Source organism: Podarcis raffonei, chromosome 7 (assembly GCF_027172205.1).
Source record: "Podarcis raffonei isolate rPodRaf1 chromosome 7, rPodRaf1.pri, whole genome shotgun sequence".
NCBI lineage: Eukaryota > Metazoa > Chordata > Lepidosauria > Squamata > Lacertidae > Podarcis > Podarcis raffonei.
Genome location: NC_070608.1, coordinates 90829215 through 90881084, shown reverse-complemented (window position 1 = coordinate 90881084; position 51870 = coordinate 90829215). Strand labels below are relative to the sequence as shown.

The 51870-nt window shown below is 44.3% G+C and overlaps 2 protein-coding genes across 2 annotated transcripts; both read left to right on the top strand.

The window, feature by feature from the left end:
- Nucleotides 1-9659: 9659 nt before the first annotated feature.
- On the top strand, nucleotides 9660-17634 carry LOC128418085 (cystatin-like). The gene is made up of 3 exons (XM_053397523.1): nucleotides 9660-9933; nucleotides 13790-13903; nucleotides 17239-17634. Exons 1-3 carry the CDS (start codon nucleotides 9712-9714, stop codon nucleotides 17314-17316), a joined length of 414 nt encoding a protein of 137 aa, XP_053253498.1. The 5' UTR covers nucleotides 9660-9711; the 3' UTR covers nucleotides 17317-17634.
- Nucleotides 17635-42980: 25346 nt separating this feature from the next.
- CD93 (CD93 molecule) lies at nucleotides 42981-45042 on the top strand. Its single transcript, XM_053397513.1, has one exon. It carries the CDS (start codon nucleotides 43180-43182, stop codon nucleotides 44923-44925), a length of 1746 nt encoding a protein of 581 aa, XP_053253488.1. The 5' UTR covers nucleotides 42981-43179; the 3' UTR covers nucleotides 44926-45042.
- Nucleotides 45043-51870: the final 6828 nt, after the last annotated feature.

Genomic DNA, 51870 nt, shown 5'->3' with positions numbered 1-51870 from the left:
GGAATTGTAACTGGGAGGAACTCGAAATAAAAAAAGATGTGGGTTTTGGAAGAGCAGCAAAACAGAGTGCTTATGGTTCTGGAAAAGAGTCTCATCAATACACTGATAACCAGATGCTTTCTTTTTTGCCAGATACTTGCAGTCTTTGTTTTTGCTTGGTGCTGGAAGAATTTTAGTGACACCATAACTTTATAGATAGGCTATTGGTGTACCAAGAGATTGTACATTACAAATGGTAGTGATTGGAGGCCACTGATTAGGCCAGTGGTTGTTAGGCTGCAGGGTTCAGTTTTTAACATCTCAACATAAAATTGCTGAGTAATGTTATCTGGGCAAATATAGTGTGCCGATTACACCTATCTGTTTCTCATTTTTTACAATTTAACATGGGGAAGGCTGTAAAAGAGCTGAAGCAATGTCATGCCAATAGCTGACTGCATGAAGGCTAATAAATTGAAATGCAGTCTTGACAAGGCATGCTCTTTTGGTAGGTGGTTTGGCTCACCAAGGAGGTTGTTTCCAACTTCTAGATGTGGTTACAGTTTGCCTGAAGTACCTTGCTTGTTTGGCAGTCAGTGATGTTTGGGTGGAAACTTTTCCAGTGTTTTTATTTTATGTTGCTGATGAGCTTACACAGCGAACGGATGCTATTTGCAATTATTAAGTAAGCTTGACAGTTTTCAAAACCATAAACCAACTGGGGGATTGAAGTTTGAAGCCTTCTGGAATAGGATTATTCACACACATGCACAAAGAGGCCTATGATAAGTCCATGGGTTATTTTGAAGTATTAATCACCCATTATTACCGTGTTTTTCGTTCTATAGGACGCACATTTTCCCCTCCAAAAATGTGCGTCCTATAGAGCGAATGCAGGCTGCGCCGCTAAGCCCAAAGCCAGAACAGGAAGACGGAGCACTGCGGAGCGCTCCGTCTCGCTGCTCTAGCTTGGGGATGGCTGCGCACACAGCCTCTCCAGGGCAGCGGGGGGCCTTCACCCCACTGTCCTGCAGAAGCTAGCAAGGCTGTTCCCAAGTCAGAACAGTGAGGCAGAGGGCTCTGTCTTGCTGCTCTAGCTTGGGGACGGCTGCGCGCACAGCCTCTGCAGGGCAGCGGGGCGCTGCGCTCCAAAGGCTTCAGGGATCTTTGAGGCTGGCGGTGGGGGAAACCAGCGCTTCCCCCCACTGCCAGCCCCACAAGCTCTGGTGAATGTACCTTGAAGGCACCTTGTTTTAGAGGGGGAGAACAAGAAAAAAAAAATTCCCTGTTCTCCCCCTCCTATGGTCCGGTGCATCCAATGGAGCGAAAAATACTGTATTTTTAGCCATCTGGGATGACCCAGGTTATCTTCTGGGATGAAAAGTCGTGAGTTACCATATTTTTCACCCCATAGGACGCACCTAGTTTTTTTTGGGGGGGGGGAATAAAGAAAAAAAAATTATTTCCCCCCCTGGCGCGGGGAAGGCCCGAGCTTCCCCCAACCTCAGCCCCCAAAACAGCCTGCTATCCGCAAGCCTAGGGAGCCACGCCGGTCTCCGCAGGCTTTGGAGTGCAGGCAGCTCTGTGCGCCCTTCAGAGCCCTGCGTGGCTTCGCGCCGGGCTCCCGAGGGTTGCGCAGGGCTTCGTGAAGCCTGGAGAGCAAGAGGGGTCGGTGCACACCGACCCCTCTCGCTTTCCAGGCTTCAGCGAAAGCCTGTATTCGCCCCATAGGACGCACACACATTTTGCCTTCATTTTTGAAGGGGGAAAAGTGCGTCCTATTGGGTGAAAAATACGGTGCTTGCCTGTGGTTGCATTGGCAATTGTTGGCAGGGAGGGAATTTTATGTGACAGTGTCCTACATGGAAATGAAGCTAGGGGTCAGACACAGTGCTCAGGCACCCCACAGTGTCAGCTTCCTACGTGGCAGATTTATACCGTAGATTCTGGCGTATAAGACGACTTTTTAACCCCAGAAAAAGTTAAAAAGTCGGGGGTCGTCTTATACGCCGGGTATGGGCGGCACGGAGCGGAGCCTCCCTCCCGCTGCTGCTGTAGTGGCTCTGAAGCAGCACCAGCCAGTGGCGGTCCCAGCGCAGAGCCCGTCCCCCGCTGCTTCAGAAGCAGGGGGTGGCGGGCTCCGCTCCACGCCAAGCGGCTTTCTCCCAGCGCAGAGCTGCCCAGCGTAGCCAATTTGGGGGGTCGTCTAATACGCCCAGTCGCCTAATACACCAGAATCTATAGTACATTTTGGGATGGGCGAAGTCATTGAAAAGCCTAAGTCCATAGGTGGTGGTGTACCGTAGAAAATTTCTGGTAGCAGACTCCACCACAAGGAGGCAGAGTATGGGTATCTGCTTTACACTACACTCTAGTCTTAGCCAAGCCCTGCTTTTCTAAAGCCAGAAGGTTAGAAAATTGCCACCCTGAGCTGAATAAGAATATGAAAGCCATATGCAAGAGTAGATTATACAGATGCCCCCCCCCCACTTATGCAGGGGTCATATTCTGGACCCCTGTGGGTATAGGTGAAGTCACATTAAGTGGGGAGCACCCACTAGAAACACTCTAAATGCCTATTTTCCCTGCTGTCTCCAGTCCAGACCAAAATATCTAGAGTTGAAACTCTGACACCTGCTGGAGGATGCACAGGAAAGCAGGAGCGAGTTGTAACTGACCACAAATAAATGGCTTAAAATTTGTGCATGCCCTGACTACAACTGTGATTCAAAAGTCAGCTGAGAGATTATTTCAGAAGTTGTTATCTCAGGGTTGCCCCCCTATGATTTTTCCCTGCTGTTGACCCAATTTGTATAAGAAGGAGTCTTGCTTTGCCATTCCTCACTTCTTGGCTTATTTCTATCTGGCTTAATCTTTTTATGAAATTGTGGACTCCAGATTTTGGACATAACAGCCCAGCTGCTGTCTATATCAGTAGTCTTCCAACAACTTCAGATACAGGATTAAACCCACCTGTAATGTTCAAAATGTTTTGCATGTTTGCATTTTGATTAGAAGAGGTGATGTTAGGTTGTATCTGGACAAGTTTCTTCCTAAGGCTGATGGATTTCAACTTCACGTGGCCAAATTTTGTGCCTTCCACTGTAACAATTTCCAGAGGGGTTTATCTTTAAAAAATTTAAAGACTAACAAGACTAACCTATGTCTGCCTAGTTGTGTGTCTTCCCTCCATGTGATCAGCATTACCAAAAGGGTGCAGAGCTTCAAGTGCAGATGGCAGCAGCCTTGGCAGAGGATTAAGAGGCAACGAGCAGCAAGCCTACATTATGGCAACATCTAGTGGTGATTTAAATTTAGTAATTGGGTCTCCTCTGCTGCCCCCGGTACTGTAATTTGTTTAATTTGCCTTTATTGGGGTTAGAAAAGATTAGAAACAAAATTAAATCTTTACTCTTCCTGGTTCCCCACATCCATTAAGTATATATTATTGATAAAACAATTGTAGATAAATTCAGGTAGTATAGATCTGGGAGGAGGGGTTCAAACCTGGCGTCCAAAGGCAGGCCTCTCTAAAACCACAGAATTGTAGAGCGGTGGAAGGGATCTTGAGGGTCATCTAGGCCAGCCCCCTGCCATGCAGGAATATCAGCTAAAGCATGCATGACATTCTGGCCCTCTTCTCAGAAGCAGTCTTACACAGCATTTCTTCGATTCAAATTGCCCCCAACCTTCGCTACTATTTAATTAGAAAATAATTGGCAATGGATGACTTTTGATGTGGTGCTGGGGCAGCTCATTGGGACCAGTCTTGTTAGGGCATAGATTTATTAATTTTGTGGCTGCATGAGACAGCTTTGATACATGCACAAATATTAACTTTAAGCTTATGTAGGTATAGGAAAACATGATCATAGGGACCACCTCTAGGCTTGGTTTTAGTATTACATCTCTGTATTATGTCAACATTTGATGATCTTCTACCGGTCAACAATAGAAAGTGTCCTTTCATACTGCATCACAGTGTGGTACGCTGGTTTGACATCAACTGATAGGACGTGCCTACAGAGGGTGGTGAATACAGCACAAGATATTATGGGCTGTCCCATGAATCCGCTGGATGAAATAGCAGAAGAAGGTTGCCTCAGGAGAGTGCGGAAAATTCTCAGGGATGATTCACACCCTGGCCGGCACTTTCTTGATTTCCTGCCCTCGGGCAGAAGATACAGAAGCATGATTAGTCACACCAACAGGGTAAAGAACAACTATCCGTGGACTGTTGGGCCACTGAATGAAAAGATAACAACAGGGCAACTGACTTTCGGATTTGGTGGGTGTGCGTCAGTAAACGAGGGGAATTAAGACTAAGAGAGCTGAGTGGGGGGTGCTTGTGTAATCTCACTGTACAGTGGTACCTCGTGTTACAGATGCTTCAGGTTACAGACGCTTCACGTTACAGACTCCACTAACCCAGAAATAGTACCTTGGGTTAAGAACTTTGCTTCAGGATGAGAACAGAAATTGTGCTCCAGCGGCGCAGCGGCAGCAGGAGGCCCCATTAGCTAAAGTGGTGCTTCAGGTTAAGAACAGTTTCAGGTTAAGAATGGACCTCCAGAATGAATTAAGTTCTTAACCCGAGGTACCACTGTATACAAGTTGTACAAGTGACAATAAAGTATTTCAATTTCAATTATGCTGGACATAAGTAATTTATTTAGAAGTATTAACCAGTGGAACCTCTACTTATAACCATAATCCATTCTGGAGATCTGGTCATAACTAGAAACATGCATAAGTAGAGGCGCACTTTTCCATCAAAAGTAATGGAAAAGTTAATTGATCCGCTTTAGACAATGAAAAACACCCCCTAAAACAGCAATTTAACATGGATTTTACTGTCTAACGAGACCATGGATCCATAAAATGAAGGCAATAATCAATGTACTGTACTATAAAATAAATAAGACAGTACTGTATTGTAGATGAAAAAAAGTAACTTTTTTTTTGGACTTCCGGGTTGGCGCCTCCAGCAATGGCGGAGCTCCTCCGATCAGGAGGAACTTGCTCCGTGAAAAGCAGGGTCTGACCGCCACGGCGAAGGCAGAGACCCATTGAAACCACAAGCGGGAGAAGCTTGTGAACCTGGGATTCGGCTGGCACCTTTTGCGCCTCCCCTACTCGCGGGGAAACCCGGTTTCGGGGATCCGGAGCGACGTGGGGTGAGTGGCGCGGTGCTTCAAATTGACTGCTTCTTTCACGGAGTGAAGCCGCATTGCTGTTGCCAGAGAGCGCTGACTTTTTCCTGTGGACAATTGGATTTTAAAAAACTACCCGTGAGTAGAACGGAAAATTGGATCTTTAAATACCTTAATTTGGCACCGAAACGGGGAAGGTCTTAAACAGGAAGTCCGCCTTCCCCTTTTGTAAATAGATTGAAGCAAAGACGTTATAAGCTAAAGTCTTTGAAAGCTTTTGGCAAAGGATTAAATTTTCATCGATTAAAGCTACAAAACCCCACTTGGAAGAAGGAGAAGAGGGGGGAAATTTTGGACTTAGTGAGCCTGCAGGAGAGAGTGAAAAACCAAATTACCACTGCTCCGAACCTGGTAAGAGCTGCCAGAAAGAGTGAAGTTTTGGGAGAGTTCATTGACTGTGAACAAAACATTTTTGACAGCTAGTTAAATAAAGATACTGTTTCCATTGTCCTCTTCTGCGTTTAAAAAGGAGGAAAAGTAACTGGAAATCGAAACTATTTTTATGGCTTGAATTGTGTCTGAAAGGATTGATACAAGTGGAGACTGTTTCCCTCTAGAGGGAGTCTTTGAAACTGTCACAGGAGTGCAACTGGGGAATCACCAGCTGCAAGATAAGTAATTGTGAGAACCAGAGATTGACCTTGGACCACTCAGAATGTTGACAGGAGAAGCCATTGTGATGGTATTATGCAAGATAAGCTACTCGCTGGAACAGCTTCATAAGAAGACAGATGACATCTCTTTTAAAATTGACAATTTGGATCAAAAAGTGACTAATTGGAGTCAAAAAGTGAGTACCAACACAGAAATAATTCAGGACTTGGTACAAGAATCTACTTTGGCAGAACAAGTTGTGGAGGAGAAAGAGAAAGAGAAAGCTGTGGTTGTTGAGCCTAAAGTAATACAAGCGGGATCCTCAGTCTTACAGAAGCAAATTGAGGATTACAAGTTGAGGCCTTCTATGATTGAATCTAGAAAAAGCCAGATTTTGAGGATTGGATCCCGGCTTGAACGGAAGAAGGAAAGTTGGAAAAATCCCTCTATGCAGGGATCAACTGACTTTTGGGACATGGACTTGGGTCTGGAGGAGATTGGAGTTCTGGGGGCCTTTGGATTTGGAGGAATTTTGAAACATGTCATGAAACATCTTATAGACCTCAGCTTTAACTATGGGAATTTGGTTGACCTGCCTGGAAGGAATAAAAGCATCGTTAGGTTGGAGTCTTCTCGAGATCTGCTCTTTGGCATTAAAGAATATGAAGAAGACCTGCAGAAGGGACCTGGAAAAGAGTTAAGAGCCTCGGACATAAGATCTCCAGGTTGATGGACTATATGGAATTGACGGAAAGGACTGGCAGAATCCGAAACCAGGGAGAGGAGATGGTGGAAGAAGATTAGAGAATTTAAAGTTTATATATAGAAATACTGTAAAATTAATGAATGATAGAAAAATGGTGGAAAGGAATTTTATGGCCTTAGCAGAAATGTTATAAGGAGTTAAGCATATATAAGTATTTTAGTTTTAATGATAAAAAATATGTTAAGATATTCATAATATGACAGAAAATAGAGAAAGATGGAAAGGATTTGCTGAAACAATTAATAGAAGTGGAATACAAAAAGGGAGGTGAGAGAAAGTCGAGGAAACAAGGGAATGAAAGATAGAGTATGGAAAAGGTGTGATGTATGTTTTTAAATGGTTAGTGTTTTGTTTTGGTTAGGGTTAAGGTGGGTTAGGGTTTTGTTTAGTTTAGTTTAATGTTTAGGTTGTGTTTTGTATTGTTTATATATTGTATTGTATTGGTTTTTTTCTTTCTTTGTTTCTCTTTTGTCTTTTTTTCTTTTTCTCTTCCTTTTCTGTAAATCTTTAAAAGTAATAAATATTATTTTTTTTTAAAAGAAAAAAGTAACTTTTTTTTCTTACATGCACTGAGGGTGAGTGGGCTTACTTGGCTACAAGCTGGGGGTGGGGCAAGGGTCAGTAAAGAGCTGATTCACTTCGTCCAGGTTCACTTTTTTTTCTTGCCAGGCCAGGTTCTTCTCTGGACTTCCTCAGGTTAGTTCCTCAGTGGGGTTTGGGGCTGCAGTGCGCCCTGCTGTGCCTCTTGCAGGCGGCACCTCTTCCACAGCTTCGGGGGTGGGATGGGGGCCCCCTCCCTGGCAGCAGAGGCCTCAGCGCTGCTCTGCAGCCGGCCGGGTGAGCTCCGGGCTGCTGGCAAGGCCTCTGTTTGTATCCAGGGGAAAGTTCATAAGTCGAAGCACCTACTGAAGGTCGTAATGTAAGAGTCGTACGTAAGTCGAGGTTCCACTGTCTTGGCCTCCACAGTCACCTACAGACTCGTCGTTAAAACCGTGTTTATGGAAGACAATCTTACTCAGCTATGAGTGATTGCCAAAGAAGAATTTTAACTAGAGCTGTCAGGTTTCTGGAACAGAAAATGGGTACAAAGAGTCAGAGAACATTATGTACTTAGACGTCAAGCAGTTTCATGAAAAGTAGATGGAAATTATTTTTTTCTGCTCCTCCCAGTCACATTCTCAGCATATTTTTTCTGCTTCTCCCTCCTTCCAACTCCCCCCACCAACTACCTGGATCTTTTCAGGACAACCTTCCGAAACCAGACCTATAATTAATTGAATTCAACACAGATTTCCTTTTCATATTGACAAAAGTACCAAAACTCTGCAACTAAAGTCCTGAAATATTTTGTGGTTTTCTGTCTTAGGAATTCCTATCAGCTTGTACTGAAAATGTCTCACCTAGTCCCTCTGCCTCATTGGATAAGTCCAAATGAAAGAAAGGATCAGACTTTGCTTCTGATTTTTGCGTCATGTATACTTTGGACAATCTTCACATACTCCATATTGCCCTAAGCTGTGGTGGAGAGTGCTGTATGCTGTTACCAGTGCTGAAGCGAGATTTAACTAAATGTGAAATAGGGATGGCATCTTGTTCTGAGCCTCAGGCAGGAAATTTTATTGGACTGGCCTTGGAGTCCAAGACTATAAGACAGTAGCGGGTTCAATGGTCAAGGAGGTGGTTTCGGCCGGTGCTGCAGAGGGAACTGAGGGGCTCAGCCCATGTAGGAGAAGGAAAACTGATCCTAAACCTCTGCTGCCTTGTGGGATATCTTTGGGAGAATAAAAGGCTGAGGAGTAAATCCCACACAATCTGGAGCGGAGTCCCTAAAACGATTGCATACCTCCTTCTGGCAACTCCTGCAGCCAGGCTGGTGTCAAAGGTCTCGCTCTGCTTTCCTTTGGACCCATCGGTGAGATCAGGAGGGGGCCTTGTCGTCTGGGCAGCCCCGCCCTCCAGACCCCCGGCCCAGGCTTCTTCCCCGGGGCTGCTAAGGCAGCAGTTGGACTTCACCTGGCAGGCGCACTCCATTGCCTCTCCAGACTGTAATAGGAATTTTATGGTCTTAGATATATGGCAATGTTCATAACCGCACATACATAGATCACCACAGGAAGGCCAACCTGGAACCATTTTGATTCCTAAACTGAGCAAATGTTTCTCTGCATGGTCAAAGTGGAAAAGCCTCCCCATTGTCTTTTCCTTCACAAATCGTGTCTTAAGGGTGTTTGAATAAGTATTTATCACTACAAAAGAATGGCCAGGCTCCTCAGGCAATCCAATCAAGTAACCTGCCAGACAGGAAATAAACAAGGATAAGAGAAAAACAATATTGAAATTTCTGTTTTAAGACCACCTTTTCTGTGATGTATCTGAGGGGTGGTCTTAGGTTACACGCCTTCTGTGATGTATGCATAATGTTTCTGGGGGTGGTCTTGATCTACAGGATGGGAATTTCAAAAGTCTTTATAAGCCCCTGCACAGCATTTTTCTGGGTCCTCCTCCCTTCCTGTTGCAACAGATTAATAAAGATCAAGCTTACTAGCTGCTTTGCTTCTCAATATTCTCTGGTTGGCCTCTGTTATTTTCTCCTACCAATAGGGAACCTATGTAAGGACTCTATATGGGCTCTTGGATAAGGGAAAAGGGCATTTTTTTTATTTACAACAAGACAGATGGGTGACAACCATTAGCTTGGTGGCCATCCCGGCCTCCTGGGGGAATGAGATCTTTAACTATCAAGAAGGCTGGATTCCTCTCCAGGCCTTGAAGAGGCTCCTGGACTCTTGGTTGCCGACAAATGGGGAGCCTTAGCAAAGGCAGGGAAGAAACGCTGCGAACAAAGGAAGCGCAAGGGCAGCTGTCTAACAGAAACCCCCCGTCGGGCAATCTGGGAGGGCTGCGGGAAGGCTTGCCCGGTCTGCGTAACTTTCCACCGGGGATCGAGGCCGCTCGAAGCAGGAGAGCGGCGCCTCCCAGTCCTGCGGGGGGGGGGGGGAGTCAGCTTGGCTTTCGGCTCGAGGGGCGGAGCGGGGCGGGGCGGCGGGACGAGAAAAAGCGCCGCGCGCGCCCGAGCCGCCAGTTTCCGCGCAGCAGCGTCGCCCAACGTCGGACGTGCGGAGGAGACCAGCGAGCGAGCGAGCGAGCGAGGAGCGAGCGATGGCTTCGTGGCGGTGGCTGGTGGCGTGCAGCGCCCTCCTGCTCTGCGCCGCGCCGGGCACGGGCCAGCAGCGGCCGCCCCTGCTGGGGGGCGTGCAGGACGCGTCGGTGGAGGAGGAGGGCGCGCGGCGGGCGCTGCAGTTCGCCATGAACGAGTACAACCGGGCCAGCAACGACAAGTACGCCAGCCGCGTGGCCGAGGTGGTCCGGGTCAGGAAGCAAGTGAGTGTGCTGGCGGGCGGGTCGGGCTGGATGACCCCGGAGCGGGGCCGGCTGGAGTCCAGCCCAAGTCCGGGGCGGGAGACTCTCCCCAGAAGCAGCCCATGAAGCCTCTTCATTCGGCCCCTTGCGCGGAGCTGCTTTCTCAGGCGCGGGACTTGGCAGCCTTGACGGCAGATTAAGGGGAACCCGAATGTCTTTTCTTACACGCCCAGTATCTTTTGGGCTTTCGGATCTTCCCTGGTCGGGCGGCGAAGAACGGGTCCCGCGGGGCTCTCAAGCAAGGCCTTGGTTTCTTGGCCAGGGAGGAGAGTTTTCTGTTTTCCTGGGACTAGGCAGCGAGAGGAGCCCCCAGGAAGAATCGCCGCCGCCGCCGCCTGGGAAGCTGCCTGCCCCTTCAGAGGTCGAGCTGAGACGGAAGCAGGCGGCGGCAGGGGTCTTCTCTCCTCTCTCCCGCCTCCCCTCCTTTCGCTCCTGTGTTTTTAGCTGCAGCTCGCTGCACATAAATATTCTGAATGTTTACAAGTGCACATGGGACTAAACTTGTGCGCTCCAGGCTGCCATTAAAGGCACAAGTGCAGGACCAAGGCGAGCAGTTGGCAGCCTGACCTGTGAGCAGAGCAGAGCAGCTGGCTTGTTCCAGGCGGTGGGGCTCAGCTCCAGCTTGACCCCCCCCCCACTGCAGGATTCCAGGGGGGAGGTCAGTCTCTCCTGCTTACATAGTCAGCAGCCAAGACTATGGCTGCTTGTTGGTGACTGGAACAGCCTTGACCTAACTAGGACACGTTGGTTTTTAATGTTTGTGTGTAATTGATTTAAAAGAATAAAGGTCAAATTTCCTAGTTGCCTAGATCCAGGTTTGGGGGCAACTATATTCTTGCTGAGCAAGCCCCAGCAGACTTTTAAAATCAAGAAACATGAAGCAAAATAAAGCACGGAAATATTGGCGGTTAGCCCTCCCCTTACTTCCCCTTTGGCATAGAAAAAGCCCACACATTTAGTAAGTTAAAAATGTTTTGTTTTCAAACTCTTCAAAGTTCAGTTTTATGTGCTTTTCCGTGCAGCAGAAAAAAGGCAGGCAGTTTAACTTAGTTTCAGCCCTGATGTCATTTTGGGTTGGATTCATATGCTGAAGGAGAATAAATAAAGGCTTTGGTAACCCTTCCTCCCAAGGTGAGGGAGGGGGCTTGACCTAGATACGCTTGGCAGGACTGCCTGCTCTAGGTCTGAATCCCTTCATGCAGTCGCTAGAACTAAGCATTTGGTTATGTGAGGCTGATATTTATCCCACAGGACAAAGAGCGCTTCCCTGATTCCTTTCCTCCAATATTGCTTAATTCAGATATGCTGCTTACAGTTTTTGGGTGTAATTCAGCAGGAATCTGGGCTGTCCAAGTGCCCTTGAAAATTTCAGCAAATTGGGGCTGCAAAAGGTCACATGAATTGGTCTTTCTTCCATCTTTACACTGGTAGCAGACGTGTAACGTGTGTCCAGATGCATTCTGTTAACCAGAGCTGTACTGAGTTAAGAACCTAAGAAGAGCCTGCTGCTGGATCAGGCCCATGGCCCATCTAGTCCAGCATCCTGTTCTCACAGTGGCCGACCAGATGCCCCAAAGAGAAGCCCCCAAGCAGGGCCAGGGGGAAAGAGCATCTCCTCACTGGCAATTCCCAGCAACTGGCATTCAGTGGAAGTTCTGCCACTTCTGCACAGCTGTGTCCTTTGATGCAGTTTGATTGACAGCTAGTTGGTTGCCATGACAAATGACAGCACTGTCAAAATAAAAGGAAGATGTTGGCCTGAGACATCAGTATCCTGCAGAGCCAAGCCTCTTTACATTTCCTATTGCTATTTGTGTCTGGCTGGTCAGTACTATAATCTTTAGGGCTCAGCCAGCAGTTTCTCTTCCCCCAAGATTGACTTCCTCTTCTCTTTTTAACTAAAAGATGCAAACATTTCCTGAAATTTAAGGAAGTAGATTTCTCTAATTTGTTTGCATCTTGAAACAAGTGGTGGTATCCTGATTTTCTAGGGTTCAAGTCAGCTATGCAAACATGCAGTATAGCTACCTAGGCTGGCATGATTCTGTGGGGGAATTAAAAATTTGAATCCCTGTGGACCCACATGTATGGGTGAACAACAAAATAATCAGTTGGGTGCCTAGATTCAAAATGCAGGGCTAGAATATAGGTTGTTAGACCCTTCTTATCCCTTTTACAATTCTCCCCTCTTTCTACTCCTGTTGCAAGGAACAGACCACATAAAGCTAAGCAAGTTTAAAATGCTTTACTTACAAGGTCAGACTTCAAAGGTCTGATACCTTCATTGTTCCATGCAGCTGCAAGAAGAACATAGGCAGAATACTCTTGGGTAGGAAAATCAGAATATACTTCCAGACACATGCTCCAATCTTGGGAGCAACCTTAGCCACATCCTCCCTGGTGGGTTACATGTCTTGGAGGGAGAGAGAGAAGGTAGAAGAAGAAGCGTCACTTACTCATGGAGGTAAGAGAGTATGACCTAGCTGAGTCTATGAATCTTAACCCTGCGGTCTTAACTCCTTCATGCACTAACTAGAACCCATGCATAGTTATGTTTGACTGCAATTTCCCTCAGATTCAAGGGGTGCTATTCCTTGCAGACAGCACACCAGAACCTGGCTTTTCTTGCTACTTTCAGCATAAAATGTGCAGGATCATGTGAACTCCAGAATCAACAAGAAACCTAATAATTGAACTATTGAGTTGGCTCAGTTCTCCCATCCTTGTGTAGGGCATTAAAAAGACATTAAATCAATCCCCAAATGCACTCCAAATCTCTAAGAAGCTTGACTTTTTATGTAGTTTATAGAGTAGAATTTTCTCCCGGGTAGACTTAATGCATGGGGACGCGGGTGGCGCTGTGGGTAAAACCTCAGTGCCTAGGACTTGCCGATCGCATGGTCGGCGGTTCGAATCCCCGCGGCGGGGTGCGCTCCCGTCGTTCGGTCCCAGCGCCTGCCAACCTAGCAGTTTGAAAGCACCTCCGGGTGCAAGTAGATAAATAGGGACCGCTTACCAGCGGGAAGGTAAACGGCGTTCCGTGTGCTGCGCTGGCTCGTCAGATGCAGCTTGTCACGCTGGCCACGTGACCCGGAAGTGTCTGCGGACAGCGCTGGCTCCCGGCCTATAGAGTGAGATGAGCGCACAACCCTAGAGTCTGGCAAGACTGGCCCGTACGGGCAGGGGTACCTTTACCTTTACCTTAGTCTTAATGCAGACCAACCCCTCCAAAATTTGTCCTGTTTTTCTTAAAGCCATCTATGCCAATAGCTGTCACCACATCTTATGACAGTGACTTGCGTTAACCAAAGCCTATTAACGTTAAGGGATGCATTCAGCATGCTTTGCCCTCCCATCATGGAGATGTGTCGCCTTAAGGTTAAGGGTCTGCTATTGGTGCCTCTGTTGGATATGGTCTGTGTGCAGGGGTGGGGGTCACTATAACCTCCTATCTTTTCCCTTTGCAAAGCAGGGGTGAGCCTGAAGCCATGCAGCTCCATAAAGGCCTGGATTTGGACCTTCTGATGTCAACTCTCTTCTTGTTCCTTGATGTTATAGTAATGCCAGTTGTCAGCTCTTTGACATAAATAAATAACCCAAATGTCTATGACGCAGGCAGATTTATAGCTCCTCTCTAAAAGAAAAGGCTAAGCATAGGCGACTCCTGTGTCCCTCTCACTGTTTTCCAGGGGGGCAGCCTTGGACACTGTTCACAGATGAATCCCAGTCTGTCTTTTGTGATTAGAAAAGGCATCGGGTCTCGTGCAATATATTGAATATTCTCTCTAGTAAAGGAGCCATTTCCCACATCTTACAGATTGTCTCTGGAGTCCTTTATTTTTTCGATGTTAAAGTTGGGCGAACAACTTGTCCGAAGTCAGTAGCTGATGTTGAGAACTGTGCATTCCATGAAGCACCAGAGCTGGCAAAGGTATGTAGCAGAAACAAGGACATTGCTTAACAGTGCTAAATATAATAATTGGCAGTAAAAATGTCCCTCATTATGAAGGTACTTGTGCAGCATTATTTTGAACTTGGAAGGGAATGGTTGCTTAAAAAGAAGAAGGAAAGAAAGGCAGTGCTTGGGGATATCCTTGTGGTGGGAACTAAATCTGAGGAACCTAGTTTTTGGGGGATAATACATTTTCTCTCTAAACAGTCTGCTTGACTGTTTTTACAGGGTCTACCTTTACCCTGTAAAACTCAGTAAACATGTAAAACGTTGCCTTCTTTCTCCTAGTTCCACTCTGGATTATGTTGTTTTGGGGATCAGTTCTGATAATGTTTTCCTTAGATGTTTAGTTCTAAGTTATGGGCATGAATAATGTACCAGGAAATTCTCTTGCTGAAGCCACCCTATAATGAACTGGAGCTGTGCAAGAGCTCCAAAAAATATCTGTGGGGCTGATAAAGGGATTAGCCTGTTTTATCCCCAGTAGCCCTGTGAGGGCCAGTTGAGACATGATCTTAAATGTGTCTTTGCATTTTGTGTGCTGCTTTTTTAAAAACAGTGTAAGTGGGGTGGGGTTGATAATGCCATCAGAGCAGACAGATACTAAGAATATTCTTCTGAAGCAGCAATGGAGGTATTTTTCTACAAAGCAAATATTGGCTTTGGAAAGCATTTTATCAGGATGGCAGCTGGATGAGGGAGAAAGGCTCTAATCCCATTAATGATTAGCCTCACTCCAGTTTGAAACATCTGCACAATGGATGCAAAGACACACTTAGTTTGGCCTTGAGAGTTAAGGAGTTGCCTAAGGCTTCCCATAAACCTTCTTGGCTAAGTAAAGATTTGAATGTGGGTTTCTCTTCTCCACCACTTCAGAGCCTGGTCCTTGTATCCCAGTCCTGTGCATATTCACTCTGCACATGTGAACCTCGGTGCAACCCATTTACTTACTTCCTCAATCAATGTGCAGAGGATTCCCCTAAATATGAGGACTGAAGTGCAGCCTGCTTTCTCTGGTTTGGTGCGGGGGGGGGGGGAGTAGAGGAATGGTTTTCTTGTGTCCTCACACCACAAGAAACATCTTGCATCCATTCATTATAGCAACTAGAGCACAAAGAATTGCCAAAATTGGCTGATTACAAAGAAAAGCAAAAAACAAACAAACAAACAAAAAGAAAATCTTTAGCAACCACCAACAAATGACTCAGGAGCCAAAAAGAGTAAAACGCCTGGGTTTTCCAGCAGCCTCTGTTCAACACACAAAGAAGCCCTTGTGTTTTCTGTTTGGGGGTGCTGTTGCCTAGTCAAAGAACTCAAAACAGTTGCTTGGTGACTTGGAAGACTTCTAGCTGAGCACAGCACAAAAAGCCTTCTGTCCTTAACTAGTTCAAGTTCCCTTTTCAGTAGTTTTGCAGCATCAGCAGTGCCTGTCTGTGCAACTATCTAAACTTCGTTATACAAGTTCTCCCCCCCCAAAAAAAAAGTGAAAAGAAGCACTTGTCTCATTCCAGTTAGCTATTCTTATCTCCTCCATGATTTCAGGGGGGATTTCCTTCCAAGTAAATACACTTACGGTATGTTTCTTGTAATAACAGTCAGCAGCTTTGGGCTGTCACATAATTGCGTAGTATTGCACATTTTAACATTTTTCATGTAGTAAAGCTTAAAATGGTACCAAACCTAGTACAAGTATATGTAGCCTGATTCAGCTGACGTTCAGCGCTTTGGCCCCATTAATGTCAGGACTGGATCTGAGACTGTATTCTCCCATTGGGGTAGAGCAACGGGATCTCCATGAGCTGAATGGAAGTCTCCCTGAAAGGCAGTTTTCAGTCTTCTGTCACACTCTGGCATGGCAAGCAAGGGAGCTTAGGATGGGGTGGTGCAGCTGCAGGCTTCATTCCCAGGGCGGCCGCAGGAGCCTTTCTACTTTTCCTCAGATGGAGGAATGATTGGCATTTCTTCTGACTGGGAAAATGTACTTGGGATCAAGGTTGTGGGAAAGAAAAATCTTCAGTCAGGTGCCCTTCTCTGGTGGGAAACCTCAGGGGGTCATCTGGCTATAATTTATCTCCATTCCAGAATGCCCAAGAAACCGGGGATGCCAATAAGGGGCTGAGCCTATACAGACAAGGACCCATTAAGTGACGTGGGGCGAGTCATTGGGCTACATGGTCTGGGGACAGCTGAAGAGAGACAAATTGTATCTGACCCCTACCCCCCCCCCCGGCGCCATTCTGTGCTTCCCATTGACTCTTCCCTCTAGGAGAAAATGATAGCCATTCAAACTTATGGCAACATGGCATGAGGTCCCTTTTGATGAGGAGACCATGAGAGTGGCTCTGTCCATTTGGGTCCTCCAGAAGGGCAGGCCTTCTCTTCACTTACCTTGCTTGTTGTAACGCTGAACATTTTTATTGTTTGTATTGTCCACCTGTGCTTCCCCCACAGCCAAAAGGGTCAGTTTATGCTCACATGTTTGCATTTACTGTGATTTACTATGCACATTTACTGTACATTTACTATGCTTGTGTACTGCATAACAAGTTGAGAGTGAAGCAGACTCGCGTTACAACACATATTGTCTCAAAACTCGTTGTAGAACTGTGGCTAAATGAGTGTGCAAGCGGCATTGCTGTCAGTAGCAGATCTATCCTGTTGTGGACCTGCATGTATGGAAAGAGCTCAGTGAATGTTGTTGGTGTTTGGGGTGGGGAGGGGGTCTCTCTTGGTGCACAACAAGGGATTTGTTGTATCCCTAATGATTGAAAACACAGAAACATGCATGTCCCTCTGCTAAACAGAGAGACATGAATTCATGTTTCACAGAGGGACTAAAGATGGCACATGTATAACTTCTGTGCTGACACAGGATGCAATGTACTGGAAAGGTCCCCTATGAAATCTCCCTTTATTACAGTAAAGATTGTGCAGCAATATTTTCCAGTGTTTTGTGCCCATGCAATCTACACCATGTCTTCTTAGGCTGCTGCAAAACAAGGAGCACAACACAGACCAAGTTAACATTTAATTCCCTTTAAGGGACTACAGGTGCAATCCTGCACACCCTTACTTGGAAGTTAGTCTTATTAAACCCAGTAAAAATTTACTGCTCAGCACACAAACAGAAGCGCTTCACTTTAGCTGGGCCATGTCCAACATAAGGATGTTTATTGGGGGTTGGGGAGGGAACTATCACTAGGATGCTTATAACATTAACATTAACTTTTAATTAGTAATGTTCTGATTTACTATGCATGCAGTTCATATTAGTCATATTAATGGGTTTTCTCTCTCTCATTCCCTGCTTGTAGCATGTGACTTGCAACTTTCAGGTGTATTCTGTTCCTTGGACAAACCACATCAGCCTGAAGAGAAACAATTGCACTTAAACGCCTGATTGCTTCATCATAGCTGTTCTGGTAGTCTTCTCCAGATTCAAGAAGAGCAATAATCCAGATGTATTCTCAAGCAAATGTTACTAACTCTGAAATTCTGACATATACTTACAGGATGCAAGCAAATCATGTAGTTTTCCTTTAAAATGTATTTTCTAAACCTTTTCTTTGTGATTTATCATTAGGTTTGTAATCAATGTTTTCATGCTGGATTAGTATGAAAAATAGAAACATACCTTGTCAGAGACTGAGGTTTTTAAAAGATTTGTGTCCCATATATATTCATTGCTAAGAATAAAGTACCATTATTCAGTACTGGCTCATGTGATTACTAACAGTGAAAAAAACCCACAAATCATAGCTTTTGTCATATTTTCTGAGCATCTGTTCAGGCTCTACTCTTGCCACCAGTTGATCAGTCCTATTCAAGACCACCTGACTGAATTGTGATGCTTTGGAGATTAGAGTTTTCAGCCTTAGGAATTGCAGACCCACTAGTTTTGCCAGGTTGGTTCTTGGAATGCCAGAATGAAATAATACGCAGGGCCATGCTAAGCATGTTTCCATTAAAGTAAAGCCCACTGAGTTCTAGAGTCTTAGGGACTATACACACACCTCAGCTTCAAGTGGATCGCAAACCTCTTGCACCTTCATTAATTCCCCCTCATCCATTTGAGGTTTTCCTTCAGCTACTACTGCCCGACACTTTATCTCCCCCACCACCACCCAAAATAAATAAATAAATCTGGAGTTTTTCTGTCCTCTGTAAATCTGAAAAGGAGACCAGCACCATGGTGGGCATAGCAGGAAATAGCATTTCATGGGTGTGGACAGAAAATCTGGATCTGAAAACATATTTCATCTGTGCAAACATTGCAGCTTTCCAAACAGAAATATTCCCTTCCCCTGTGCACTGTTAAGAGAGGTTGTCTTGACCCCCAAAGAGCCAGTTGGGGGGTGCAGGGGGACAGTGGGGGGAGCCCCTTTGCACAAGCCAAAGTCATTGTGGAGCTGGCAGGGCAGGTGAATGCCTTGTGGTATTTGAATACAATCCCATTTGGATATGAGCTGCCACGGGAGAAAACAATTGGGGGAAATGCGGATTTTGTGGGTCCTTTCCAATAAGGTTGCAGAGTAAAAGCACACCTGGAAGTAAGTGTCGCTGAACACAATGCATATTTAATTTATTCAAGGCAGTTATACTCCACCCTTTAGCCAAACTTCAAACCTGAGAAGACACACATATTGCTTTGTACATCTTCGAGCCTACCTAGTGGCAGTGAAGGATGCAAAGAAAAACTACTTTCCTGCCTCCATTGCAGCCTCATTGCGTTGGCCAGCAGAGCTTTCTGGGTGGTGCAGGACCTGTTATCGCCTGGTCTAAAGGAAGTGGCAGAACCGACCGCAGCTCCATGTGATTGTTTGCAAAACATTCTGAGGATAAAACCACTTGCCTCCATCGAGAACTTGCTTCCACTGTTACAGCAGATGAATCTCAAGGGGTGTGCAGAGCACAGTCTGGTCCTGTGGTGTTGGACTGCTTTGGTTCCCTGTATGATGACCTTGGCCAAGACAGATACAGGGGAAATATATCCTTGTTAATTCTCAACTTCTCTTTTTTTTAAAAAAAAAATATTTATTGGAATTTTCAAAAAATAAAGAAAAAACATAAAAAAAAATTAAAAACACATAAAATTTACATTTCTTACTGTCAATGACCAATTTCCTTGACTTCCCCACAGCTCCCCTTCTTGTATTCCAGTTCCAATTTTTAGCTCAGCAAGTTCTTGTCCCCAAACTTTACCTTATTTTCTCTAATTCATTTTAGTTAACCAATTTTAATTTATAAACCTCAATCTTTATACATCAATACTTATTCTTAAAAATCTTTTTCTAAGGTCGGCCCCATCATTTTAGTTAACCAATTTTAACTTATAAACCTCAATCTTTATACGTCAATACTTATTCTTAAAAGTCTTTTTCTAAGGTCGGCCCCAATTCCCTTCCCCGAAATCCCCATTTTTATGTTAGTGGCAAAACCAAATTAAATGAAACAGAATATAATTATACACCCTTTGGATTCCCAAAGCCCCACCACCCCCTTTCCCGGTTTCGAACCCCAACAAAAGTCCATCAGTCCATCTGCAGTCAGCCTGGCGACCTCACGTCCGAGGCTCTCAATTCTCTCTCAATTCCTCTCTGCCGGTTTTTTTGGTAGTCCTTTATATTAAACTCCAAATCTCGAAGGAGCTCTGTCCCAATAAGGTCCATGTTTCTTCCAGCCAGGCCTCCAAATTTAAAAATGGAGCCAAAATCTTGTTTCTTACTTCTCTTAAGTCCAAATGTCCCAAAAGCTCCAGTTTCCACTTTAGCCAGGTTTGTATTCCACAGGTCTTCAGATCTCCACATAGGGAGATCTCTCCATTCTCCATTCTTCAATTCAAACCAAATTTTCATCATCCTGATCTTATTTTCCTTTATATCCATCTTAACCGGCCTCTGGCTCTCCTCAATCATCTGTGGCATTATAGCTCCTCCTTCTTTTTCCTTCAAATCATCATGTTCCTCTTTCATCACATTCTCAGATTTCTCAAATTTCTTTTCTTGTTCAGCTGCAAAAATTTTTGAGTCAACTGCAAAACTTTCCTGTTCAGCTGCAAAAACTTGAGTCAAGTCCCTCCCAGGCTCAGCAACTTTATTTACTGTTCCATTCAGTATTGTAACATTTGTAGCCAAAACATCACTCTGTTCCTGCAACTTTCCCAAGAGAAAAAAAGTCCTCTCCAGTTCAGCCAGTGTTTTTCCACTTACAGCCATTTTTGTAATGTCCTAAACCCCCTCTAGAGGGATTCTAGTTTCTTAGTATCTTCCAGTTCCAACCCAAAAGTCAGGTTAGCCTTTTCTTCTTTATTTTTAACAATTTGTTACCAAATTGTAACGAATATAACCAGCAAAGACAACAGAAACAAAGTTCTCCTTTTTTCCCAACTTTGACAGCTAGTTTGACAGCTGTCAAAGTCTTTATGTCTCTTCCACAGGCTCTCTCACCGATCGCTCCCGGGTCTTGGGGGAGGGGTGAATTCCATTCTCAATGTTAGCTCTTATCCTCCAGCACAATCACTTAAATTGCCAAAACGTGGAGTTAATTGCTTTTATCCACAAAAAAGAAAGGTATTCTCACAACCTTAGTTATAAAATCCTTGCTTTACAATGTTTACAAGGCGGGTAGGCGGACTTCCTCTTTACACCTTACCCGGTCGTGCCCAATTCCCCAAAAAAAATTCCCTTTTAAGTCCAATTTCCGTATTACTCACGGGTTGTTACTTTTAATTCAAATGTTCAGAGAAAGAAGTCAGCGCTCTCCATCCATGGCATGCGGCTTCACTCAGCAGGGGAAGTAGTCGACTCACAGCACCGCACCGCTCTCCGTCCCCCGTTCCGGAGCCTTTAAAAAGGCTCCTTCGCGGGTCGGGGGGGCGCAAATGGTGCCCGCCGAGTCACCAGGTCCACAGGCTTCAGCGCCTGTGGTTTCTGAGGGTCCCCGCGTCGCTGCCGCGGCAGGACCCGACCCCTGCTGAGCCGATTCCCTCCGGAGCTCGGAGGGAATCCGCCATTAGGCGATGGCGCTAACTCGGAAGTCCGTTAATTCTCAACTTCTCAGTGGCTTTTGATACCATCAAAAATTGTATCTTTCTGGAATAGCTGACTGAGTTGGGGATACATGGCACTGCTTTGTGGTGGTTCTGGTCCTACTGGATGTTGTGTTGGATGAGTTTCAGCTGGTAAGGCTGGAGGATGTGAACAAGGTCCTTGGATCAGTCAGGACAACCACTTGCGCTCTGGACCCTTGCCCCTCATGAGAAAAGCTAGCAGGGAGGGGGCAGCTTGCTGGGTGATCAATGCCTCCCTACGAGGCTGGATGGTTTCTGCCTGCTTGAAGGAGGCGGTGGTAAAACCACTCCTTAAGAAACGCTCCCTGGACTCAGAAAATTTAAATAACTACTGGCCAGTTGCTAATCTCCCCTACTTGGGCAAGGTTCTTGAGGTTATGGAACAGATCCAGGTGCTCTTGGAGGAAACTGATTTTCTAGATCCATTTCAATTGGGGTTTAGGTCTGGTTTTGGCCCAGAAGGATCTAGAACATGTGCAGAGGAGGGCAACCAAACCTTACGAGGAACGGTTGAGGGAACCAGGTTTGTTTAACTTGGAACAGAGGAGACTGAGAGGAGATAATGAGAGCCAACTTCAAATATCTAAAGGGCTGTTACATGGAAGATGGTGTAAGCTTGTTTTCTCCTGTTCTGGAGGCTAGGACCCAAACCAATAGCTCCAGGATACAAGAAAGAAGATTATGGCCAAAACAGCAGAGATAACTTTCAAAAGTGAAACAGCCTCTCTCAGGAGGGTGTGGACTCTCCTTTATTTGAGGTTGGGTGGGCACCTGTCATGTATGATCTGGCTGAGATTGGGGTGCCATTTCCTGGACATTCCCGGGATGTCAATGCTGAAATTGATGTCTAGGAGGAATTTCCAAAAAGTAGTGCTTTGTCCTGGATCTTATGCAAGTCAATTGAAAAATCAGGTGACTTTTTGGTGTTTGTTTTTTTTAAAAAAACCTCAACAACATTTGGGGTGTCCTCGTCTTTACTTTTTGAAATATGGCAACCCTAACCCTTGGGATCCCTGTCAACTGTATGCCATTTTCTTCAAAATTTGCATAGAGATGGGGAGGTGGCCTTCAATGGCCACATGATGGCACCAGAGAAGAGCAGTTAGTCCCAACCAGGCCAGCCGAGGGGCCTTACTGCCTCCCCTCTCCCGCTCTTGATGGTTTTATGTTTGGCATAGCTGGCATTCCTTTCAGGGCCCTGGTCTCACTTTGGAATTGTGAGATGGAAAGAACCATAGACATATCCTCTCCTGCACAATAGAGCTTGATTGGTTTCTTAGTTTACTCAGGAGATAGTGGTAATTAATCAGGCAGGGAGATTTCTAAGTGCAGATGGCAGAAGTCTCACAGTGAATATGACCAAATAGAAGTACAAAAGCATTATCATATTTACTTTGTGACAGTGATTGCTGCAAAGCTTTCTCCTTCCCCAGCCCATCATCCCAACAGTTGTCTGGCAGAGGGTTTTCTAGGTGGTTATTACTTCCAGAACCTGTGGGATCAGAACAGCTCAACCAATGGAAGCCAGATAACATTTCACCTCTGTCACATTGGGGTTTCTAGAAAAGGTTTCAGGATAATTAGTACAAAATCCTTTACACAGTATTAGATTGCAAATGAGCCGTACTTTAAAAGTACTTGTTGAGATTATTATTATTTTAATATGTCATGACAGCTAAAGAGGGTTGTTGACACTGGATATGCAAACTTGCCATTTTTAAAGCAACAGGATTTGTGCCTTTCACATGTTCCTAAAAATAGGTTCATTGAATGATTGATAATGATATTTGCTCAGTATGTAAGAGGAAAAGAGATCTGGAAAGAGATATAGGTGCTCTTGACAGGTGAGCTTTGCATTTGTACCAAGAAAGGTCCCAGAACAGATAAACAGTTGGTCTGTGGGCACCCAAAGGGTGCTCATTAATGGTTCCTCATCATAGAATCATAGAGTTGGAAGAGACCACAAGGGCCATCAAGTCCAACCCCCTGCCAAGCAGGAAACACCATCAGAGCACTCCTGACATATGGTTGTCAAGCCTCTGCTTAAAGACCTCCAAAGGAGGAGACTCCACCACACTCCTTGGCAGCAAATTCCACTGTCGAACAGCTCTTACTGTCAGGAAGTTCTTCCTAATGTTTAGGTGGAATCTTCTTTCTTGTAGTTTGGATCCATTGCTCCGTGTCCGCTTCTCTGGAGCAGCAGAAAACAACCTTTCTCCCTCCTCTATGTGACATCCTTTTATATATTTGAACATGGCTATCATATCATATCATCCTGGAAGAAAGTGTCAAGTGAGGTGCCACAGGGTTCTGTCCTGGGCCCATTGTTCTTCACCATCTTTATAAATGGATGAAGGAATTGAGGGGAGGCTGATCAAATTTGCAGATGGCACCAAACTGAGAAGGGTAGCTAATGCCACAGAAGACAGAATCAGGATTCAAGATGACCTTAGCAGACTGGAGAACTGGGCCCAAACTAACAAAATGAATTTCAAGAGGGGGAAATGTTAGGTTATACACTTAGGCAGGAAGAACCAGCTGCACAAATATAAGATGGGGGACACCTGTTGTCAAGTACGGGAGTTCCCCTCTCCCTTCTGGTAGCTCTCTGATAATAATTAAGGAGCATTTGGTAGATTTATAATTTTTCTATTACAGTATCATGTTGCTGACGCAGACACAACTTTCTGCAAGCACAGCAGTTGCTCATTCTGACTCCTCCCCTCTACTTCCGCAGCAAGAAGTGCGCCAGTGGGATGTCCCTCCCCCTCTGCATTTCCTTTGTTCTCTGACACGCTCATACTTCTGAGTTCGGGGGGAGGGAGTTCCCCCCCACTCTTGATTGATGTATCACCCAGCTGCTCCCTCCCTTCTGATTGCTTAGTTACTATCTCAAAGCTGGGGAGCTCCTCTCTCAATTGTGCAACCTCTGTGTCTGCCTGCCTCCTTGCTTCTGGAGACGCTGGACTCAGGGAAGGTGAATATTCCCCCTCCTCTTCTGTTAGGATCTGATCTTCCTGCGATTGCATTCCCTACTCTTTTGATCCAGTCCAGCCCCTAACATCTGGCTTCCCTGTAGCACACAAGAAAAGGATCTAGGGGTCTTAGCAGACCAGAAGCTTAACATGAGTCAACAGTGTGATGCAGCAGCAAAAATGTTAATGCAATTCTAGGCTCATCAACAAAAGTTTAGTGTCCAGATCATGGGAAGTGATAGTACCACTCTGTACTGCCTTGGTCAAACCACACCTGGAGTCCTGTGTCCAGTTCTGGGCATCACAATTTAAGAAGGATATGGACAAGCTGGAATGTGTGTGGAGGAGGGCAACCAAGATGATCAGGGGTCTGGAAACCAAGCCTTATGGGGAATGGTTGAGGGAATTAGATATATTTAGCCTGGTAAAGAGGAGATATGATAGCCATCTTCAAATACCTAAAGGGCAGTCACATAGAATATGGGGCAAGCTTGTTTTCTCCTGCTCCAGAGCCAGAGGGTAGGACTCAAACCAATGGATTCAAGTTACAAGGAAGGAGATTCTGACTAAACATCAGGAAGAACTGTCTGACAGGAAGGTCTCCCTTGGGAGGTGGCGGACTCTCCTTCCTTGGAGCATTTTAAGCAGAGGTTGGGTGGCCATCTGTCAAGTCTGATCTAGTTGGGATTCCTGCATTGCGGGGGTTGGACTAGATGACCACTGAGGTACTTTCCAACTCTACAATTCTATGATTCCATGATTTGGCTTGAAATATGAGTGGGGACACTGAACCCCTTTTCCTGAATGGTGTCCCTGAGTAAAGCCCCACCCCACAGCTCACATTTAAAGCCACAGCTCACCAAACCCCTGTCACAGGAAATTAGCCTTGGAACAATGGGATTTATAGCTGCTTCTGCATTTGCCCTTTTCCCTTAGCTGAATGTACTTGGGAAACACTTCAAGGGATTCCTTGGAGAACCCTTCTAGAAGCATAATAATGGACAAGCCCAGACATTAGGCCCCAAACTTACTTTAAACAATATAGTTGAAGGAGACCCGAGTGATTTCAGAGGCTCTGTTTCTCAGCCTTCCTGCAATTGAAATGCCCCAAAGCCCCATTTCCTTGAATAAACATTAGAGATGGTTTACAATATACAAAGCTCATCTGATGTCTGTAAGAATGAAAAGCCTATTGCCAAGATAAATGCTTGAATGCAGAACATTGTTCTTGGCTTCAAACCTGACTGCACTCCCATCTCCCCACCCAACCCCAGCTTGCTCTATAAATTCAAAATTGATTTTGATGCTATATAATGTTGTCACTGGCCACTTCCAGACAACCTGTTTATTGAGCATTCATCCTGATCTGCTTGCACAAAGTTTGTGAAGAGGTACTATGATGTCTGCTGTTTATTGAGAATTAATTCTGATTTGTTTGCTGGGCCCAACATTTCACCAAGCAACACACTTTTTAGTGCATTTTCTTGTCTCCTTATTTCAACAAGTCAGCCTTTTGTGTGTGTTTCTGCAGTGGGCTTTCTGTTGCAGATGCGAAGGAAAGGTTTGCCCCTTCCATGACCCCATCCCCAACATCCTACCCCACAGCTAAGAAACTTAGTAAAAAAAGTTCCCATTGGTGCTGCAGTAGCAGTCAGGGACCTCCATGGCTGTAATTAAGAAAAAACAAGAGTTTGGCCCTGTCTGTATATGACTCTACAGGTTGGTTGTTTGCTTTCCTATTTGTGGTTAACAGAAAAGGAAGAGACGTAGCTCTGGGGGCACATTAAATGACTGAAGTCTCGTCTTCATGCCTATGGGATGTCTGTTTCTCCTGCAGTTCAAAAAGCAGTTGGGTGTGTAATTCTAAACCCAGAAGGCAGCGGTCTGGGCGGCAAGGGCTGGGCGCCACAACAGGCTCCTTCACCCTGCACTCTCTGCGTACACACACGCTCGCTCGCCCGCCCCGGGCATGGGAACTCACACTCTGCTGCTGAGAGATTTGCACCAAAGTGCTGAAGAAGTTTCAAAAGGATTTTTTTAAAAAATAAATGACTACAAAATGTAGAGAATTCAATTTAGGACTGAAAAAAATGAGAAATGGGGAAAAGTGAAATGGCCAGATCGTTCCATCTGACTTGAGAGCATTCTCTCAAACCCAGATTCAAATGCAGCTTCTCCCAGCCTGACCTCAAATAGCACTATCAAGTTGTTCTTCAGCACTGGGTGGCTTCCTACAGCTCATCCCACTCCACCCTCTTTCCTGGATTCTCTCCCAGAAGATAACCATAGAGATGGTGAGATGTCAGGAATCAGGCTGGTTTTCCTTTGAGTAAATCTTAGAGGAATGACTGCTGAGTTGCACTACCCTGTGATTTCTCTAAGATAGATATGCAGTGCCATTATGTATGCCCCCCCCCAGAGAGAGAGAGAGAGAGAGAGAGAGAGTTATTGAAGTTGCCAAGCCAAATGTTTACAAGCTGAGGTTAGCAGATAGATGAATGGTTGTTTCTTTGCCTTCCCTTCTGCATATTCATCAGAATGCCTCCTCTAAAGGCAATTCAACATTTGTCCTATCAGGATTCTGCAGTTTTGCACAGAAGAGACCAGAGTTCATTGCTTTAAAAAAGGGCAGGAAATTACAGTTCAAAATAACATTCCAAAATGATGAGAGTTTTCCATGTTTAAAGCCAATCCAAGTAAGCCTTCAATAACTCTGCCCCATTTGAGACAGAATATTATTCTGAAGCACACAATTGTGGCAGCTTCACTCTTTCTTTCTGAGTCATTCTTCATCCCATAGTTCATGAATTGGTTACTTCAGGACTGGATTACTGCAATACACTGTGTGGGGCTTCCCTCAAGCTTCATCCAGAGGCTGCTGTTGGTGCAGGACGGGAGTGAGGCCCTTTCAGGATACAGCGCCTGTGCTCAGAGACCGGCACTGGTTGCTGATCTGCTACCAGGCTGAGTTCAAGGTGTTACTATTAGTATATAAAGCCCTTAACAACTTGGGCCAGTTTACCTACAAGATTCCCTGCCACCCCCCCAATCATCCGACTTCTGCTTCAACTAGCAGAATTGGCTCTACTAAACATGCCCCATAATCCCTGTTCCACATTTGTAAGAACTTGATCATTTAGTGTGGCAGCTGCCACACTTTGGAACTCCCTGCCTATTGAGATCAAGCAAGTGCTTTCACTGTACTCTTTGGGGTGCCTGCTAAAAACATTCTTGTTTTGGCAAGGCTGCCCAGGTGTCTCTACAGCCACAGCTGGAGCTGTAACTCCCCAGCGGTTTGACTTCACCCCCAAAGGTACACCCTTCTATTGTCTCCCGAGACAGACAGTTGCCAGCCAACCCAGATGCTTAGAAAGCTGAGGTACCGTAATTATAATTTGTTTTAGGTTTTTAACTTTTGTATGTTTTAAAGCAGGGTTGTGAATTTGTTCCTGATTTTCTTGTTTTATCTTTTTTGTAAACCGCTTTGAGGGTTTGGGTTTGTTTTTTACAGCCAAGCCGTATATACATTTTATGAAACAAACAAACAAAACTACCTCTTCCTGTGGGTAGCTCAGCTGGCAGAGCATGAGACTCCTCAACTCAGGGTCCTGGGCTTGAGCCCCCATTGGGTGAAAAGATCCCTGCTTTGCAAGGGGCTTGACTAGATGACCCTCGTGATGCCTTCCAACTCTGCAATTCTATGATTCTAGGAAACAAACATAGCAGCCTGCCTTAGACTGTGAGGCAGACCGTTGGTCCTGGTAACCTGTCCAGGATTTCAGAGGTGGAGATGCTGAGGACTGAGACTAAGCAGAGGTTCTGCCACTGAGCAATGACCCCCAACTCAGCTGTAACCACAAATGTCTTTTAAGCTCCCTCTGGGGTTATAAAGTTTCACCCACCTTTTCCACTTCCCTGCCTCCATACAATCAGCGCAATTTATTTCCTTCTTTCTGGGTCCTCCATAGACTTCTTTGGTTCAGAATGAATTATCTCCTCCCTATTCTCATATATCCTTTTCTCCTTTCTCCTCCCTCCTCAAAGCTCTTCTTGCTTTAACCATTTTTGGCAGCTCACTTTGAGAAGTTCTTCTCCTGGCTTTTATCCTGACACCCCTCCATTTACTCCATACCATTTGCTTAATGGACTCTGCCTTAAGCCTATTGGTGCAGCAGTTAGTCGAGATCTGCAGCTGTGCTGTCTTGTTCTGGTTTAAGACAATTAGGACAATGCTGTTGTGCAGGTGCTGCACCAAGTCACAAAGGGAAGTGGGGAAAGCCAAACTGGTAAAAGTTAAAAACCCACAAAAAGTGCAAAAATATTTATTCTCATAACAATGCAGTAAGATTATTTCAGCACATTTTGAGCTTCTGCCACACTTTATCATCAAGGCAATCACTGTAGTGAGTGATCACTGCCCAATGGTAGCTTGCCAAGGCTGCTTTTGGACAAAATCAAACAAGCAAACACAGAGCAAAGCAGTAAGAACTCATATGGTTTTGCTTCAAGACTCTTTCCAGTTCTGTGGACTGAATCATGGCTGCCCTGTGACACCATGGTAACTTCCCCTAATAGCTCCAAAAATAGTAGCCTGTGAATGCTTGGTGTCTTCTTGGAGACCTTCCCAGTCACAAGAGTGGGAAGAGATGCTTGAACAGGTGCATGTGAGTGAAAATGGCTTGCCCTGAGAGTATTTAGATTAATCCTCTCTATTTCTAAAAGGTGATTGGAGCTAGTAATATGTTCAGCTGTATATGCAGGATCCTGAAGCACTGGTTCTTGGTTCTAAACGCGGGTTTACCAGCTGCACTCACCCACCCCACACACCACAGAATGACACCTTTTTTGCATGTGCATGGCCTAATGTAAAAACACAGTTCACACAGTTGCTTTTTAAAGCAGGGATTGCCTAGCATGTACTGAGATGGAACTGATGAGCATGAAATCTCTGTGCTATACATGTATCTGCAATGAAGAAGATAGAAAGCCTCCCAAGTGCATACAGGGCTTTAGCCGGTCAGACAGCCAACTTGAACTCAGGACTCCTTGCGCATGCACCAACAGACTGCCTGTATGGGTAAGTGCTTCCCCATGTCTGCAAACAGCACAGTACATATTCCTCTGTGTCTGCAGAAGTGCTTTCAGCATCAAGATGGATGAAAAGGCTTGTCCATGAGATTGCTCCCTGTAAGGGCCAAAACATGTGGGATTTTGGGCTGGAGTCATTAGCCTTGGCCTCACAGCAGCCCAAGCTGGGACTGTAGTAGGGTTGCCACATGTCCCTAGAAGAATATGATCACATGATCCCTTTTGGGGGGGAGAAAAGTGTCCCCTGTTCTGTTTGGACTTCAAACATATTCATGCTCATTTTCCTCTTCCTCTTCCTCCTCCACGTGGGCAGAGGGTGGGTCCAGTGGGAGGAGGAGAGTGAGAGCCTGAGTGGGAGTTTGTGTAGGCAGAGAGAGGGTCCATGAGGAGGGGAGCCAAGAGTTGTTGTGAAACGTGTCATCATTCATTGCCTTGCGGGGAGGTCATAGTTCTGTTATAAAGCAACTGCGTTGCATGCAGAAGGTTCCAGGTTCAGTTGCCTGCACCTGCAGGTTGGTCTGGAGGCACCCATGGTCTGAAACCCAGGAGAACCGCAGCCAATTAGTGTAGGCAGGACTGCCCTAGATGGGTGAACAGGCTGAGCTAGGGTGCAGTTGCTAACTATGCTCCTTTCCTCCCTTACCAGCTTTGGATCTGCTTGTAGAAGCCTTGTAAGCTCCCAACTGGATCAAAGCAATAATGCTGAGAACCAGGCCAGCGCTTTGCTGTGTAGTCTAGCTTGTAATTTACCACAATTTACACACCCACACCAACTCACAACTTTTTGTAACACTTCCATTATAGCAGACTGCACCTTAGACATATGAGAAATAACTTACATTGTATTTCCTGTGATTAAGAAGAGCCATCATGATTCAACAGATGCCTAAGATGAAAGAACAGGATATCGCAGCAGGATGTTCAACACAGTGCACAATACCACACAGCATATATTTTCATTAGATAGAATTTTCTGGCTCCCTAAGATAAACCAAGGGCACAGTCCACCAGGAAGTTCTTCCTTGTAAGTCTCGCTGAAATGTACAGGAGCAGTGAAACAGCAACACAGCTACAGCTATGCTTGTCACTGAATTTTTGCCTTCTGAAAACTTACACAAACCTGTCATTGAACTCAATTCACCATACACAGAGCAAGAGTTGTGGCGGCAAATGTGTCCCCAAACATTTTTCTAGACAAAAAACAAAGACCACACAAAAGCAGTAACATGAGATTCATGATACCCCAAACTTGGAAACTTGTGTTTGCTTTGTATCTCACTTTCTGGAGAGGGGGGAAACGGCAAAAGTGCTCCAGAAGGGGAGGGTTTTCACTAGGTTTGCAAGACGGCAGGAAAGGGCTGAAATCTGCATCCTGTGTGACGTGGTCCCAATTCTGATCAGCAGCCACCCCTCCTAACACCAGAACTAAAAGGCTGGAAGACTCAGGACAGATAAAAGAAAGTCCTTCTTTATGCAGTGCAGAGTTAAACTATGGAACTCCCTCCCAGGGGAGGCAGGGATGACCATCCACCTGGATGGCTTCAAAAGAGGATCATTTATTATTTACCTGCAGCCCATCTGACTGAGTTGCCCCAGCCACTCTAGGTGGCTTCCAGCAAAATGTAAAAAGACAATAAAAATCAAGCATCAAAAAACTCCCCATATGGGGCTGCCTTCCGATGTCTTCTAAAAGTCATAGAGTTGTTTTTCTGTTTTAGTGGCTTTCCAAGAGGACTGGACGAACCCATGACGGAGAGGGCTATCGGTGGCTGTCAGCCACGAGGACCATGCTCTGCCTGCACAGCCATGCTGCTGGGAGAGAGTTCTTGTGCTTGAATCCTGCCACTGTGCCGGTGGTCTCATCCAGCAGTCTCCTCTTCTGTTCTTATTTAAATAACAAAACCGTAAAAGCACTGGCACATACTGTCTACCTCGATGTTTGAGAAGCTCAGACTGTCACAAGCAGAGGCTTCCTCATGACCATTAGCACAAAATCCCTTTGTGTCTTGCAACAGAGATTGTTCAGAATATGCTCTCTTAAGCCAGCAGCAGTCCTACATATGATTGTGAGCTGAAAGATGAGATGGGAGCCAGAGATATCAGCCCACTGCACAACAGATTCTCCTCAAAATATTTTTCATGCTGTGAAAAGCAGAGATAGTTTCCTCTTTTTAAAAAAATAATTTTTATTTGATTTTACAATACAAAATTATTTTAAAAATCAAATACATAACCATATACAGAGATTCCTCCAAATCTCAGGACTTCCCCCCCTCCCCCCCTCCCTGGAGTCCCGTTTTAAACATTTAAAATGGCATCTTCTTCCACATTCTAACTATTCTATCAATCCATATCTTCCATGGTAATTGTTACACTACAAGTGAGATCAAAATCCTGCCAATGTTTCCATCTGCTTACAGTGGTCTTTTAAATAACTTACAATTCCCCCCCCATTCTTTCGTAAACTTTTTGTCCTCTTGGTTCCTGCGTTTTCCAGTCAGCTTTGCCATTTTGGCAGAGTCCATCAGCTTAGTTTGCCATTCTTCTCTGGGAGGGACTTTGTCTTCTTTCCATCTCTGGGCTAGTAGCGTCTAAGAGGCTGTTGCTCCAGACATAAAAAGTATTTTCTGGTCTTTAGGAATATCGGTGCCTGTAATAAAAAAGCTTCTGTTTTTTTAACAAAAGTTATTTTAAACATTTTTTCCCCATTTCATTGTATATCATCTCCCAGAAAGCTTTTACTACCTTACAAGTCCACCACATACATTTCCAGCAGGTATTTTTACTTGTCCTATACATTTTTGTCTTTGTCAATGGAGTTTTCTTGGCAGGGATACTGGAGTGGCTTGCCGGTTCCTGCTCCAGGTGGACCAGGTTCTTTATGGACCAAAAAGAAGGCTGATCGCCAAAGAATTGATGCTTTTGAATTATGGTGCTGGAGAAGACTCTTGAGAGTCCCATGGACTGCAAGAAGATCAAACCTATCCATTCTGAAGGAAATCAGCCCTGAGTGCTCACTGGAAGGACAGATTGTGAAGCTGAGGCTCCAATACTTTGGCCACCTCATAAGAAGACAAGACTCCCTGGAAATGATCCTGATGCTGGGAAAGATGGAGGGCACAAGGAGAAGGGGACGACAGAGGACGAGATGGTTGGATAGTGTTCTCAAAGCTACCAGCATGAGTTTGATCAAACTGCCGGAGGCAGTGGAAGACAGGAGTGCCTGGCGTGCTCTGGTCCAGGGCGTCACGAAGAGTCGGACACGACTAAACGACTAAACAACATACATTTTTGCCAACTTAGTAGGAGTCAAATACCACTGGTACATCATTTTCATATACAGGTTATTCTCTTTATTACAGGCCATGAATTTCTGTTCTGTTTTCCATAACCATTCCCAATCTGTCATCTGAATATTATGTCCCAAATCTCTTGCCCAGTGTATCATTACCACTTGACCTTTTCCTCTTTTGTATGCCATTGTAATAGCAAACTGTACATTTCCAACAGTAATTTAACATTATTTTCTAACAAATCGTTTTGAAATCTTGATGGCTCATGACTAAAACATTTCTTTTTATCTATTTTGAAAATATTGTTTAGTTGGTGAAACTGTAACTAGTTAACTAGTCCATTAATATATCCCTTATTTCTTCATAATCTTTTAGTTTCACCTGCTGTTCTATTTCAGTTAACAGTTCTCTATATGTTGGCCAAGTAATTCTCATATTTGATTTTTTCAGGATATTGCTTCTACGGGGCAGGGGGGGAGTCATCAAGGTGTTTTTTGTTCTAATAAATGTTTATATTTTTCCCAAACAATAAATGATTTTCTTATTAGATGATTCTGAAAACCTTTATGTATCTTTCCTTTTTCATACCATAAATATGCATGCCATCCAAATCTATTATCATTTCCTTCTAAATCTAAAATATATGCATTTTTCAATATTATCCATTCCAGGATCCAACAAATGCAGGACACCTCATAATACAGTGGTACCTCGCAAGACGAAATTAATTCGTTCCGCGAGTTTTTTCTTCTTGCGAGTTTTTTGTCTTGCGAAGCACGGTTTCCCATAGGAATGCATTGAAAATCAATCAATGCGTTCCTATGGAAACCGCCTTCAGACCAGGTCCGGGGACAGTCTGTCCCCCGACCTCTTCTGAAGGCTGGGGAGGGGGGACAAGGGCTTTTCTTCCCACCGCCAGCCTTCAGAAGGCTGTTCTGAAGGCTGGCGGTGGGAAGAAAAGCCCTTCTCCCCACCTCCCGCCCCGCAAGCTCCGGGGACAGGAGGGCTTTGCTGCCAACCGCCAGCATTTTAAAAGCCCCCGGGACAGCGGAGACTTCTCCGCTGTCCCGGGGCGTTTTTAAAATGCTGGCGGGCAGCAGCGAAGCCTCCGCTGTCCCGGGCGATCTTAAAATGCTGGCGGGCGGCAGCGAAGTGTATGTTACGTTTATTTACAAAAAACACACCCAGAGCACGGCTTCTCGCCTGCTCGCATTGACAGAGCCAGTCAGTCTGAATCTCCTCCCCTTTCACAGCAGGAAGGGACGCCAAATTCCTGCCCATCCCCTCTTCTCCTTCCGTTGTCCACTGACCTTATCCAGTCTCCTAGAAAGGGGGCTGAGAGGCTGGCCTCCCCCCTCCCCCCTTCCACTTGACACACTCTCAGTCCTCTGCTTATATGCTGGTTGCCTAGCAACACTGGCTGCCTCCTAACTCTCCTGCTTCTTGAGAGATAACAGTGTCTTCTTCGGGATGGCTGGGGTCAAACAACCCTTCTCAGCTCTGTCAGCCAACTCTCATCTGCAGAGTCGGTCTCTATCACTTAGTTCAGTTTCTGAGTCTGACTCTTCCCTTGCTCTTGGGTGAGCCACATTCATTTTCTTCATAAAATTCCATGGAATATTATCAAAGGCCTTTTCTACATCTATAAACATTAAAGCAGCTTTTTTCTCATTCCTGACTTCCAGATATTCTATGATGTCAATTATATTTCTTATATAATTCTTATATTCCTTATCTGGCGATCTGGCAAGAAACCTGCCTGATCTTGATGAATTATATCCATTAATACCCTCTTCATTCAATTGGCAAGTAGGTTGGCATATAGTTTATAGTCATTATTTAGTTCTGCACTTTCCAAAGCAGAAACAAAACCCTTGATGGCAGTTTAGGAAGCATTTTAGATCAGCAGCATCTCTTTTCAGACTGAAACCTTAGGAGGACAACCTAGGCTGCTTTGGGAGTCAGTAATGTTAACAGAGCCTTGTGTTTTACAGTCATCACTAACACAGTGGTACCTTGGTTCTCAAACTTAATTCATTCCAAGAGTCCATTCAACTCCTGGAACAGTTCGAAAACCAAGGTGCGGCTTCTGATTGGCTGCAGGAGCTTCCTGCACTCAATTGGAAGCTGTGTTGGATGTTTGGCTTCCGAAAAACATTTGCAAACCGGAACACTCACTTCCGGGTTTGCAGCTTTCGGGAGCCAATTTGTTCGGGAGCCAAGCCGTTCGGGAACCAAGGTGCCACTGTAGATACCATACGGAACGTGCCACATTCATATGGAAACCATTCACAAACACTCTTCTTTCACAGGCACACCCCTTCACACTTCTCTGGCCACTGAAGACTGCTGCAGCATTGCCAAAGACCATGAGTCTCAGGCTGCATCCTCAGCTGGGCTCTCTAGACGTCAGGCTGGAAGATTCATGCCCAACACTTTTTGATTTTGCCACTTGTATAAAACATCATTTAGATACCTTTGGTTATATGCTCTGAAGAAGTGTTGAAACTTGATGAAGCATCATCTTGAAGATCATAATCCTGATTTCATTGGATCTGCTGCTTTGGAAGACTTGATGTGGTCGCAGTTTCATCATGTAGAACTGATTAATTGATTGGGAAGAGCTTAACGGATTTCATACCAGCCCAAGATAGTTTGATGTGCAAAGCCAAGCCCAAATAGAGCCACCCCCAGCCCTAACCCCACTAGGGCAGATTGTTGAAAAAGTCTTGCTACACCCATCAGGCACCAGTTCTTGCCTTCACGTATTTCACCCTGCTGCCTACTAGGGTGTCTTACTCCATGGGATTGTCAGGAACTAGGCAGATGAGGAAGACTGGCAGAGACCTCCATCCCAAGAGGCTTCTGGGCAGGAGGAAGATGACAATAGTATGGACTCGGGTTCGTGGTGGTGGCGAACAGGGCACACCCCAGAAGAAGAAGCAAAGAGATGAGAAATAATGGAGGATAAGGAACAGGAGAAAGCGAGTAGTTGCCCTAATCCTGAACAGAGACAGGACTCAGATGTGGGAGAAACATTAAAGCAGACACCACGTCAATTGAAAGCCTGGTAGAACCTCCTCCTTCTCTGAGGAACAGGCAATCCCTTCGTATCTTAGAGCAGAGAGCCAAACAGAAACAGAAAGATTCCGTTGCCGGCCACCATAGGAGTAAGGAGGGGATTGGAAGCTAGGAAGTAACACAAGGGGGTGGAGCAGGCACTCTGAGCAACTTCTTGAGACCAAGGGGAGCATAATCCACCACCTCTCTGTGTATTCTGTTGAATTAAATAAAAGAGCTGGAAGAAGCTCTCTATGTCTCTGATTTCACTAGGCAGCCAGCCTGTAGTCATGACAGGGACTGACTTCTGGGTAAGTATGTGTAGAATTGTGCCATGAGATGTCTGTTACTTTTTGTCTAGTTAAATAAATAAATAAATAATGCATAAGCCTGTTATGAAGATCACTTGCTATAGGAAGAGGAAAAATTTAGGCTACAATCATAAGCAAACTCTGGGCTTATCCAGAGGTCCTGTTGTGCTGCACTTTCTGGGCTCAGATCCGTGCTTTAAAGCCGTATGTGTGTGTGTGTGTGTGTGTGTGTGTTTAATCCTGGTGCTTTCCCTGGGAAAACTCTTGTCTTATTGCGGTAAATGACAATCTACAGAAAACCCAGTTGCCATTTGCTCCAGTTCAGTTGGTGAAATACATGTTTCCCCCAAGAAATTGGCAAGACAATCCAAAAACCCTGCTCAGATATGGAGTTTTAAAGCCCAGACCTGTGCCTAGAAATGCAGTCCAAAAGGAAGTTAGATGAGCCCTTACTTGGGAATAAACACAATTAAATTACACTTACCTCTGAATAAACATGCATATGATTGCCCTATATGTATATAACTCAAACATTAGTTTACTCATTCAAAATTAGATTTACAAAATTCCTTTGGGCTGATAGGCTGATACACTAAACCAGTTGCGCTCAACAGAAATTTAGGCCTATCAACTTTATCTGAATCAGGACTTTATGCATGTAGTAGTTGGTTTAGAAGTTGGCTGTCTTTATTTTTTTTTATAATATTTTTTATTACGTTTCTTTCCAACTTTTATACATTGCAAGCAAATAAGGAATTTACAAAAAACCATTTTTTTTTTTTTTAACAAAAATCCCAATTTGGACTTCCCCACCCCTTCCGATTCTGCGTTCTTTATATTAACAATGTCAGCAATTTGTTACCTTATGTCATACCTTATTGTAACTTTTACATGTTATGTATCTAAATTCAATATATTGTGTCACAGTTTTTATACCTTTAAAATAAACGTAACATGTTCAGTTCATATTATCTCCTTTTCTCTTTTATCACTTAGTTTACTATTTACTTAATCATAATTGCTAAAGCGTATCATTTCGAAATCATGCACAATCTTAAGATTCATACAGTTTATAATACTTTTGCAAGTAGTCTTTAAACTTTTTCCAGTCCGCCTCAGTTGTTTCTACATCCAAATCTCGGATTCTGCCGGTCAGTTCAGCTATCTCCATGTAGTCCATCAACTGCGTCTGCCATTCCTCCAGCGTGGGTAAATCTTGTGTCTTCCAATTCTTTGCGATAAGTATTCTTGCTGCTGTACTAGCATACATAAACAAAGTTCTGTCCTTCTTTGACACTTTCTGGTCTACCATGCCCAACAGGAAGGCCTCTGGTTTCTTGGGAAAGGTATACCTAAATATCTTTTTCAACTCATTATAAATCATTTCCCAGAAAGCCTTAACCCTTGGGCATGTCCACCAGAGGTGAAAGAAAGTCCCCTCTGCTTCCTTACACTTCCAGCATTTATTGTCAGACAGGTGGTGTATCTTAGCTAACTTGACTGGGGTCATGTACCACCGGTATATCATTTTCATAATGTTTTCCTTCAAGGCCGTACTTGCCGTGAATTTCATTCCGGTGTTCCATAACCTTTCCCAGTCTTCAAACATAATGTTGTGTCCAACATCCTGTGCCCATTTAATCATAGCAGATTTGACTGTCTCATCCTGTAAGTTCCACATAAGCAGCAAGTTATAGATTTTAGATAACAGCTTTGTCTTTGGTTCTAACAATTCTGTCTCTAGTTTCGACTTTTCCACCTGGAAACCAACTTTTTTATCCATTTTGAAAACCTCTTGAATTTGAGCATAATGTAACCAATCTCGCACCTTATTTTTTAGTTTGTCCTGGCTCTGCAACTTCCAATTGTCTCCAATTTTTTCAGTCAGTTCCCAATATTTCGGCCAATAGGCCTCCATATTGGGTCTTTTTCGGGCCTTGGCCTCCACTGGTGATAGCCACCTCGGAGTTTTACTCTCTAGTAAGTCTTTATATTTCATCCAGACTGCAAAAATTGCTTTTCTGACAATGTGACTTTTAAACAATTTATGTACTTTAACCTTGTCGTACCATAGGTATGCGTGCCATCCAAAAGCATTATTAAAACCTTCCAGATCTAGGACATCAGTGTTTTCCAACAAGAACCAATCTTTCAGCCAGCAGAAGGCTGCCGCTTCATAATACAACCTCAGGTCCGGCAGGGCAAACCCCCCTCTTTCTTTTGAATCTGTTAATATTTTAAACTTTATTCGGGGCTTTTTGCCCTGCCAGATAAATCTAGATATATCCTTCTGCCATTTTCCAAAGCAGTCCACTCTGTCCACGATCTGTAAGGTTTGAAACAAAAATAACATTTTCGGCAACACATTCATTTTTATCGCTGCGATTCTTCCCAACAAGGAAAGTTTCAATCTTGACCAAATTTCTAAATCCTTTTTAACTTCCAACCAACATTTCTCATAATTATCCTTAAATAAATTCAAATTCTTGGAGGACAAATAAATCCCAAGGTATTTCACTTTTTTAACCACATTCAGTTCTGTTTCTCTCTGAAACCCCTCTGTTTCTGTGTTTGTTAAATTTTTGGTCAGAACCTTAGTTTTTTGTTTATTCAACCTAAATCCCGCCACCCGACCAAATTCCGATATAAGTTCGAGAACTCTTTTTGTACTGGATTCTGGCTCCTGCAGTGTCAAAACTAGGTCATCTGCAAAAGCTTTCAGTTTATATTGTTTCACTCCGACCTCTATCCCTTGTACCAACCGGTCCTCTCTGATCATATTCAATAGCACCTCCAGGACTGAAATAAATAACAGAGGGGATAGAGGGCACCCTTGTCGTGTCCCTTTTTCAATTTTAAATTCCTCCGTCACCACATTGTTCACTATTAGTTTAGCTTTTTGTTCTGAATAGATTGCATGTAATCCATTCTCAAACCCCCGTCCCACTCCCATCCCTTCCAAGTTCTTCTTCATAAACATCCAAGATATGTTGTCAAATGCTTTCTCCGCATCAATAAAAATTAACACCGCCCTTGTGTTCCTATTAGTCTGCAAAAGTTCTAAAATGTCAATGATGTTTCTAGTGTTCTCATATAAATGTCTACCAGGGAGAAAGCCTGCTTGGTCTTTATGAATTACTTCATTTAAAACTTTTTTAAGTCTATTTGCCAAAATGTCTGCAAATATTTTGTAATCCACATTTAGGAGTGAGATGGGACGGTAGTTTTTAAGCTGAGTCTTTTCAGATTCTGACTTAGGTATCAATGTGATGAAGGCTTCTTTCCACGTTTCTGGTGCCCTCTTCCCATCCATGATCTGGTTACATACCTCCAACAAAGGTTGTATCAAATAGTCCTTCAGAACCTTATAATATTTGGAGGTAAGTCCATCCGGGCCTGGAGATTTGCCTAGTTGCATATTCTGAATGGCACCTTCAATTTCCTGTGAGGTTATTGTAGAGTTCAAGATTGATCTTTTATCTTGAGTTATTTTTGATAGTCCATTTGTCTTTAAAAATTGATCTATCTCTGATTCTTTCTGGGGCCCCTGTGCATACAGTTCTTTGAAGTATCTGTGGAAGCACTTCCTAATTTCTTCTGGTTTCTGTACCATCCTTCCATCAATCTCTAGGTTTGTTATCGTATTTAGCTTTTGTCTTTTTTTCAGCTGCCAAGCTAATAGCTTTCCACATTTATTTGCTGATTCAAAGGATCTTTGCTTCATCTGTTTTATTTTCCATTCAATCTCCTGATTGATCAATTTTGAATATTCTGCTTGATGGAATTTAATTTCTCTCAGCACCTCCTTGGACTTTGGTTTGGTTCTCAGTTTTTTCTCTCCTTGGTATATTTTCTCCAATATTTTGTCCTTCTTTCCATTCCAGAGTTTTTTCTTGATTGTATTCTGTTGTATCAGAAACCCTCTCATAACAGCTTTGCTTGCGTCCCAGATCGTTCTTTTTTCAACTGTAGTATTCAGATTTATCTCAAAATAGTCCTTTAATGTTTTTTGGGCCTTTTTCACAATCTCTTGATCTCTTAGTAGTGTGTCATTCATTCTCCATCTGAAGGAACCAGGTTGAGTTAATCTAAGTTCTATTTTCAAGGCATTATGGTCGGAGCATGTTTTTGGGCAGATTTCCACCCTTTTAATCTTGGGTGCCAGCCCCCTGGAGGTCCAGATTTGGTCGATCCTTGACCAAGACAGGTGGGCCTCAGAGAAAAAAGTTCCTTCTTTACCTAAGGGATTCTTTGTCCTCCATATGTCGATCAAATCCAGATTGTCAGTCAATTCGAAAAAAGTTTTGGGCAGTCTGCCGTCTAATGTTAAGTTTTGGTTGTAAGACTTATCCATGTGTGTAGACACCACTCCATTCATATCTCCCATCATTATGATGTTAGCATAATCCAGATAATCCAGCAACGTCTCATGCAGCTTCTTGAAAAATTCCGATTTCCCGTCATTTGGAGCATAAATTCCTAAAATCAATATTTTTACTCCTTGGGTTTGAATTTCAATTGCCAAAATTCTTCCTTGTTCATCCTTAAATAGAAATTTAGGTGTCAGGCTCTCCTTGGCATAAATCACCACTCCTCTTTTCTTTACTTTGTCAGACGAAATAAATTCTTGGCCTAATCTTTTGTTAACCAAAACCTTCCTGTGGAGCCTAGTCACATGGGTTTCTTGTAGGCAAATAATGTCCAATTGTTCTTTCTTCAATATGTGAAATAACCTCCTTCTTTTCTCCGGGGAATTTCCGCCATTTATATTCCAACTGAGTAGCCGCAGAGACATCCTGAACTATTCTGCTACACCTAGAGCGGTGTGTCTTCTTTCTCCTCTGGTTCCGAAGGTGCAGGTATTGCTCCACCTGGGTTGGGTATAGGCCAATTAGCTGCTGCTTCTTTTTGGAGATCTTCTCCGTGATCGTGCTGGAACTTTTGTAGGTCCTCTGGTGATCTTATTTTAACCTTCTTCTGTTTGTAAGTAAATGATAGCCCTTGTGGGAACTCCCACCTGTAAGGAATTGTGTTGAGTCTCAACAACTTAGCCAATTCTGAATAGGTGGCTCTCAAGTCCAATAACTGTTTAGGAATGTCTCGGTAAATTTCCACCCTTTTCTCTTGTATCACAATTGAGTTTTTGAAGTGTAGGCCTAATATTTTATCTCTCTCCTCCCTTGATCTCAAAGCTATTAGGCAGTCTCTGGATCTATCTTTTCTTACTAATCTTCCCAACCGAAAAGCCGATACAATTTTGAAGTCACTTTCTTCTTTTAAGTCCCAGAACTTTGTAAACTCTGTTGTCAAAAGTCCTATTAGGTCTTCTTGTTCAATTTCTGGGACTCCCCTTAGTCTGAGGTTGGTCTCGCGATTTTTCAATTCCACCAACGAAAGATAGGTTTGTTGGTCCCCTATCTGTTTATGGAGAGGCTTGACTTCTGCTTTAACTTCCTCGACTTCTTTTTTAGCTGATGTTGCAATTTGAACGGCTTCCCCTGCCAGTTTACGATTCTCTTCTGTTGCTCCTTGCAATTTTTCAATTGCTTGGGTATGTTGGGAAACCTGATCTGTCAATTTCTGGATCGAGGATGTTGCTTGGTCAATTTTTGTTGATTGATTATCAATTTTTTGATTTATTGCTGACAATTGTTCCAAAACTTGTTTCAGTACTGCCTCAGCTCCTCCTGCTGCCATATCTTCCTCTTCAGATTTTTCAGGCTTTTCGGTTTCTACTTTTTGTGTCGCAAGCACAGCTGGAACTGATAGTCTACGTCCCTGAGTTAAAGTTGTTTGCAAAAGCTGTGCTTGCTTTTTTACTTTCTCTTTCTCCTTAGCTTCCTTAGCTTTGGCTGCTCTTGTCTTTCCCGTGCCACTCATCAGTCAATGTTCAAGGTCAAATGTTGTAATCCCATGGGAAAGGCAAGCCCAAAATTGAAAACAGTCTATTGAGAGAAGGTAAACAGATTCCCAATGTCCTCTAGGGGGAGTGCCACCAAAATTTTAGTAAGAAGAAGGTAACTTTTCCACGATTAAAGTCTCTTTGTTCCAACTTTAAAAACAATTTTAAAAGCAAATTAGTTCCAGCACGCTAAGAAAAAAGTCCTGCAGAGCACTTTTAAACATGTAACAAAGTTCCAGCAAGGTGCCTACAGTTATATCCACTTCAGCTAGCAGAGCTCAAAATTACACTCTCCAGTTACAAAAGTATCAGGAAGCTTGCAACAGTTCCGCAGTTTAAACAACTTTACCCGGCCACCCGGGAATTTGGGGTTAGAGTCTTCCCTTGCCCCTTGGGGGACCGCTCCAGGTCAAATTTATGCTGTATTTATTCTTTAAAAGAAACATTCAGATGTGCACGAAAGTCCCAATTTAAAGCTTTAAAGCTTCCCTGTTCACAGCGCTTTCCACTCTTTAGTCCGTCTGCTTTGATCTTGAAAAGCAGTGCCGGAAGACGGACTTCCTCTTTCTCGTCTCCCGTTTTTAGCCGAATTTTCCGAATTAATTTGTAGGATCTTAGGTCCTTACTCACGGGTTTGATGTTTCAGCCCGATGCTTCTTGGAAGAAAGGTCAGCGCTCATCCGTGACAGCCGCGCGGCTTCGCCTCCGCAGAAAGAGCGATGAACCCACAGCACCGCTCCCCCTCCTTCACTCCGGGGCCCCTTACGGGGTTCCTTTTGTGATTTCGGGGTCGCTCCAGGTGCCCGCCGGGTCCCACGGCCACGGACTCACTCTGCCCGTGGTTTGTCTTGATGGGTTGCCGCTGCGCCGTCGCGAACAACCCTTTTCTGCGGTGCCCCTCTTCAGAGCTCGAAGAGGTCCGCCATCACGGTTTCGCGCCGCCTCCGGAAGTCCAGAAGTTGGCTGTCTTTAAAGCTTGGACATTCCCATGACCCATTTTCTATTTCAGGGCTTCTGTGCCTATTTATAGATAACAAAAAATGTGAGATTAATATTGTGAGGGAGCTATGCAGAACAGTGTGGCAACTTATCTCCAGATCACATGATTAAAAATAAAATTACAGTGGTGGCTTGACAAACCCAAGGCCCTATTTGGATCGTTTGGAATCTCGATGATGTTTCACTGCTATAAAACTAGGAAGAGAAGGAGTATTCCAGCAAGATTCTCACACGAAGCGAAAAGGCTGGGTTAAAAATAAAAACGCAGAAAGAGAGTATAAAAAGAAGGATGCATCCAATAATGAAAGGTGAAACCAAATGGTCTAACAAGGTCTGCCATTAACAATAACCCTTTTCTCAGGAAACTCAAGTCTCCGGTGATAAATAAGAATCACAACAAGACAGGATGCATATGGACCCAGCTGCTGAGCTGAAGGGATATGGGAGGCAAACAATCTGTGCTCCATTGTCTTAGCATGTCCTTTGCAAGACTTATTTGTGCAATTTGAGCTTGCAAGGGGAAGATCACGAAGTTCACAGCTCCTTTGCTCCGCAAAGATGGAGATTCTCCTCCGCATCCTTTGGCAAGGGCTGCTTTTGGGACTGATGGTCCAGCCCAGCAAAACGGGGGAGGTCCTGTGTTCTGGCACTGCTTGCTACACACTCCACTTTGGGAGGCACAGCTGGATGGAGGCTCAGCGAAAGTGTGAAGACAATGGGGGCAACCTGATGACTGTGAAGAGCCAAGAGGAGGCATCGCTGGCCTGGCAACTGCTGGGCAAGATGCCCAAGGAGGGAGCTGGCACAGACGTGAAGGTAAGACTGTGGATCGGGCTCCATCGGGAGATGGGCAAATGCTACCAGCAGCATCAGCCACTGAAGGGCTTCAGCTGGGTGAAAGGAGGCGAGGACACCAAGTACTCTAATTGGGAACGGGAGCCCCTTGGAACATGCACAACCAAGAGGTGTGTGACCCTTCAGAGGGCTCCTTCCGCACTTCAGGAACTGGCCTGGGTAGACAGCCACTGCAGTAGTTCAGCTGTCGGGATGTCTGGCTACTTGTGCAAGTTCAGCTTCCAGGGGATGTGCCGCCCGCTTGTTTTGGCGGGGCCAGGTGTTGCCAGATACACCACCCCTTTTGGCATAGCCACTGCTTCCCTTGTTGCTGTGCCCCTTGGCTCCACTGCTGAAGTGGCATGTGGTCCTCAGAGGGAGGAGGTGCCGAATGACTTCCTCATGTGCAAGCCACAGTCTAACAGCAACACCTCGGAATGGAGCAGCCCAGGCCCATTCTGTGCTTCCCCCACTTTGGGTTGCAGCTACAGCAACGGGGGCTGCGAACACAAGTGCCTGGACTTGGGCAGGGGCTTGTTCCAGTGTGCTTGCCACGCCGGATACCAGCTTGCAGCAGACCGCCTTTCCTGCGACTTCGTGGACTATTGCAGCTCCAGCCCATGCCAAGGACAGTGCCTGCCACGCCCAGGCAGCTTCGAATGCCTCTGCCCTCAGGGTTACATGTTGGCTGACGATGGGCTGCACTGTGTGGATGTGAATGAATGCAGTGCTTCCCAAAGCCCGTGTGGACAGATCTGTGTTAACACGATGGGCAGCTTCACCTGCCTTTGTAAACCAGGCTACAAGCCTGCCAGTCCTGACGGCCAGGAATGCCAGGACATCGATGAGTGTGCCAGGGGCATGCCATGTGAGCAGCTTTGTGTAAATACGCACGGCTCCTTCCTTTGCTCCTGCTACCCAGGCTACCAGCTGGAGGGTATCAATAGCTCTTCTTGTCTGGATGTGGATGAGTGCCTGGAAGAGCCTTGTGAACATATGTGCATCAACCAGCTGGGCAGCTATCAGTGCTCTTGCAGACCAGGCTGGACTTTGGCAGACAATGAGATCTCCTGTGTCCCTGATGTCATGGGCAGGGCCCCCTTCCTCCCCACCCATGAAGAGAGAGAACTGAGAAGGCCAGCTAACATCTATCCTTCTTCAGAGACACCGACCTTGCTGCCTCAATCTTCAATTCATGCTGAACTAGAAGGATCTCAGGATTTTACCACCCACCCAAGTGTGCTGAGCACACCACTAGGTGCTGAAAATCAGGCTGGAGACCATGACAGTGGCAGCTCCAAGCAGCTCCTATATTATATCTTGGGTGGCATCGCTATTTTGCTACTGTTGGCGCTTGCCCTGTCCTTGCTGACCTACAGGAAAATGAAGGCAAAGAAAAGCAATAAGAAATCGACGAGTGCTGCGGATAATTACTCTTGGGTGCCAGATCAGGGGGAGACCAGGGCGTGACACTGTGTTTCTGTTGTGGCTGTCATTTTTGAGATGGAGGCAGGGAGGAAAGAGAAGATCTCTCTCTCTCTCTCTCTCTCTCTCTCTCTCTCTCTCTCTGTGTGTGTGTGTGTGTGTGTGTATAAAATGATGCAAGAACAAAAATGCATATATGGGGAAATGTACAACAGCAACATTCTTACTGGGCCATCTGAAACTCTAAGGGTTCAGGCAGAAGTAGGATTTTAAGAGCAACCACGACAGGCTCTGCACTTGTAGAATAATTCTAGCTAAGCATTTCACTTTAGAGAGATTCGCAGCAGCAAGCTGAATGCTGGATCAACCTGACCTCACCAGCTTCCGGTACCTTGATTATTATTATTTTTTAAGAGCAACACATAGAATCGTAGCATCATAGAATAGGGATAGAAGGGACCCTCCTGTACATTTCTTTATATGTATATGCCCATCTATCACTTACTCCCCCTGCTTCCAAATCAAAACATTTAGGAACAATGGTTGCAAAATTACTCCAGGGATTGGAGGAAGGAGACCTGTGGGTGATGTGATAGGTGCTTGCCCATAGGTATCTTTCATGATGTGCTTTTTCTTATTCAAGCAGAATTACTCTAAAAGCCTTGCAGAGGCAGATCAGCAGAGGATCCTCAAACTGTCTCCACAACTCTTAAACCATTGCTTCTATTTCACCCTAAGTTAACAAACTTGTGACCCATCCTTAGGATACCCTATAAGGCTTGACTTTGACTAGAATTAGATGAATCAAAATCCTACAACTATAGTTTAAGCAGCCTGTGAATTAGCTAGGTTTGGATAAGCTGAAATCAAAGCAGGACCACAAGAAGATTAAGAAATGGTAGTGCTTCATACACATTTAGACTGCACTGCAGTCTCTGCCCTTCTGCATTATAGCCAAAGCATTTAGGATAGGCTGAAACATTCCTTGGAGATGACTGGGAATCCCACTGTAGGTGCAGAATCTGTGACAGCCTGGGGTCTTCTTCAGTATCAATGCTAGGATGTTCTTGGGGACCTCTCTGGGCTGCTTCAGGGACCATGTTGTCATAATAAGGACCATGACTGGGTGCAAAGAGGGAAGTAGTTCTGGGGAATACCAACAGAAGATTGAAACCTAGGGAAGCAGCCATTGTGAGATTAATTGTAGTAATTGTTCAGTGCTGAGTAAACTTTGTTTTTGTTCATGCTTCAGTTTCCTGTTGCATCATTTTATGAAGTCTGTAGAAGCAAATATTACTGTTGAGTTTCTTTTATTTTTATATTTAATTTTGGATTTTCAGCATTAATTATTCTTTAATAATAAGCCCACCAGCAACCTGCTTAATGTACTCTAGGGATGGGGGGGTGGTGGTATCCAAGGTATGAAGCGATGTTCAGACCTTCAGAATCATCCAGGTCTGAACAATCCGGGTCATTACAGGGACAATGAGAAAGATTTTCCACCCCACTTTATTAATGCATGTACAGCCTGGGTGATTCTGAAGGTCTGACCATGGTCTTATTGTGCAGGCTTTGACAAATGGCACAAAGCTTTGTTAAATATTTTAAATACCACATAGTTGTAATCCCCACCCCCTTTTGTATTACGTGTGTGAAAATATCATTTTTACTGCTGTTGTTTTTGTCACATTTATATCTCTTTGTATGACAATACAAATCTTTTGTATTGTATTGAACTTTATTATGGCCATTGGCCCATCACACGACAGTTTCCCATACCAACATAATATACTTAAACCTCCAAATTTAAAACCGCCAAAACTTGCAAAAAACAGACAGGAACCAAAGCAAAACAAAAACAAAAGACCAACATCATACATTACAATAAATTTGTAACATAAACATCGCCCTCTACTCATAAATTAGTAGAAGACATCAATGGTGATATCACCTAATTACATCCTAAAACATAGATCATAGTTTAGAGGGATTATCCGAGCCGCACAGGAGTCCGTTTCTCTTCTTTAGGGATAGAACGCTGATCAAGAATCTGGCAACCATGAGTGATCTTAGGGGGGTCATCATCATTTAATAGATATCTCAGTTTGGCTTCATTCGTATCATCGGCAATTCCCTTTAGATATTGAGCAAGAAACTTGCTCCTGGCCGATGAGTGAAATGCACAATCAAAAATTATGTGATGCAACGATTCCGGTGCCCCACAATTACAATCACATAAGAGCGATATCTGTCCATTGGAGAATCTATTTCTCAGCACGTTCGATGGGAAGGTGTTGGATCTTGCCTTTACAAAGGCATATCTATGAGCCGAAGAAGTTAAGGAATTCAAATAGTTTGGGAGCCTTAAGAGGGGTAATAAACCAAGGTTTAGAGGTGAGCAGGTACCATTGCCCAAGACCATTTTCTGCTGCAAGTCCATCTCCTCTAGTTTACAGGTTACTGTTCTTTTAGCTGGAACTATATCCTGCTCTAGTAATTTGGATGGGGAGATTCCCATTGCCGTAATTTTCAGTTGTAAATTTTTTACCCATGGGCTCTGGAAATCATCTCTCCACATGCATTGTATCAAGTACAAGTTTGGGAGATTGTGCCATAGAGATAACCAGTGACAAAGTATGTGCTTCCACAGAGCGTTTTCCAGGGATACAATATTAAGTTCCATGCGTAGCGCTGTATTACTTACACAGTTGGGCAGTTTCAATATCCCTCTTAAAAACTGATTTTGAATAACCTCTAGGTGGGATAAGTTGACAAAAGTCCCCCAAATTGAGATGGCATAAGCAATTGTCGGGATCACCTTGGCCTTGAAGACTTTCAACGCCGATGGGATATGAAGGGCCCCATCGGTGAAGAAAAATCGCAAGATCGCCAAGGAGATAGCTTTGGCTCTATTTGTAACATAGGCTACATGGGCCTTCCATCTAAGGTTATGTTGTAACCAAACTCCCAAGTATTGGAATCTATAGACTTGTTCGATGACTCTCCCATCAATTCTCCAATTATGGAGTTTCCGGCTCTTTGAGAAAATTAGAATTTTAGATTTCTCATAATTAATTGTAAGGGAATTTGCGTTACAATATGATCCAAAAATTTTTAAGGCCCTCATAAGACCTACTCTAGAAAAAGAAAGGATGACTGCGTCATCTGCATATAGTAACAAAGGGCAGCGATAAAGTGCTAGGCGGGGTGCATGAATCCTTTCTTGAGCCTCTATTAGGGGAGTCCTCATGTCGCTTATGAACAAATTAAACAGGAATGGAGCCAATATACAACCCTGTCGGACACCTCTGTTAATGGGAATTGAATTGGTGAGATCGCCCTCCGGGGTGAGTCTCACTCTAGCCGCTGAGTTCTCATGGAGTTTGATTATTAGCCAGAGAAGCCTTCTGTCGATGCCCCAGCGGGTGAGTTTTTCCCAGAGGATGCTCCTGGAGATACTATCGAATGCTGACAATACAAATCTTTTCAACCTAGATTTTGAAAAGCAGCTTAGTTTGGGGGTTGCAAAGGTGCTTACAGTTTTCTTTTTCTATCTTGAAATATTTTTACGGAACATGTTTATGGGTTACTAAAAAAACTGGTCATATATATAATTTCAGAGAAATAGATGGTAATAGTAAAGGTAAAGGGACCCCTGACCATTAGGTCCAGTCGTGACCAACTCTGGAGTTGCGGCGCTCATCTCACTTTATTGGCCAAGGGAGCCGGCGTACAGCTTCCGGGTCATGTGGCCAGCATGACTAAGCCGCTTCTGGCGAACCAGAGCAGCGCACGGAAACGCCGTTTACCTTCCCACCGGAGAGGTACCTATTTATCTGCTTGCACTTTGACGTGCTTTCGAACTGCTAGGTTGGCAGGAGCAGGGACAGAGCAACGGGAGCTCACCCCGTCACGGGGATTCGAACTGCCGACCTTCCAATTGGCAAGTCCTAGGCTCTGTGGTTTAACCCACAGCGCCACCTATAGCGCTATAGATGGTAATACCACTCTTTAATTTCACCAATAAGTACTAGGCATGTGATCTATAAGGTCCAAATGGAGAGGATATACATAAACATTTGAGTGGGGAAAACTAATTGTGAACATCCTCACAGTGCTCCTGCAAAAAAATATTTGCAGCCACAGGTATTTTTATGTTTTTGTCACTAATTGCATTTGGCACTGGGGCCCTATTCAGTAATAGCAGTTGGTGCCTGGACAGCTACCCTCCCAGATCTTCCCATGGAAAGCCATTTCTATAAATAATATTTCTATCAGTAATTTATTTACTGAAATATTCATAAAGCCAAGTGAGCATTAGTATAATGGGATTTATGTTTTACCATTAAATCTACATGGTCAATGTTTTTGTCAGCACTGTTATATGCACTGGGCAAAATTAAGCACTTCAAAGGCCACTTGATTTCTACTGCAGATAATTAAACACATGCTTAACTTGTTTATCAGAATCTATTAAACTGACTTCATGTGGCTTGGATCATTGCCATTCAGCTGCTTAAGGTGTGTTTAGCACAATAAAGTTTCTAATGGGCCACCAGCTACATCCTGTTTCTTACTGTGTATAGGAAAACGTTTTCTTGCTGTTTTTCCTCTCTGTTGGCCCTATTGTGAAATCAAGAAAGTATTAAGGAAATGTTATGACTCTTAATGTCTTAAAGGGCTACCATTACCTTATTTGTGTATAACTGCCAATATTGTGCTTTGGCAAAACAGAATATGAAAACACTCCCCATTATAGCTTAAATCAGATGCTTGGGTTATAGCATATAAATAAAAAATTAAAAGATGTACTTATGAACTTTGCTAGGAAGTGGGACATGCTGATTTAGAATCATGACATTCAGGATGTCCTTTTCATAAACTTGCTTTGTATCTTCTTATCATTTTAATTCTATTATTGTTTAATTACCTTTTAACTATTACCTTTCTATGTTTTTAGGTTTCTGGGTTTTATCTTCTTCTTTCTTTTTTGTGCGAGTTCTGGGGGAAAACACAGGATGTTATTATCCCTATGATTATTATTCACAACAACTGAGCCAATGATGGACATGTTTCAGTGTTCCAGGCACAGGTGAAGGTGCCCCCTCCATGATATAGCCTACAGTTGGCACTCCAAGTGCTGGCTCATAGGTATGGAGACCTAAAGGCAAAGTCCTATGCCCTTTTAAAATGTGGAGGGTTTTTTTGGGGGGGGCATTATTGAGTTGTTTCTATTTTGATTATGCATTTTGTGGTTTTATATTTTGATTTTATTCTGTGAACTACCCCTTCCATTTCTGAAATGCAGTGCAATGAAGAATCTGCGGCTCTGCAGATGTTGCCACTTGCCAGACTACAGTTCCCACCCCTCTGGCCATGGACTATGTTGCTTGATAGGAGCTGCAAGTCTGTTAACATCTGGAGGGACCATAGCAGGACCCCCACCCCTTCCCTAGATCTTTCAGAGGGTACAGTTCTTTACCTTGGTTCCTGATAACATTCTTATTTATGGTACGCTCAAGGATTTAGGGTGTGCAAGCTTTTTCAATTCCAGCATTGTGGTCTGCAGTGTAACCTGGATATCGTAGTTTGTGTTGAGGAAATTCCAGAATCTGTTTCCTGGCGTCCCTGACTGTGTGTGTGTGTGTGTGTGTGTGTGTTCCTTCTGCTCAGCAAAGGGATTCTCCCCTTCTATATATTCCTCATCTAGACTCTAATCTACTCTAGACTCTATTCTCTAGTTTATCTCGAATTTATCTCGAATCTCCTGGAAGATTCTTGCACTGGGGGGGTATCCAGATGTTGCTAGACTCATCCCCAAATGGTCAGGGATGTTAGGAATTGTAGTTCAGCAACATCTGGAGGGCCACGGGTTGCCCATCGCACTCCTAGCAGCATCTCAAGGGAAGTTGGCACAGTATAAGGGCCTACCAGCAGTTAGCCTTGAGAAAGGCCCGTGGCATTGGTGGCCAAACTGTGGATCTCCCTCCTGATTCACGTTCACCTGCTATCCATGCTGCTTCCCAGATTTAGCCCATCCCATCTTATCAGCATTTGCATTTTAGCTGCTTTTGATGCTACTGATTCTTCCCCTGAATTAGAGGTGATTTTTTTAAATGATTGACTTCACCCCCTAAAATGACACATCCTCCTGAGCTCTTCAGTATAATAGGGTTAATATCGTCCACAGAATTGTAGAACCCAGCTCCTGCAATGCAGGAATCTGTCGCCCAACATGGGGCTCATCCTCTACCAACTGAGCTGTCCCAGCAGTCATAATTCACAATTGCACATTGTGAAATATGGAGGGGTAAAACACTAATTATTCCGACTGAATGAGAAATTTGGCTCTGCATCACCAGATTCTTTGTTGTTTAAACTTCAAATGAGCATTCACCAGTGATTCATCTCCATCTATATTAGCAAATTTACATCTTGCATCACTATTTGGCTTTTGCTTTGAAAATTTTTGTTGTGGGTTGGGTTTTGTTCCTCCCTCCCCAAGGTGCCAACCTTTCTAAGAAATGCCAGAAACATTCCAGAATAATAACCATCCTGCTTGAACTTATTGTTGGGAATTGGAAAAGAAGAAACACAGCCTCTAGCTATATATTATTCCAGATGCATGCTTGGAGGGGTAAATATGTATCTGGAACCCTATGTGAAGGATTGGGGAGGAGTACAGCAGGTGGCAGGGAGATACAGTGGGAAAGTGGTGAGCAGGGAAAGGGTTAAAGCACCCGCTTTCCTGCAAAACTGATTCTCTCAACCTGTGTTTCAACATGCACATTTGCCTATAATGTGTAGTTTAGTCCTAAGAATCATAGAATTGTAGCGCTGGAAGGAACCCTGATGGTCATCTAGTCCAAGCCCCTGCAGCTGATCCCTGTGGGGATGGAACCTGCAGCCTTGGTGTTAACAGCACCACGCTCTAACTAAAGATGCCCAGTAGGGATTGCCCTCCATACTTTGGTATCCTGGAGGGCAGCA

Excerpts from the sequence above, each read along its gene's own strand:
- LOC128418085 (XM_053397523.1), top strand. The coding sequence starts at position 9,712 with ATGGCTTCGTGGCGGTGGCTGGTGGCGTGCAGCGCCCTCCTGCTCTGC. Across the intron at positions 9,934-13,789 it reads TGGTCCGGGTCAGGAAGCAA|ATTGTCTCTGGAGTCCTTTA; the intron begins GTGAGTGTGCTG and ends CACATCTTACAG. Across the intron at positions 13,904-17,238 it reads AAGCACCAGAGCTGGCAAAG|CATGTGACTTGCAACTTTCA; the intron begins GTATGTAGCAGA and ends CCCTGCTTGTAG.
- CD93 (XM_053397513.1), top strand. The coding sequence starts at position 43,180 with ATGGAGATTCTCCTCCGCATCCTTTGGCAAGGGCTGCTTTTGGGACTG.